The sequence below is a fragment of the Petromyzon marinus genome, unplaced genomic scaffold (assembly GCF_048934315.1).
Source record: "Petromyzon marinus isolate PM22_M1 ecotype Great Lakes invasive population unplaced genomic scaffold, UKy_Petmar_22M1.pri1.0 PM_G_Scaffold_79, whole genome shotgun sequence".
In the NCBI taxonomy this organism is placed as follows: domain Eukaryota; kingdom Metazoa; phylum Chordata; class Hyperoartia; order Petromyzontiformes; family Petromyzontidae; genus Petromyzon; species Petromyzon marinus.
Window position 1 is genome coordinate 347,303 of NW_027423034.1, and position 72,089 is coordinate 419,391.

General features: G+C 41.4%; 2 protein-coding genes across 2 annotated transcripts; one reads left to right on the top strand and one right to left on the bottom strand.

Annotated features, from left to right (window-relative positions):
• Positions 1-27,894: 27,894 nt before the first annotated feature.
• LOC142921032 (baculoviral IAP repeat-containing protein 7-B-like) lies at positions 27,895-35,647 on the top strand. The gene is made up of 3 exons (XM_076062920.1): positions 27,895-28,221; positions 29,686-29,839; positions 35,451-35,647. Exons 1-3 carry the CDS (start codon positions 27,895-27,897, stop codon positions 35,645-35,647), a joined length of 678 nt encoding a protein of 225 aa, XP_075919035.1.
• Positions 35,648-46,627: 10,980 nt separating this feature from the next.
• On the bottom strand, positions 46,628-54,966 carry LOC142921028 (uncharacterized). The gene is made up of 2 exons (XM_076062916.1): positions 53,601-54,966; positions 46,628-47,779 (listed from the first exon to the last, which is right to left on the bottom strand). The coding sequence occupies exon 1, from the start codon at positions 54,654-54,656 to the stop codon at positions 54,027-54,029; it is 630 nt and encodes a 209-aa protein (XP_075919031.1). The 5' UTR covers positions 54,657-54,966; the 3' UTR covers positions 46,628-47,779; positions 53,601-54,026.
• Between the last annotated feature and the right edge of the window lie 17,123 nt (positions 54,967-72,089).

Sequence of the window (72,089 nt, forward strand, 5' to 3'; positions counted from 1 at the left end):
TTAATAAGTCTAAGTTGCTGAAATAAGCCTATTTAATAAGCCTAAGTTTCTGAATGAGCCTATTTAATAAGCCTAAGTTGAGGAAATAAGACCTATTTAATAAGCCTAAGTTGCTGAATAAGCCTATTTAATAAGCCTAAGTTGCTGAATAAACCTATCTAATAAGTCTAAGTTGCTGAAATAAGCCTATTTAATAAGGCTATTTAATAAGCCTAAGTTGCTGAATAAGCCTATTTAATAAGGCTATTTAATGAGCCTAAGTTGCTGAAATAAGACTATTTAATAAGCCTAAGTTGCTGAAATAAGCCTATTTAATGAGGCTATTTAATAAGTCTATTTAATAAGCCTATTTAATAAGCCTATTTAATAAGCCTATTTAATAAGCCTATTTAATACGCCTATTTAATAAACATATTTAATAAGTATTTAATGAGCCTATTTAATAAGTCTATTTAATAAGCCTTTTAATAAGCCTATTTAATAAGTCTATTTAATAAGCCTATATAATAAGTCTATTCAATAAGTCTATTTAATAAGCCTATTTAATAAGTCTATTTAATAAGCCTATTTAATAAGCCTATATAAAAACCTATTTATTGAGCCTATTTAATAAGCCTATTTATTGAGCCTATTTAATAAGCCTATTTATTGATCCTATTTAATAAGCCTATTTATTGAGCCTATTTAATAAGCCTATTTAATAAGTCTATTTAATAAGCCTATTTAATAAGCCTATTTAATAAGCCTATTTATTGAGCCAATTTAATAAGTCTATTTATTGAGCCTTTTTAATAAGTCTAATTAATAAGCCTATTTAATAAGCCTATTTAATAAGTATTTAATGAGCCTATTTAATAAGTCTATTTAATAAGCCTATTTAATAGGCCTATTTAATAAGTCTAAGTTGCTGAAATAAGCCTATTTAATAAGCCTATTTAATAGGCCTATTTAATAAGTCTAAGTTGCTGAAATAAGCCTATTTAATAAGCCTAAGTTTCTGAATGAGCCTATTTAATAAGCCTAAGTTGAGGAAATACGCCTATTTAATAAGCCTAAGTTGCTGAATAAGCCTATTTAATAAGCCTAAGTTGCTGAATAAACCTATCTAATAAGTCTAAGTTGCTGAAATAAGCCTATTTAATAAGGCTATTTAATAAGCCTAAGTTGCTGAATAAGCCTATTTAATAAGGCTATTTAATGAGCCTAAGTTGCTGAAATAAGTCTATTTAATAAGCCTAAGTTGCTGAAATATGCCTATTTAATGAGGCTATTTAATAAGTCTATTTAATAAGCCTATTTAATAAGCCTATTTAATAAGCCTATTTAATAAGCCTATTTAATACGCCTATTTAATAAACATATTTAATAAGTATTTAATGAACCTATTTAATAAGCCTATTTAATACGCCTATTTAATAAACATATTTAATAAGTATTTAATGAGCCTATTTAATAAGTCTATTTAATAAGCCTTTTAATAAGCCTATTTAATAAGTCTATTTAATAAGCCTATATAATAAGTCTATTCAATAAGTCTATTTGATAAGCCTATTTAATAAGTATTTATTGAGCCTATTTAATAAGCCTATTTATTGAGCCTATTTAATAAGCCTATTTATTGAGCCTATTTAATACGCCTATTTATTGAGCCTATTTAATAAGCCTATTTAATAAGTCTATTTAATAAGCCTATTTAATAGGCCTATTTAATAAGTCTAAGTTGCTGAAATAAGCCTATTTAATAAGCCTAAGTTTCTGAATGAGCCTATTTAATAAGCCTAAGTTGAGGAAATAAGCCTATTTAATAAGCCTAAGTTGGTGAATAAGCCTATTTAATAGGCCTAAGTTGCTGAATAAACCTATCTAATAAGTCTAAGTTGTTGAAATAAGCCTATTTAATAAGGCTATTTAATGAGCCTAAGTTGCTGAAATAAGACTATTTAATAAGCCTAAGTTGCTGAAATAAGCCTATTTAATGAGGCTATTTAATAAGTCTATTTAATTAGCCTATTTAATAAGCCTATTTAATAAGCCTATTTAATAAGCCTATTTAATACGCCTATTTAATAAACATATTTAATAAGTATTTAATGAGCCGATTTAATAAGCCTATTTAATACGCCTATTTAATAAACATATTTAATAAGTATTTAATGAGCCTATTTAATAAGTCTATTTAATAAGCCTTTTAATAAGCCTATTTAATAAGTCTATTTAATAAGCCTATATAATAAGTCTATTCAATAAGTCTATTTAATAAGCCTATTTAATAAGTATTTATTGAGCCTATTTAATAAGCCTATTTATTGAGCCTATTTAATAAGCCTATTTATTGAGCCTATTTAATACGCCTATTTATTGAGCCTATTTAATAAGCCTATTTAATAAGTCTATTTAATAAGCCTATTTAATAAGCCTATATAAAAACCTATTTATTGAGCCTATTTAATAAGCCTATTTATTGAGCCTATTTAATAAGTCTATTTAATAAGCCTATTTAATAAGCCTATTTAATAAGTGTTTAATGAGCCTATTTAATAAGTCTATTTAATAAGCCTGTTTAATAAGGCTATTTAATGAGCCTAAGTTGCTGAAATAAGCCTATTTAATAAGCCTATTTAATAGGCCTATTTAATAAGTCTAAGTTGCTGAAATAAGCCTATTTATTAAGCCTAAGTTTCTGAATGAGCCTATTTAATGAGCATAAGTTGCTGAAATAAGCCTATTTAATAAGCCTAAGTTGCTGAATAAGCCTATTTAATAAGCCTAAGTTGCTGAATAAACCTATTTAATAAGTCTAAGTTGCTGAAATAAGCCTATTTAATAAGGCTATTTAATAAGCCTAAGTTGCTGAAATAAGCCTATTTAATAAACCTTTTTAATAAGCCTATTTAATAAGTCTATTTAATAAGCCTATTTAATAAGTCTATTTAATAAGTCTATTTAATAATCCTATTTAATAAGTATTTAATGAGCCTATTTAATAAGTCTATTTATTGAGCCTATTTAATAGGCCTATTTAATAAGTCTAAGTTGCTGAAATAAGCCTATTTAATAGGCCTATTTAATAGGCCTATTTAATAAGCCTAAGTTGCTGAAATAAGCCTATTTAATAAGTCTAAGTTGCTGAAATAAGGCTATTTAAAAAGCCTAAGTTGCTTAAATAAGCCTATTTAATAAGCCTAAGTTGCTGAAATAAGGCTGTTTAATAAGTCTAAGTTGCTGAAATAAGCCTATTTAATAAGCCTAAGTTGCTGAAATAAGTATATTTAATAAACATAAGTTGCTGAAATAAGCCTATTTAATAAGTCTAAGTTGCTGAAATAAGGCTATTTAATAAGTCTAAGTTGCTGAAATAAGCCTTTTAAATCAGCGTAAGTTGCTGAAATAAGCCTATTTAATAAGCCTAAGTTGCTGAAATAAGTATATTTAATAAGCATAAGTTGCTGAAATAAGCCTATTTAATAAGTCTAAGTTGCTGAAATAAAGCTATTTAATAAGTCTAAGTTGCTGAAATAAGCCTTTTTAATCAGCGTAAGTTGCTGAAATAAGCCTATTTAATAAGCCCAAATTGCTGAAATAAGCCTACTTAATTAGGCTATTTAATAAGCCTAAGTTGCTGAAATAAGCCTATTTAATAAGTGTAAGTTGCTGAAATAAGGCGATTTAATAAGTCTAAGTTGCTGAAATAAGGCTATTTAATAAGCCTAAGTTGCTGAAATAAGCCTATTTAATAAGCCTATTTAATAAGCATAAGTTGCTGAAGTAAGCCTATTTAATAAGCCTATTTAATAGGCATATTTAATAAGTCTAAGTTGCTGAAATAAGCCTATTTAATAAGCATATTTAATAGGCCTATTTAATAAGTCTAAGTTGCTGAAATAAGCCTATTTAATAAGCCTAAGTTTCTGAATGAGCCTATTTAATAAGCCTAAGTTGAGGAAATAAGACCTATTTAATAAGCCTAAGTTGCTGAATAAGCCTATTTAATAAGCCTAAGTTGCTGAATAAACCTATCTAATAAGTCTAAGTTGCTGAAATAAGCCTATTTAATAAGGCTATTTAATAAGCCTAAGTTGCTGAATAAGCCTATTTAATAAGGCTATTTAATGAGCCTAAGTTGCTGAAATAAGACTATTTAATAAGCCTAAGTTGCTGAAATAAGCCTATTTAATGAGGCTATTTAATAAGTCTATTTAATAAGCCTATTTAATAAGCCTATTTAATAAGCCTATTTAATAAGCCTATTTAATACGCCTATTTAATAAACATATTTAATAAGTATTTAATGAGCCTATTTAATAAGTCTATTTAATAAGCCTTTTAATAAGCCTATTTAATAAGTCTATTTAATAAGCCTATATAATAAGTCTATTCAATAAGTCTATTTAATAAGCCTATTTAATAAGTCTATTTAATAAGCCTATTTAATAAGCCTATATAAAAACCTATTTATTGAGCCTATTTAATAAGCCTATTTATTGAGCCTATTTAATAAGTCTATTTAATAAGCCTATTTAATAAGCCTATTTAATAAGTGTTTAATGAGCCTATTTAATAAGTCTATTTAATAAGCCTGTTTAATAAGGCTATTTAATGAGCCTAAGTTGCTGAAATAAGCCTATTTAATAAGCCTATTTTATAGGCCTATTTAATAAGTCTAAGTTGCTGAAATAAGCCTATTTAATAAGCCTAAGTTTCTGAATGAGCCTATTTAATGAGCATAAGTTGCTGAAATAAGCCTATTTAATAAGCCTAAGTTGCTGAATAAGCCTATTTAATAAGCCTAAGTTGCTGAATAAACCTATTTAATAAGTCTAAGTTGCTGAAATAAGCCTATTTAATAAGGCTATTTAATAAGCCTAAGTTGCTGAAATAAGCCTATTTAATAAACCTTTTTAATAAGCCTATTTAATAAGTCTATTTAATAAGCCTATTTAATAAGTCTATTTAATAAGTCTATTTAATAAGCCTATTTAATAAGTATTTAATGAGCCTATTTAATAAGTCTATTTATTGAGCCTATTTAATAGGCCTATTTAATAAGTCTAAGTTGCTGAAATAAGCCTATTTAATAGGCCTATTTAATAGGCCTATTTAATAAGCCTAAGTTGCTGAAATAAGCCTATTTAATAAGTCTAAGTTGCTGAAATAAGGCTATTTAAAAAGCCTAAGTTGCTGAAATAAGCCTATTTAATAAGCCTAAGTTGCTGAAATAAGGCTGTTTAATAAGTCTAAGTTGCTGAAATAAGCCTATTTAATAAGCCTAAGTTGCTGAAATAAGTATATTTAATAAGCATAAGTTGCTGAAATAAGCCTATTTAATAAGTCTAAATTGCTGAAATAAGGCTATTTAATAAGTCTAAGTTGCTGAAATAAGCCTTTTAAATCAGCGTAAGTTGCTGAAATAAGCCTATTTAATAAGCCTAAGTTGCTGAAATAAGTATATTTAATAAGCATAAGTTGCTGAAATAAGCCTATTTAATAAGTCTAAGTTGCTGAAATAAAGCTATTTAATAAGTCTAAGTTGCTGAAATAAGCCTTTTTAATCAGCGTAAGTTGCTGAAATAAGCCTTTTTAATAAGCCCAAGTTGCTGAAATAAGCCTACTTAATTAGGCTATTTAATAAGCCTAAGTTGCTGAAATAAGCCTATTTAATAAGTGTAAGTTGCTGAAATAAGGCGATTTAATAAGTCTAAGTTGCTGAAATAAGCCTATTTAATAAGCCTAAGTTGCTGAAATAAGCCTATTTAATAAGCATATTTAATAGGCCTATTTAATAAGTCTAAGTTGCTGAAATAAGCCTATTTAATAAGCCTAAGTTTCTGAATGAGCCTATTTAATAAGCCTAAGTTGAGGAAATAAGCCTATTTAATAAGCCTAAGTTGCTGAATAAGCCTATTTAATAAGCCTAAGTTGCTGAATAAACCTATCTAATAAGTCTAAGTTGCTGAAATAAGCCTATTTAATAAGGCTATTTAATAAGCCTAAGTTGCTGAATAAGCCTATTTAATAAGGCTATTTAATGAGCCTAAGTTGCTGAAATAAGACTATTTAATAAGCCTAAGTTGCTGAAATAAGCCTATTTAATGAGGCTATTTAATAAGTCTATTTAATAAGCCTATTTAATAAGCCTATTTAATAAGCCTATTTAATACGCCTATTTAATAAACATATTTAATAAGTATTTAATGAGCCTATTTAATAAGTCTATTTAATAAGCCTTTTAATAAGCCTATTTAATAAGTCTATTTAATAAGCCTATATAATAAGTCTATTCAATAAGTCTATTGAATAAGCCTATTTAATAAGTATTTATTGAGCCTATTTAATAAGCCTATTTATTGAGCCTATTTAATAAGCCTATTTATTGAGCCTATTTAATGCGCCTATTTATTGAGCCTATTTAATAAGCCTATTTAATAAGTCTATTTAATAAGCCTATTTAATAAGCCTATATAAAAACCTATTTATTGAGCCTATTTAATAAGCCTATTTAATAAGCCTATTTATTGAGCCTATTTAATAAGTCTATTTAATAAGCCTATTTAATAAGCCTATTTAATAAGTGTTTAATGAGCCTATTTAATAAGTCTATTTAATAAGCCTGTTTAATAAGGCTATTTAATGAGCCTAAGTTGCTGAAATAAGCCTATTTAATAAGCCTATTTAATAGGCCTATTTAATAAGTCTAAGTTGCTGAAATAAGCCTAAGTTTCTGAATGAGCCTATTTAATGAGCATAAGTTGCTGAAATAAGCCTATTTAATAAGCCTAAGTTGCTGAATAAGCCTATTTAATAAGCCTAAGTTGCTGAATAAACCTATTTAATAAGTCTAAGTTGCTGAAATAAGCCTATTTAATAAGGCTATTTAATAAGCCTAAGTTGCTGAAATAAGCCTATTTAATAAACCTTTTTAATAAGCCTATTTAATAAGTCTATTTAATAAGCCTATTTAATAAGTCTATTTAATAAGTCAATTTAATAAGCCTATTTAATAAGTATTTAATGAGCCTATTTAATAAGTCTATTTATTGAGCCTATTTAATAGGCCTATTTAATAAGTCTAAGTTGCTGAAATAAGCCTATTTAATAGGCCTATTTAATAGGCCTATTTAATAAGCCTAAGTTGCTGAAATAAGCCTATTTAATAAGTCTAAGTTGCTGAAATAAGGCTATTTAAAAAGCCTAAGTTGCTGAAATAAGCCTATTTAATAAGCCTAAGTTGCTGAAATAAGGCTGTTTAATAAGTCTAAGTTGCTGAAATAAGCCTATTTAATAAGCCTAAGTTGCTGAAATAAGTATATTTAATAAGCATAAGTTGCTGAAATAAACCTATTTAATAAGTCTAAGTTGCTGAAATAAGGCTATTTAATAAGTCTAAGTTGCTGAAATAAGCCTTTTAAATCAGCGTAAGTTGCTGAAATAAGCCTATTTAATAAGCCTAAGTTGCTGAAATAAGTATATTTAATAAGCATAAGTTGCTGAAATAAGCCTATTTAATAAGTCTAAGTTGCTGAAATAAAGCTATTTAATAAGTCTAAGTTGCTGAAATAAGCCTTTTTAATCAGCGTAAGTTGCTGAAATAAGCCTATTTAATAAGCCCAAGTTGCTGAAATAAGCCTACTTAATTAGGCTATTTAATAAGCCTAAGTTGCTGAAATAAGCCTATTTAATAAGTTTAAGTTGCTGAAATAAGGCGATTTAATAAGTCTAAGTTGCTGAAATAAGCCTATTTAATAAGCCTAAGTTGCTGAAATAAGCCTATTTAATAAGCCTATTTAATAAGCATAAGTTGCTGAAGTAAGCCTATTTAATAAGCCTATTTAATAGGCATATTTAATAAGTCTAAGTTGCTGAAATAAGCCTATTTAATAAGCATATTTAATAGGCCTATTTAATAAGTCTAAGTTGCTGAAATAAGCCTATTTAATAAGCCTAAGTTTCTGAATGAGCCTATTTAATAAGCCTAAGTTGAGGAAATAAGCCTATTTAATAAGCCTAAGTTGCTGAATAAGCCTATTTAATAAGCCTAAGTTGCTGAATAAACCTATCTAATAAGTCTAAGTTGCTGAAATAAGCCTATTTAATAAGGCTATTTAATGAGCCTAAGTTGCTGAAATAAGACTATCTAATAAGCCTAAGTTGCTGAAATAAGCCTATTTAATAAGGCTATTTAATAAGCCTAAGTTGCTGAAATAAGCCTATTTAATAAGCCTATTTAATAAGCCTATTTAATAAGTATTTAATGAGGCTATTTAATAAGCCTATTTAATAAGCCTATTTAATAAGCCTATTTAAAAAGCCTATTTAATACGCCTATTTAATAAACATATTTAATAAGTATTTAATGAGCCTATTTAATAAGTCTATTTAATAAGCCTGTTTAATAAGCCTATTTAATAAGTCTATTTAATAAGCCTATTTAATAAGTCTATTTAAGAGGTCTATTTAATAAGCCTATTTAATAAGTATTTAATGAGCCTATTTAATAAGCCTATTTATTGAGCCTATTTAATGAGCCTATTTATTGAGCCTATTTAATAAGCCTATTTATTGAGCCTATTTAATAAGCCTATTTATTGAGCCTATTTAATAAGCCTATTTAATAAGTCTATTAATAAGCCTATTTAATAAGCCTATTTAATAAGCCTATTTATTGAGCCAATTTAATAAGTCTATTTATTGAGCCTTTTTAATAAGTCTAATTAATAAGCCTATTTAATAAGCCTATTTAATAAGTATTTAATGAGCCTATTTAATAAGTCTATTTAATAAGCCTATTTAATAGGCCTATTTAATAAGTCTAAGTTGCTGAAATAAGCCTATTTATTAAGCCTATTTAATAGGCCTATTTAATAAGCATAAGTTGCTGAAATAAACCTATTTAATAAGTCTAAGTTGCTGAAATAAGGCTATTTAATAAGTCTAAGTTGCTGAAATAAGCCTTTTAAATCAGCGTAAGTTGCTGAAATAAGCCTATTTAATAAGTCTAAGTTGCTGAAATAAGTATATTTAATAAGCATAAGTTGCTGAAATAAGCCTATTTAATAAGTCTAAGTTGCTGAAATAAAGCTATTTAATAAGTCTAAGTTGCTGAAATAAGCCTTTTTAATCAGCGTAAGTTGCTGAAATAAGCCTATTTAATAAGCCCAAGTTGCTGAAATAAGCCTACTTAATTAGGCTATTTAATAAGCCTAAGTTGCTGAAATAAGCCTATTTAATAAGTTTAAGTTGCTGAAATAAGGCGATTTAATAAGTCTAAGTTGCTGAAATAAGCCTATTTAATAAGCCTAAGTTGCTGAAATAAGCCTATTTAATAAGCCTATTTAATAAGCATAAGTTGCTGAAGTAAGCCTATTTAATAAGCCTATTTAATAGGCATATTTAATAAGTCTAAGTTGCTGAAATAAGCCTATTTAATAAGCATATTTAATAGGCCTATTTAATAAGTCTAAGTTGCTGAAATAAGCCTATTTAATAAGCCTAAGTTTCTGAATGAGCCTATTTAATAAGCCTAAGTTGAGGAAATAAGCCTATTTAATAAGCCTAAGTTGCTGAATAAGCCTATTTAATAAGCCTAAGTTGCTGAATAAACCTATCTAATAAGTCTAAGTTGCTGAAATAAGCCTATTTAATAAGGCTATTTAATGAGCCTAAGTTGCTGAAATAAGACTATCTAATAAGCCTAAGTTGCTGAAATAAGCCTATTTAATAAGGCTATTTAATAAGCCTAAGTTGCTGAAATAAGCCTATTTAATAAGCCTATTTAATAAGCCTATTTAATAAGTATTTAATGAGGCTATTTAATAAGCCTATTTAATAAGCCTATTTAATAAGCCTATTTAAAAAGCCTATTTAATACGCCTATTTAATAAACATATTTAATAAGTATTTAATGAGCCTATTTAATAAGTCTATTTAATAAGCCTGTTTAATAAGCCTATTTAATAAGTCTATTTAATAAGCCTATTTAATAAGTCTATTTAAGAGGTCTATTTAATAAGCCTATTTAATAAGTATTTAATGAGCCTATTTAATAAGCCTATTTATTGAGCCTATTTAATGAGCCTATTTATTGAGCCTATTTAATAAGCTTATTTATTGAGCCTATTTAATAAGCCTATTTATTGAGCCTATTTAATAAGCCTATTTAATAAGTCTATTAATAAGCCTATTTAATAAGCCTATTTAATAAGCCTATTTATTGAGCCAATTTAATAAGTCTATTTATTGAGCCTTTTTAATAAGTCTAATTAATAAGCCTATTTAATAAGCCTATTTAATAAGTATTTAATGAGCCTATTTAATAAGTCTATTTAATAAGCCTATTTAATAGGCCTATTTAATAAGTCTAAGTTGCTGAAATAAGCCTATTTATTAAGCCTATTTAATAGGCCTATTTAATAAGTCTAAGTTGCTGAAATAAGCCTATTTAATAAGCCTAAGTTTCTGAATGAGCCTATTTAATAAGCCTAAGTTGAGGAAATAAGCCTATTTAATAAGCCTAAGTTGCTGAATAAGCCTATTTAATAAGCCTAAGTTGCTGAATAAACCTATCTAATAAGTCTAAGTTGCTGAAATAAGCCTATTTAATAAGGCTATTTAATAAGCCTAAGTTGCTGAATAAGCCTATTTAATAAGGCTATTTAATGAGCCTAAGTTGCTGAAATAAGACTATTTAATAAGCCTAAGTTGCTGAAATAAGCCTATTTAATGAGGCTATTTAATAAGTCTATTTAATAAGCCTATTTAATAAGCCTATTTAATAAGCCTATTTAATAAGCCTATTTAATAAGCCTATTTAATAAGCCTATTTAATACGCCTATTTAATAAACATATTTAATAAGTATTTAATGAGCCTATTTAATAAGCCTATTTAATACGCCTATTTAATAAACATATTTAATAAGTATTTAATGAGCCTATTTAATAAGTCTATTTAATAAGCCTTTTAATAAGCCTATTTAATAACTCTATTTAATAAGCCTATATAATAAGTCTATTCAATAAGTCTATTTAATAAGCCTATTTAATAAGTATTTATTGAGCCTATTTAATAAGCCTATTTATTGAGCCTATTTAATAAGCCTATTTATTGAGCCTATTTAATACGCCTATTTATTGAGCCTATTTAATAAGCCTATTTAATAAGTCTATTTAATAAGCCTATTTAATAGGCCTATTTAATAAGTCTAAGTTGCTGAAATAAGCCTATTTAATAAGCCTAAGTTTCTGAATGAGCCTATTTAATAAGCCTAAGTTGAGGAAATAAGCCTATTTAATAAGCCTAAGTTGCTGAATAAGCCTATTTAATAAGCCTAAGTTGCTGAATAAACCTATCTAATAAGTCTAAGTTGCTGAAATAAGCCTATTTAATAAGGCTATTTAATAAGCCTAAGTTGCTGAATAAGCCTATTTAATAAGGCTATTTAATGAGCCTAAGTTGCTGAAATAAGACTATTTAATAAGCCTAAGTTGCTGAAAAAAGCCTATTTAATGAGGCTATTTAATAAGTCTATTTAATAAGCCTATTTAATAAGCCTATTTAATAAGCCTATTTAATAAGCCTATTTATTACGCCTATTTAATAAACATATTTAATAAGTATTTAATGAGCCTATTTAATAAGCCTATTTAATACGCCTATTTAATAAACATATTTAATAAGTATTTAATGAGCCTATTTAATAAGTCTATTTAATAAGCCTTTTAATAAGCCTATTTAATAAGTCTATTTAATAAGCCTATATAATAAGTCTATTCAATAAGTCTATTTAATAAGCCTATTTAATAAGTATTTATTGAGCTTATTTAATAAGCCTATTTATTGAGCCTATTTAATAAGCCTATTTATTGAGCATATTTAATATGCCTATTTATTGAGCCTATTTAATAAGCCTATTTAATAAGTCTATTTAATAAGCCTATTTAATAAGCCTATATAAAAACCTATTTATTGAGCCTATTTAATAAGCCTATTTAATGAGCCTATTTAATAAGTCTATTTAATAAGCCTATTTAATAAGCCTATTTAATAAGTGTTTAATGAGCCTATTTAATAAGTCTATTTAATAAGCCTGTTTAATAAGGCTATTTAATGAGCCTAAGTTGCTGAAATAAGCCTATTTAATAAGCCTATTTAATAGGCCTATTTAATAAGTCTAAGTTGCTGAAATAAGCCTATTTAATAAGCCTAAGTTTCTGAATGAGCCTATTTAATGAGCATAAGTTGCTGAAATAAGCCTATTTAATAAGCCTAAGTTGCTGAATAAGCCTATTTAATAAGCCTAAGTTGCTGAATAAACCTATTTAATAAGTCTAAGTTGCTGAAATAAGCCTATTTAATAAGGATATTTAATAAGCCTAAGTTGCTGAAATAAGCCTATTTAATAAACCTTTTTAATAAGCCTATTTAATAAGTCTATTTAATAAGCCTATTTAATAAGTCTATTTAATAAGTCTATTTAATAAGTATTTAATGAGCCTATTTAATAAGTCTATTTATTGAGCCTATTTAATAGGCCTATTTAATAAGTCTAAGTTGCTGAAATAAGCCTATTTAATAGTCCTATTTAATAGGCCTATTTAATAAGCCTAAGTTGCTGAAATAAGCCTATTTAATAAGTCTAAGTTGCTGAAATAAGGCTATTTAAAAAGCCTAAGTTGCTGAAATAAGCCTATTTAATAAGCCTAAGTTGCTGAAGTAAGGCTGTTTAATAAGTCTAAGTTGCTGAAATAAGCCTATTTAATAAGCCTAAGTTGCTGAAATAAGTATATTTAATAAGCATAAGTTGCTGAAATAAGCCTATTTAATAAGTCTAAGTTGCTGAAATAAGGCTATTTAATAAGTCTAAGTTGCTGAAATAAGCCTTTTAAATCAGCGTAAGTTGCTGAAATAAGCCTATTTAATAAGCCTAAGTTGCGGAAATAAGTATATTTAATAAGCATAAGTTGCTGAAATAAGCCTATTTAATAAGTCTAAGTTGCTGAAATAAAGCTATTTAATAAGTCTAAGTTGCTGAAATAAGCCTTTTTAATCAGCGTAAGTTGCTGAAATAAGCCTATTTAATAAGCCCAAGTTGCTGAAATAAGCCTACTTAATTAGGCTATTTAATAAGCCTAAGTTGCTGAAATAAGCCTATTTAATAAGTGTAAGTTGCTGAAATAAGGCTATTTAATAAGTCTAAGTTGCTGAAATAAGCCTATTTAATAAGCCTAAGTTGCTGAAATAAGCCTATTTAATAAGCCTATTTAATAAGCATAAGTTGCTGAAGTAAGCCTATTTAATAAGCCTATTTAATAGGCATATTTAATAAGTCTAAGTTGCTGAAATAAGCCTATTTAATAAGCCTATTTAATTAGCCTATTTAATACGCCTATTTAATAAACATATTTAATACGTATTTAATGAGCCTATTTAATAAGCCTATTTAATACGCCTATTTAATAAACATATTTAATAAGTATTTAATGAGCCTATTTAATAAGTCTATTTAATAAGCCTTTTAATAAGCCTATTTAATAAGTCTATTTAATAAGCCTATATAATAAGTCTATTCAATAAGTCTATTTAATAAGCCTATTTAATAAGTATTTATTGAGCCTATTTAATAAGCCTATTTATTGAGCCTATTTAATAAGCCTATTTATTGAGCCTATTTAATACGCCTATTTATTGAGCCTATTTAATAAGCCTATTTAATAAGTCTATTTAATAAGCCTATTTAATAGGCCTATTTAATAAGTCTAAGTTGCTGAAATAAGCCTATTTAATAAGCCTAAGTTTCTGAATGAGCCTATTTAATAAGCCTAAGTTGAGGAAATAAGCCTATTTAATAAGCCTAAGTTGCTGAATAAGCCTATTTAATAAGCCTAAGTTGCTGAATAAACCTATCTAATAAGTCTAAGTTGCTGAAATAAGCCTATTTAATAAGGCTATTTAATAAGCCTAAGTTGCTGAATAAGCCTATTTAATAAGGCTATTTAATGAGCCTAAGTTGCTGAAATAAGACTATTTAATAAGCCTAAGTTGCTGAAAAAAGCCTATTTAATGAGGCTATTTAATAAGTCTATTTAATAAGCCTATTTAATAAGCCTATTTAATAAGCCTATTTAATAAGCCTATTTAATACGCCTATTTAATAAACATATTTAATAAGTATTTAATGAGCCTATTTAATAAGCCTATTTAATACGCCTATTTAATAAACATATTTAATAAGTATTTAATGAGCCTATTTAATAAGTCTATTTAATAAGCCTTTTAATAAGCCTATTTAATAAGTCTATTTAATAAGCCTATATAATAAGTCTATTCAATAAGTCTATTTAATAAGCCTATTTAATAAGTATTTATTGAGCTTATTTAATAAGCCTATTTATTGAGCCTATTTAATAAGCCTATTTATTGAGCATATTTAATACGCCTATTTATTGAGCCTATTTAATAAGCCTATTTAATAAGTCTATTTAATAAGCCTATTTAATAAGCCTATATAAAAACCTATTTATTGAGCCTATTTAATAAGCCTATTTAATGAGCCTATTTAATAAGTCTATTTAATAAGCCTATTTAATAAGCCTATTTAATAAGTGTTTAATGAGCCTATTTAATAAGTCTATTTAATAAGCCTGTTTAATAAGGCTATTTAATGAGCCTAAGTTGCTGAAATAAGCCTATTTAATAAGCCTATTTAATAGGCCTATTTAATAAGTCTAAGTTGCTGAAATAAGCCTATTTAATAAGCCTAAGTTTCTGAATGAGCCTATTTAATGAGCATAAGTTGCTGAAATAAGCCTATTTAATAAGCCTAAGTTGCTGAATAAGCCTATTTAATAAGCCTAAGTTGCTGAATAAACCTATTTAATAAGTCTAAGTTGCTGAAATAAGCCTATTTAATAAGGATATTTAATAAGCCTAAGTTGCTGAAATAAGCCTATTTAATAAACCTTTTTAATAAGCCTATTTAATAAGTCTATTTAATAAGCCTATTTAATAAGTCTATTTAATAAGTCTATTTAATAAGCCTATTTAATAAGTATTTAATGAGCCTATTTAATAAGTCTATTTATTGAGCCTATTTAATAGGCCTTTTTAATAAGTCTAAGTTGCTGAAATAAGCCTATTTAATAGGCCTATTTAATAGGCCTATTTAATAAGCCTAAGTTGCTGAAATAAGCCTATTTAATAAGTCTAAGTTGCTGAAATAAGGCTATTTAAAAAGCCTAAGTTGCTGAAATAAGCCTATTTAATAAGCCTAAGTTGCTGAAGTAAGGCTGTTTAATAAGTCTAAGTTGCTGAAATAAGCCTATTTAATAAGCCTAAGTTGCTGAAATAAGTATATTTAATAAGCATAAGTTGCTGAAATAAGCCTATTTAATAAGTCTAAGTTGCTGAAATAAGGCTATTTAATAAGTCTAAGTTGCTGAAATAAGCCTTTTAAATCAGCGTAAGTTGCTGAAATAAGCCTATTTAATAAGCCTAAGTTGCGGAAATAAGTATATTTAATAAGCATAAGTTGCTGAAATAAGCCTATTTAATAAGTCTAAGTTGCTGAAATAAAGCTATTTAATAAGTCTAAGTTGCTGAAATAAGCCTTTTTAATCAGCGTAAGTTGCTGAAATAAGCCTATTTAATAAGCCCAAGTTGCTGAAATAAGCCTACTTAATTAGGCTATTTAATAAGCCTAAGTTGCTGAAATAAGCCTATTTAATAAGTGTAAGTTGCTGAAATAAGGCTATTTAATAAGTCTAAGTTGCTGAAATAAGCCTATTTAATAAGCCTAAGTTGCTGAAATAAGCCTATTTAATAAGCCTATTTAATAAGCATAAGTTGCTGAAGTAAGCCTATTTAATAAGCCTATTTAATAGGCATATTTAATAAGTCTAAGTTGCTGAAATAAGCCTATTTAATAAGCATATTTAATAGGCCTATTTAATAAGTCTAAGTTGCTGAAATAAGCCTATTTAATAAGCCTAAGTTGCTGAATGAGCCCATTTAATAAGCCTAAGTTGCTGAAATAAGCCTATTTAATAAGCCTAAGTTGCTGAATAAGCCTATTTAATAAGCCTAAGTTACTGAATAAACCTATTTAATAAGTCTAAGTTTCTGAAATAAGACTATTTAATAAGGCTATTTAATAAGCCTAAGTTGCTGATTAAGCCTATTTAATAAGTCTAAGTTGCTGAAATAAGGCTATTTAATAAGTTTAAGTTGCTGAAATAAGCCTATTTAATAAGGCTATTTAATGAGCCTAAGTTGCTGAAATAAGCCTATTCAATACGCCTAAGTTTCTGAACTAAGCCTATTTAAAAAGGTATATTTAATAAGTCTAAGTTGCTGAAATAAACCTATTTAAAAATGATATTTAATAAGCCTAAGTTGCTGAAATAAACCTGTTTAATAAGGCTATTTAATAAGCATAAGTTGCTGAAATAAGCTTATTTAATAAGCCTAAGTTGCTGAAATAAGCCTATTTAATAAGGCTATTTAATAAGCCTAAGTTGCTGAAATAAACCTATTTAATAAGCCTAAGTTGCTAAAATAAGCCTATTTAATGAGGCTATTTAATAAGTCTATTTAATAAGCCTATTTAATAAGCCTATTTAATAAGCCTATTTAATAAGCCTATTTAATACGCCTATTTAATAAACATATTTAATAAGTATTTAATGAGCCTATTTAATAAGTCTATTTAATAAGCCTTTTTAATAAGCCTATTTAATAAGTCTATTTAATAAGCCTATTTAATAAGTCTATTTAATAAGTCTATTTAATAAGCCTATTTAATAAGTATTTAATGAGCCTATTTAATAAGCCTATTTATTGAGCCTATTTAATAAGCCTATTTATTGAGCCCATTCAATAAGCCTATTTATTGAGCCTATTTAATAAGCCTATTTATTGAGCCTATTTAATAAGCCTATTTCATCAGCCTATTTAATAAGCCTATTTAATAAGCCTATTTAATAAGCCTATTTATTGAGCCTATTTAATAAGCCTATTTAATAAGCCTATTTATTGAGCCTATTTAATAAGTCTATTTAATAAGCCTATTTAATAGGCCTATTTAAAAAGTCTAAGTTGCTGAAATAAGCCTATTTAATAAGCCTATTTAATGGGCCTATTTAATAAGTCTAAGTTGCTGAAATAAGCCTATTTAATAAGCCTAAGTTTCTGAATGATCCTATTTAATAAGCTTAAGTTGCTGAAATAAGCCTATTTAATAAGCCTAAGTTGCTGAATAAGCCTATTTAATAAGCCTAAGTTGCTGAATAAACCTATTTAATAAGTCTAAGTTGCTGAAATAAGCCTATTAATAAGGCTATTTAATAAGCCTAAGTTGCTGAAATAAGCCTATTCAATAAGCCTATTTAATAAGCCTATTTAATAAGTATTTAATGAGGCTATTTAATAAGCCTATTTAATAAGCCTATTTAATAAGCCTATTTAATAAGCCTATTTAATACGCCTATTTAATAAACATATTTAATAAGTATTTAATGAGCCTATTTAATAAGTCTATTTAATAAGCCTGTTTAATAAGCCTATTTAATAAGTCTATTTAATAAGCCTATTTAATAAGTCTATTTAAGAAGTCTATTTAATAAGCCTATTTAATAAGTATTTAATGAGCCTATTTAATAAGCCTATTTATTGAGCCTATTTAATGAGCCTGTTTATTGAGCCTATTTAATAAGCCTATTTATTGAGCCTATTTAATAAGCCTATTTATTGAGCCTATTTAATAAGCCTATTTAATAAGTCTATTTAATAAGCCTATTTAATAAGCCTATTTAATAAGCCTATTTATTGAGCCTATTTAATAAGCCAATTTAATAAGTCTATTTATTGAGCCTTTTTAATAAGTCTATTTAATAAGCCTATTTAATAAGCCTATTTAAGAAGTATTTAATGAACCTATTTAATAAGTCTATTTAATAAGCCTATTTAATAGGCCTATTTAATAAGTCTAAGTTGCTGAAATAAGCCTATTTAATAAGCCTATTTAATAGGCCTATTTAATAAGTCTAAGTTGCTGAAATAAGCCTATTTAATAAGCATAAGTTTCTGAATGAGCCTATTTAATAAGCCTAAGTTGCTGAATAAGCCTATTTAATAAGCCTAAGTTGCTGAATAAACCTATTTAATAAGTCTAAGTTTCTGAAATAAGACTATTTAATAAGGCTATTTAATAAGCCTAAGTTGCTGATTAAGCCTATTTAATAAGTCTAAGTTGCTGAAATAAGGCTATTTAATAAGTTTAAGTTGCTGAAATAAGCCTATTTAATAAGGCTACTTAATGAGCCTAAGTTGCTGAAATAAGCCTATTTAATAAGCCTAAGTTTCTGAACTAAGCCTATTTAAAAAGGTATATTTAATAAGTCTAAGTTGCTGAAATAAACCTATTTAAAAATGATATTTAATAAGCCTAAGTTTGCTGAAATAAACCTGTTTAATAAGGCTATTTAATAAGCATAAGTTGCTGAAATAAGCTTATTTAATAAGCCTAAGTTGCTGAAATAAGCCTATTTAATAAGGCTATTTAATAAGCCTAAGTTGCTGAAATAAACCTATTTAATAAGCCTAAGTTGCTAAAATAAGCCTATTTAATGAGGCTATTTAATAAGTCTATTTAATAAGCCTATTTAATAAGCCTATTTAATAAGCCTATTTAATAAGCCTATTTAATACGCCTATTTAATAAACATATTTAATAAGTATTTAATGAGCCTATTTAATAAGTCTATTTAATAAGCCTTTTTAATAAGCCTATTTAATAAGTCTATTTAATAAGCCTATTTAATAAGTCTATTTAATAAGTCTATTTAATAAGCCTATTTAATAAGTATTTAATGAGCCTATTTAATAAGCCTATTTATTGAGCCTATTTAATAAGCCTATTTATTGAGCCTATTAAATAAGCCTATTTATTGAGCCTATTTAATAAGCCTATTTATTGAGCCTATTTAATAAGCCTATTTCATAAGCCTATTTAATAAGCCTATTTAATAAGCCTATTTAATAAGCCTATTTATTGAGCCTATTTAATAAGCCTATTTAATAAGCCTATTTATTGAGCCTATTTAATAAGTCTATTTAATAAGCCTATTTAATAAGCCTATTTAATAAGTATTTAATGAGCCTATTTATTAAGTCTATTTAATAAGCCTATTTAATAGGCCTATTTAAAAAGTCTAAGTTGCTGAAATAAGCTTATTTAATAAGCCTATTTAATAGGCCTATTTAATAAGTCTAAGTTGCTGAAATAAGCCTATTTAATAAGCCTAAGTTTCTGAATGATCCTATTTAATAAGCTTAAGTTGCTGAAATAAGCCTATTTAATAAGCCTAAGTTGCTGAATAAGCCTATTTAATAAGCCTAAGTTGCTGAATAAACCTATTTAATAAGTCTAAGTTGCTGAAATAAGCCTATTAATAAGGCTATTTAATAAGCCTAAGTTGCTGAAATAAGCCTATTTAATAAGCCTATTTAATAAGCCTATTTAATAAGTATTTAATGAGGCTATTTAATAAGCCTATTTAATAAGCCTATTTAATAAGCCTATTTAATATGCCTATTTAATAAACATATTTAATAAGTATTTAATGAGCCTATTTAATAAGTCTATTTAATAAGCCTGTTTAATAAGCCTATTTAATAAGTCTATTTAATAAGCCTATTTAATAAGTCTATTTAAGAAGTCTATTTAATAAGCCTATTTAATAAGTATTTAATGAGCCTATTTAATAAGCCTATTTATTGAGCCTATTTAATGAGCCTGTTTATTGAGCCTATTTAATAAGCCTATTTATTGAGCCTATTAATAAGCCTATTTATTGAGCCTATTTAATAAGCCTATTTAATAAGTCTATTTAATAAGCCTATTTAATAAGCCTATTTAATAAGCCTATTTATTGAGCCTATTTAATAAGCCAATTTAATAAGTCTATTTATTGAGCCTTTTTAATAAGTCTATTTAATAAGCCTATTTAATAAGCCTATTTAAGACGTATTTAATGAACCTATTTAATAAGTCTATTTAATAAGCCTATTTAATAGGCTTATTTAATAAGTCTAAGTTGCTGAAATAAGCCTATTTAATAAGCCTATTTAATAGGCCTATTTAATAAGTCTAAGTTGCTGAAATAAGCCTATTTAATAAGCATAAGTTTCTGAATGAGCCTATTTAATAAGCCTAAGTTGATGAAATAAGCCTATTTAATAAGCCTAAGTTGCTGAATAAGCCTATTTAATAAGCCTAAGTTGCTGAATAAACCTCTCTAATAAGTCTAAGTTGCTGAAATAAGCCTATTTAATAAGGCTATTTAATAAGCCTAAGTTGCTGAATAAGCCTATTTAATAAGGCTATTTAATGAGCCTAAGTTGCTGAAATCAGACTATTTAATAAGCCTAAGTTTCTGAACTAAGCCTATTTAAAAAGGTATATTTAATAAGTCTAAGTTGCTGAAATAAACCTATTTAAAATGCTATTTAATAAGCCTAAGTTGCTGAAATTAACCTGTTTAATAAGGCTATTTAATAAGCATAAGTTGCTGAAATAAGCTTATTTAATAAGCCTAAGTTGCTGAAATAAGCCTATTTAATAAGGCTCTTTAATAAGTCTAAGTTGCTGAAATAAACCTATTTAATAAGCCTACGTTGCTAAAATAAGCCTATTTAATGAGGCTATTTAATAAGTCTATTTAATAAGCCTATTTAATAAGCCTATTTAATGAGTCTATTTAATAAGTCTATTTAATAAGCCTATTTAATAAGCCTATTTATTGAGCCTATTTAATAAGCCTATTTATTGAGCCTATTTAATAAGCCTATTTATTGAGCCTATTTAATAAGCCTATTTCATAAGCCTATTTAATAAGCCTATTTAATAAGCCTATTTATGTCGGCTCAAGGACGACGTGCGCTCCATCCTGGACAACTTCACGGAGATCATTCGAGACGGCCAAGGGTTGTGAATGAAGAGTCCCCTGTGTGGGCTTCAGTGGGGCCGTCTGGACGGGCAGCAGAGACGAGAGGCTAAGAAACGACATTCCAGTCGTGAGCTGAGCTCAAGGAGGGCTAACTTTGAGCACCATCCTGCGGCGGGGAAAGGAGGCGGTGCAAGCGGTTCAGCCGAGCCTACAACAGCCAAGAATCTGCTGTCTGGGAGAGGGGGGTGGGCGCTGTTCAACCCTAACACATGGGCGAGAAGCCGTGCATGTGTGACGAGTGCGGCAAGACGTTTTTCTCACGCTCGGCCTACAAGTATAGATATTTTTCTATTCCACTTGTGTGTAAATCTGTGTATACCCCGGATATTTTAGAGATGGCAATTCTCCTGCTGTGTATCCTACTGCTGTCCCTCCCGGCCATATCTAGTGCCACACTCAACTCTACAAACGGCTACCCTCGTTATTTTGCGTCAATACTTGTTGCTCGATTTGCCACTACACCTGCAAATGAAACAGCTCATAGACACTTCTACACTCCATCATTGTATCCTTTTAAACCCTATCTTTGTCCTATTACTTCACCAGCACTCCTTACAAACTTCATTCTGCTCTTAAAAATAACACCATCTGTGAGCTGCTGCTATTCGTCCAAGGTTCGCCGCTCTTCATCCTTTCACAGAAAATACTTATGCAAACTGTTAATTCTACTTTTCTTATTTCTGGGTGGTATTGAGCTTCATCCTGGCCCAAATGAAAAGAGCTCGTATAATTCTGTAGATTTTTCTGGCAGGAAAGGTGTTGGTGTTCTACATGTCAACATCAGAGGGCTTGTGATTAAATTAAGTCAACTAAAACTAGAAGTGGCAAATCTTGACCCGGACTTTTTTTGCCTAACAGAAACATTTCTCACTCCTGCCGTCAATGACTTGCAGATTACGATTGAAAACTACAACCTTTTTCGGCTTGACCGAGGATCTAAAGGAGGTGGAATTGCCATCTATGTTCGTAACACTATTGCATGTTCACCAGCTCACTCCTTGTTTAAAAAATGTTGCTTTGAAGGTCTGGCTCCCAGAATAACTCTCCCAAATAATCAACAGATATTGGTAGTGTGCTGCTATAGACTGCCTTGTGGGAAGGATGCTGAAGCTGCATCGGCACTGAGAGAGCTTTTTGGGGGCCTCCCTAAAGGTGAAATAATTTTAGTGGGTGATCTAAATTGGAATTGGCTAAACCCGCCGGCCGTGGCCACAAATTTTACAGATGAATTTAACTTGTTTCAATTAATAAATGTCCCCACAAGACCCAACCTAAAAAATCCGGGACAGTCAACTCTACTTGACGTCCTATTGACAAATGCCCCTCACAATTTCGCACTGACTGGTGTTCTGGGTAATAACCTTAGTGATCACTCCTTCATTTTTGGTGTGAGATCATCAGCCAGACCCAAAGCCCCCCCTAAAATTGTTGAGAAGCACTCTTTGAGGCACTTCAGCACTCAGGCATTTACAAATGATGTGCTTCACTCGGATATTGATAAGGTCTGTGATATCCCCAACCTGACTACGGCTTGGGAGACTTTCAGGTACACGTTTCTCCAAATTCTTGACAAACATGCTCCGTTGGTTAGATTTAACTAAAGACAACCGCCCACCATGGTATGATCCTTTGATTACAAAGCTCATGAAAACTAGGGACAAGGCTTGGGCATGTGCTCAGAAAAGTAATTTGGTAAATGACTGGCTAGAATACAGGATTTTAAGGAATAGATGCGTAAAAAAAATACGGCATGCAAAAAATGCCTATTTTTTCTCCACTCTCCTGGAATCACATGGAAATACCAGGATTTTTTGGAAAACAAATCTATCGAAAAGGCATCCAAAACAGAAAATCTGCCCGTTGAGCTTCACCGAAATGGGGAATATTTTTCAGATCCCAAAAAAATTGTTGACAATTTTAACCTTCATTTTTCTGAAGCTGGTAATCTTTTTGATAATGTATTGGGAGTCACCCCTGCTCCTGCAAATTCCTACACCCCTGTCCAAACATTAAACGAATTTAGTTTCCAACCAATCCACGAAAGTAATGTTCTGAAACAACTGTCCTACCTCAAAGGGTCCTCCTCTACCGGAGCAGATAGTTTTCCCGTCTTTGCTCTACTAACTGTTGGTCACCTAATATACAAACCTATAGCCCATATTTTCAACCTGTCCATCAAAGAAGCATCAGTTCCTCTAGAATGGAAACATTCCTATGTCCGTCCACTTCAAAAAGGGGGCCCTAAAGATGATCCCAATAACTACCGACCTATCTCAATTTTGTCCCCATTGATGAAAATTTTTGAAAAATTATTGAACTACCAAATTAGCAGTTTCCTGTCCACCAACAATCTACTACATCTAAAACAATCTGGGTTCCGGAAAAAATACAGCACCACATCTGCTGCATTAGACTCTTTGAATCTAATTTACAATAGCCTTGATAATACGCAGTACTGTACCTGTCTTTTTCTTGACCTGTCCAAAGCTTTTGATACAGTTGACCACAACACCCTGCTTAGTAAACTAAGTTGCCTCGGTTTTTCCGAGAACACAGTACAATGGTTAAAAAATTACCTCTTTTCTCGCACCCAAACTGTATTCACAGATGGTTGGAGGTCAAACAGTGTTAAGATAACAAAAGGGGTTCCACAGGGTTCCATCCTCGGCCCCCTCTTGTTCTCTCTTAATGTCAATGACTTGGGCACTGAACTGGATCATTCCAGGGTAAATCTTTTTGCAGATGACACGATACTGATTACTGCTGGCCGCTCTCTGAATGACGTGATTGCTAAGCTCCAGGGTGATTTCAACAAACTACAACATCAGCTAGTTTCTCTTAAACTAGTCCTGAATACCTCCAAAACCAAGGTGCTATGCTTCTCTCCGGGACTAAAGCAGGAAGTTATTTTTCCCCAATTACATTCCTTGAATAATTATCAAATAGAGCAGGTCAAGATCTATAAGTATCTTGGGGTCATCCTGGATTCAAAACTTAGTTTTGAAGATCACATTGATTATATTGGTAAAAAGACAAATAAAAATTGGTTTTCTGTATCGACACAAGCACTGCTTCCCCCCAATGTTTCGTTTGGAATTGATAAAAGCTACCATACTGTCTCTACTTGACTACTGTGACATCGTGTATAAATCAGCCCCAAGTACTGTACTGAAGAAGCTTGATTCCATCTATCACTCGGCCTTAAGATTTGCATTGAACTGCCCATATAGGACTCACCACTGTGATCTCTACATTGGGTCAAACTTAACATATCTTAATGTTCGACGGCTTGTGCACCAGATCTTATTTATTCACGATGTACTTACAAAAAAGTCCGCAGACTACCTACTGGATCTCCTCTCTGTTTCAAAGAACAAATTTGACCTCAGGTCTTCGCTCATTTACCAGCTTCACATTCCCTATTGCCGTACAAAAACTGGAGGAAGGGCCTTTGCTATTGATGCCCCTAGGGTCTGGAATGCTATTGCCAATAAACTGCAACTTGAATCACTACCTATGAGATCTTCACTCAAAACTGCTCTAGAGGAGTTGTACAACCCTAGCTGCCACTGCTATTCAGTGGCCTAAAATATGGCTCTAGATTTTGGTGTTATAATACATTTATGTAGTTTATTGTAAAAAATTCGGTCACAGTCCCTATGATCACTGTTACATTGGATTTATGGCTTTCGTTTTGGTGATTTCGAAACGTTTTTTTTGTTTTGGCCATGTTTTTGTTTATTGTAGTACGGAGTTGACTGATGGTCTTAATCTTAGTTGTCTTGTGGTTGTTGTTGTTGTTATTTTGACTTGCATCCCACTGGGATTTTTGCACGCAGCGTTGGTGTACGGTGCTATTTCAGGAATATTTTGATATTTTTTTCCTGTATTTTCTGTTTGCACAGTCACATAATCACTTTAAGATGTTTTCTTGTTCATGTTTTTTGTTTGTTGCAGTTGCATCCGATTCAAGAGCCGAATGGCTCACAGGGCTATACCAAATAAATGAACTGTAAATTTGCAGACGATTTGCAGGTGCAGCAGTTGTTGAGTCTGTGGACGCTAAAGGGGCTGCAACTAACCCAACTATCGTGCAGTAAACCGATGTGATAAAATCGAAGTATAAATTACATCAATATAATGAATGTACTCAGTATATTCTTCAATAAGCTGAGCTATTAACACAGAGCAACTGGGTATACACTACGCTATATAATGAATGCCATATAGTAAACCAATAAAAAACTAAAATATAAACTACCTCAATGTTTTATGAGACCTCCTTTACCAGTAACAAGATATAGTAATAGGTTTTACTCTTTTAACTGGCACAAAAACTGACACCTTTATTCAAGGCATCATGTGTTGTGGTTATTACAAACATGATGCCTTGAATTTTGATTTAATGCTTTCGTGACTGCAGTAATTCATATTCTTAGTTTTTTCGGTAAAGTCACGTTGAAGGGAAACAACAAAATAATAAAATATATTTTTTATTATTTTATTATTTTGTTGCTTCCCTTCAACGTGACTTTACCGAAAAAACTAAGAATATGATGCCTTGAATAAAGGTGTCAGTTTTTGTGCCAGTTAAAAGGGTAAAACCTATTACTATACCTCAATGTTATCAATAAACTCTATATACTCTCCAACCAGCTGAGCCACCAACAATAAGTCGTTATATATCACAATACCATATGGCGAAACAATGGGTGGATTCTTCTACTAGATTTTAATCTTTCGTGACTGCAAGGATCCACACTCTTTGGTTCTATTCGGTAAAGTCACGTAGGTAACAAAAATAAAATAACAAAAATCTCACGACGTTTCGGCCACAACGCAAGCGGCCTTCATCATGACAGCAGGGTCCCTTCACCTGATGAAAGGCCGCCTGTGCTGTGGCCGAAACGTCGTGATTTTTTGTTATTTTATATTTTAATTAACCTACGTGGTGACTTTACCGAATAGAACCACAGAGTGTGTGGGATCCTTCCCCTCACCTCCAGCACCACGGACAGCGACGGGCCCCGTTCACACGGACGAGTCCATCCACGCTCCTCAGGACGGAGGAGGGGGGGGAGAGAAACAGCCACGAGGCGCTGTTATACTCCACGTTACAAACCACAACGTTAACCGTGCTGTGAGAGGTGTTAAGAGGCGGTGCCGGCGAAAGAGCTGCGGTCTGAGGTCACCGTAAAAATACAATTAGTTAAGAACCGACGTGACTTTACCTAAAGAACCAAGAAGATTAATCCCTGCAGTCACGACAGCTTTAAATCGAAATCTATCGTGTAGTGTTGAGTCTATGGTGTAGTGTTGAGTCTATGGTGCAGTGTTGAGTCTATGGTGTAGTGTTGAGTCTATGGGCAGTGTTGAGTCTATGGTGCAGTGTTGAGTCTGTGGTGCAGTGTTGAGTCTATGGTGCAGTGTTGAGTCTATGGGCAGTGTTGAGTCTATGGTGCAGTGTTGAGTCTATGGTACAGTGCTGAGTCTATGATGCAGTGTTGAATCTATGGTGCAGTGCTGAGTCTATGGGCAGTGTTGAGTTTATGGTGCAGTGTTGAGTCTATGGGCAGTGTTGAGTCTATGGGCAGTGTTGAGTCTTTGGGTAGTGTTGAGTCTATCGGGCAGTGTTGAGTCTATGGTGCAGTGCTGAGTCCATGGTACAGTGTTGAGTCTATGGGTAGTGTTGAGTCTATGGTGTAGTGTTGAGTATTTGGGTAGTGTTGAGTCTATGGTGCAGTGTTGAGTCTATAGTGGAGTGTTGAGTCTATGGTGCAGTGCTGAGTCTATGGTGTAGTGTTGAGTCAATGGGTAGTGTTGAGTCTATGGGCAGTGTTGAGTCTATGGTTAGTGTTGAGTCTTTGGGTAGTGTTGAGTCTATGGTGCAGTGCTGAGTCTATGGGTAGTGTTGGTTTTTCTCACACCAGATAACTCTCGAAACTCCGTTTGGTACAGGACCATCCAGACTGTGTGTGCCCCCTTTTATTGCTGTGCATGAGTTTGTCAGAAGTGACAGACTGAACTGTTTAATTCTTAACACGTAGGCTTTGGCGACCAATATCATCCATAATAGAGATTGTTCTGTTTACGTGACAACCCTTACCAGTTGGCCGTGTCGGGTGGTGGCGGGTTTAACATTAATATATTTACGCGATCTAACCCACAAAAAGCCTTTGTGTATGGATGAATTGTTTAAACCAAACATTTCAAGTCACTTAAATGTTTTATTTTGATTTAAAGCTTTCGTGACTGCAGTAATTCATATTCTTAGCTCTTTCGGCAGTCACGTTGAAGGGAAACAATAAAATAATAAAATATATATAAAACAATAACAATTGTTGAGTCTATGGTGTAGTGTTGAGTATTTGGGTAGTGTTGAGTCTATGGTGCAGTGTTGAGTCTATAGTGGAGTGTTGAGTCTATGGTGCAGTGCTGAGTCTATGGTGTAGTTTTGAGTCAATGGGTAGTGTTGAGTCGTTTCGACCATAACATAACGACCGTTTGTGTTATGGTCGAAACGTCGTGAGAATTTTTATTGTTTTATATGTATTTTATTATTTTATTGTTTGCCTTCAACGTGACTTTACTGAAAGAGCTAAGAATATCACTAAAAGATGTCCGTTTTTAATGACGCTTGCCGCCCCAACATTTTTGTTCCCGCATTCAGGAGCCGTCGAGGGTGACAACAGGGGTCGTGCCATTTCCCATCGCCGGTTTTTAAACTACCCGTCGAGCTACGAGCTACGAGCCCCGGGATCTCTTCGACGCCTTGAAAGGAGGAGAAGGCCTCGACGTTTCTCGAGCGATCTTTAACAAGAGACCCCCGGGCGGACTCGTCCCTCGCAAAAGCATTCTTTTCACCCCAAATCGCCCCGTATTTTTCCGCCGGGTCGATGCCGAACGTCGTAGACTTTCGGGCCTCCCGCAGGGCGTCGGCGGCGGCGAGACGCTCCGCCCCCCCGATGCCCCGCTTCGACCGGATCCCGCTACTGTCGGCCTCGAAGATGCAGAGCGAATCGGCCAGGCTGCTGTCGTTCTCCAAGGGGTGGCCCCGGTCGTCCCCCGTGCGGCCCGCGGACTTGGCGCGGGCCGGACTCTACCGCATGGGCTTCAGCGACCTGGTGGCCTGCTTCCGCTGCGGCGGGACGATGCATCGCTGGGAGGAGGGGGACGACCCCGCTCGGGAGCATGCCAGGCACTTCCCCGCCTGCGCTCGCGCGGTGGGTGGCGCCAGCGACGGCGCCGGTGACGTCCTGACGCTTGTTTTGGGGGGGCGAGGCCGGGTCTTTCCTAAAACTAGTGCGGGGTGCCGCTGAGAATTTGCAACGATTGGCACGAAGAGATGTGCCTCGGGGCTCTGGGTACCGATTGGAGATAATTCTAGGCGTGTTTAGACGACGATGGTGAACGAGCGGAGACCCTTTGGCTCGTTGAATCCATTGACGCGCATTCGCGGTCAGATTCGTGTTATATTAAGAAACGATAGTCCAAAAATAAGTGTGAACATTTCTTTGTAAGCACCCTGTGCTAACACAGTTATTCTTGACCTGGCGAGGGCCCTACTCAGCGCTGCGATGACGTAGCTATTTGTTTCAGATGCCGACCCTCTCCGTCACGCAAAGCAGCGACGTTGCTCAGCGAAGCGGGCTCGGCATCGTCGCGTGGACATTTATATTTGCCGAATACCCTCGCACGTGGTGACCACGGGGGGAACAGAGAGAGAGAGAGAGACACGGAAACTCCAAATAGGCAGAAGCAGGTGTCAGGGTCGGGTTTCGAGCCCATGACCTCCTGCATACCAGGCGAGGTCGTTCACATCTCCTGGCTACCACTGCGCCCTTGTAGATGAGTCTCAGTTCTTCAATGCTTTCTGCCTATAACCATGTTCAATGATGAGACTTTCCCGCTCCCCGCGCTGAAGAGTCGGCTCGCTCATTTGACAGCAGAGCCACGGCAACAAAATCAATTAAACTCTGCCCACCGTTGTAAAGACGTTGCAGCTGCCGTGCCGTAGAGGCGGTCACGTGGATTTCGGATTAACCGGGGCAACGTATTTGTTCGGTTAAAGCACCGCGTGACTTGTAATAAAAATGTCCAAGAATTAACCATTGTTGTATAAACTGTTTTTAGATTATTTGGACTTCAGGGGAATATCCACGAGTTCTTAATCGCCATCAAAATCTCAGGTGTGCGGTTCATCTGCAAATCGAACAAACCGCGCGCGGATCATCCAGAGTGTACTGTAATTCAAATCAAGATTCTACTGTAATGTTATCTTCTCTATAAATTCCCCCACCTGTTGTATATGCCGGGTCTTGAAAATTTTAATAAAAATTATAAAAATGAAATGAAATTTGGAAAAATGCGTAATTATCCGAAATAACGTTAATTGATGTAATTATGCGCATAAGTTATGCTAGTTATGGAGATGTAATCGTATTAAGTCATGTAAATGACTTAACCTTTTTAGGCCAGTCTAAAAAGGTTTTGTTTCGAAGATGTCGTTTAAAAAAAAACGATTCCAATGCCCTCACGGCTTCCTGGGGAGCCTTTCCAAAGGGCGGGGACAATTCAATGAGCTCACTGCGTCACCGTCGTCGCCGTCGACGCTGCCGTCGCAGTCGTCATCGTCGTCACCGTTGTCGTCGTTGCGTTTGTCCCTGGGTGGCGCCTTTTCCCCGCAGGCCCCGTTGCCGCCGGCCACTCAGGATGGCGCCGACTCCGGACTGAGTCCAGAGATGCGTTCGTTTGGGGCGCGACTCAGATCTTTCGCGAGCTGGCCGTACACCGCCAATGTGTCCCCGCCTGAACTGGCCTACGCAGGCTTCTACTATTCCGGTACGGTTTGTGCTGCTGCTGCCGCTGCGTAGAAGTGGGTGGAGGCCTTCCCCGGCGCTGTAGTTGTCCCCGTTTTGTGGGGGGAGGGGCGGCTCTTTGGGGGCAAGCGCCACGGTGGCTCGGAGATGTTGACTACCTCGCCCGGAAGGCAGGAGGTGGTGGGTTCCATCCTGACGCCTGATGTGTATTTGGAATTTTCGTGCTTCCCTCGCCGTGGTCGCGTGGATTTTTTCTGCCGGTCCTCCGGTTTTTTCCTCGCACATTTAGAAACACGCATTTAGAGTATTTGGCTGCATTTAAATTCTCACGCGATAAGCCACTTCGTTGAGCTATCGTTTGTGATAGCCAGGTGGTCACCTCTGAAAAAGAGCTAAATAGCAACTCAATGGTCCTAACACCTGGTATCATAAAATAGTATTAATGTTGGTTAATAGTTTTGGTCAAACACCTGAGGGAGGTCAGAATCAGAATATTTAGCTATACTGGAGGAATCCATTGAGCTGTGAAGCTCTTTTTCGCATGATGTCCAGTCGGGGCACGGGGGGTAAGAACGTCACGGCAATGAACGGTTTACAAAAACACGATAGGAGTGCGAAGTCCTGTCGGTTCCAAACATGTTGTAGAGTGTGTACACGAAACACGGGGAATGCCTTTACAAGTTGTATAATCTCCTGCAGATTTAGATGCCACTGGTTCGTCACGTTCTGTAGATGTAGATGCCACTGGTTCTTCACGTTCTGTAGATGTAGATGCCACTGGTTCTTCACGTTCTGTAGATGTAGATGTCACTGGTTCTTCACGTTCTGTAGATGTAGATGCCACTGGTTCTTCACGTTCTGTAGATGTAGATGCCACTGGTTCGTCACGTTCTGTAGATGTAGATGCCACTGGTTCGTCACGTTCTGCAGATTTAGATGCCACTGGTTCGTCACGTTCTGTAGATGTAGATGACGCTGGTTCTTCACGTTCTGTAGATGTAGATGCCACTGGTTTTTCGTATTCTGTAGGTGTAGATGCAACTGGTTCTTCACGTTCTGTAGATGTAGATGACGCTGGTTCTTCACGTTCTGCAGATGTTGATGCCACTGGGTTCTTCACGTTCTGTAGCTGTAAATGCCACTGGTTCTTCACGTTCTGTAGATGTAAATGCCACTGGTTTTTCACGTTCTGCAGATGTTGATGCCACCACCTCCAACTATTGTGAGGCGGTTGAACTTAGGACTCTCGGTCCGAACGGGCAACTGGATGGGTTTGTTTATCTCTGAAAAGTCTACAGTGTCGATAAGTAGGGGAGAGGTCCCTGTAACGTGTTTTCTATTTTGAGTAGGTCACGGAGATCTTGTGAAGTGCTTCAGCTGCGACGGTCATCTACAAGAGTGGGCGCTGGGAGACAGCGCTTGGCATGAGCACGCAAAGTGGTTTCCCAGGTGAGGCGTTTGGCACCTGCTGCGCCCGTGAAATTTATATATATACAGTAAGGGAAAAAAGTATTTGATCCCCTGCTGATTTTGTACGTTTGCCCACTGACAAAGAAATTATCAGTCTATAATTTTAATGGTAGGTTTATTGAAACAGCGAGAAACAGAATAACAACAACAAAATCCAGAAAAACGCATGTCAAAAATGTTATAAATTGATTTGCATTTTAATGAGGGAAAAAAGTATTTGACCCCCTCTCAATCAGAAAGATTTCTGGCTCCCAGGTGTCTTTTATACAGGTAACAAGCTGAGATTAGGAGCTGAGATTAGGAGCACACTCTTTAAGAGTGTGCTCCTAATCTCAGCTTGTTACCTATAAAAGACACCTGTGCACAGAAGCAATCAATCAAATTCCAAACTCTCCACCATGGCCAAGACCAGAGAGCTCTCCAAGGATGTCAGGGACAAGATTGTAGACCTACACAAGGCTGTAATGGCTACAAGACCATTGCCAAGCAGCTTGGTCAGAAGGTGACAACAGTTGGTGCGATTATTCGCAAATGGAAGAAACACAAAAAAACTGTCAATCTCCCTCGGCATGGGGCTCCATGCAAGATCTCACCTCGTGGAGTTGCAATGATCATGAGAACGGTGAGGAATCAGCCCAGAACTACACGGGAGGATCTTGTCAATGATCTCAAGGCAGCTGGGACCATAGTCACCAAGAAAACAATTGGTAACACACTACCTCGTGAAGGACTGAAATCCTGCAGTGCCCACAAGGTCCCCCTGCTCAAGAAAGCACATATACATGCCCGTCTGAAGTTTGCCAATGAACATCTGAATGATTCAGAGGACAACTGGGTGAAAGTGTTGTGGTCAGATGAGACCAAAATGGAGCTCTTTGGCATCAACTCAACTCGCCGTGTTTGGAGGAGGAGGAATGCTGCCTATGACCCCAAGAACACCATCCCCACCGTCAAACATGGAGGTGGAAACATTATGCTTTGGGGGTGTTTTTCTGCTAAGGGGATAGGACAACTTCACCGCATCAAAGGGACGATGGACAGGGCCATGTACCGTCAAATCTTGGGTGAGAACCTCCTTCCCTCAGCCAGGGCATTGAAAATGGGTCGTGGATGGGTATTCCAGCATGACAATGACCCAAAACACACGGTCAAGGCAACAAAGGAGTGGCTCAAGAAGAAGCACATTAAGGACCTGGAGCGGCCTAGCCAGTCTCCAGACCTTAATCCCATGGAAAATCTGTGGAGGGAGCTGAAGGTTCGAGTTGCCAAACGTCATCCTCGAAACCTTAATGACTTGGAGAAGATCTGCAAAGAGGAGTGGGACAAAATCCCTCCTGAGATGTGTGCAAACATGGTGGCCAACTACAAGAAACGTCTGACCTCTGTGATTGCCAACAAGGGTTTTGCCACCAAGTACTAAGTCATGTTTTGCAGAGGGGTCAAATACTTATTTCCCTCATTAAAATGCAAATCAATTCATAACATTTTTGACATGCGTTTTCCTGGATTTTTTGTTGTTATTCTGTCTCTCACTGTTCAAATAAACCTACCATTAAAATTATAGACTGATCATTTCTTTGTCAGTGGGTAAACGTACAAAATCAGCAGGGGATCAAATACTTTTTTCCCTCACTGTAAATATTAAATAATTATGTGTTCCCCAACACATCCATCGCATTATATAATAATGATGTGTTCCCCGATACATCCAACGCATTATAAGATAATAACAAAATCATAATAAACGCGATAAAATAATAAATATAATGTGTTCCCCAATACAACCATCTCACTATAAGATCATAATATAAATAATAATGGTGACGTGCTCCCCAATACATCCACCACATTGTACCCAGCCGGCATAACGTAATGACCCCCCCCCTCTCTTCCCGCGTCGTTTGCTGAACAGCTGCGCGTTTGTCGGACGACAGAAGGGGGAAGCTTTCGTCCGCGGGTCGATGCGGCCGCCGGTAACAAAACATTTTCTCGCCAACTTTTGGTTTCGCAGGAAAATCAAATTTAACGCCGGCGTGTGAACACGCCGCACGTACGATTTTTTGTTTCGTTTTTTAACGTTGACCTTAGTCAACTCCGGTCGTTGAACAGACGAGACCAGCCTCGTATCTTGATGGAGTTTATCAGCGGTCTTGAACACAAATAGACTCAAACTTAAACTTCGCAGGCAGCTTGAAATGTTGTTCATCATTCAGGGGTAAAAATACAAAAATAATGTGGTTTTATTACCAATATGCTCATTGTAAATATAGTAGTGTGTATAGTATAGTAGTGTATAGTGTAGTGTATAGTGTAGTGTAGTGTATAGTGTAGTGTATAGTAGTGTAGTGTATAGTGTAGTGTATAGTAGTGTATAGTGTAGTGTATAGTAGTGTATAGTGTAGTGTATAGTAGTGTAGTGTATAGTGTAGTGTATAGTATAGTAATGTATAGTGTAGTAGTGTATAGTGTAGTAGTGTATAGTAGTGTAGTGTATAGTAGTGTATAGTATAGTAGTGTATAGTATAGTAGTGTATAGTGTAGTAGTGTATAGTGTAGTAGTGTATAGTAGTGTAGTGTATAGTATAGTAGTGTATAGTATAGTAGTGTATAGTAGTGTATAGTGTAGTGTATAGTAGTGTAGTGTATAGTATAGTAGTATATAGTGTATAGTGTAGTAGTGTATAGTATAGTAGTGTATAGTGTAGTGTATAGTAGTGTAGTGTATAGTAGTGTTTGTATAGTAGTGTATAGTAGTGTATAGTGTATAATAGTGTAGTAGTGTATAGTGTATAGTAGTGTAGTGTATAGTATTGTATAGTAGTGTATAGTGTAGTAGTGTATAGTAGTGTATAGTATAGTAGTGTATAGTGTAGTAGTGTATAGTAGTGTATAGTAGTGTAGTAGTGTATAGTAGTGTATAGTATAGTAGTGTATAGTAGTGTATAATAGTGTATAGTAGTGTGTAGTAGTGTAGTAGTGTATAGTAGTGTATAGTGTATAGTAGTGTATAGTGTATAATAGTGTATAGTAGTGTATAATAGTGTATAGTAGTGTAGTAGTGTATAATAGTGTATAGTAGTGTATAGTGTATAATACTAGTACAGCTCACACCGGTGTGTTGGAGAGCCAAGCCACAACATTTAGAATCTGAGTACGACGTTTCACCAGTAATTACAACAACGAGCTTCATCAGGCGACGGCCAGATTAAATGTACTCTATAACTATATATATAACTATGGGGATAATCGGTGTTTTTGGCGTAGAGATCCACGGAAATTTTTTTTATTTTATCTTTTTGGATACTGCGCGATTTTGAGCCGTCTGCAGCTGCCCTGCCCCCCATCGTTAGCGGCGACAATCGAGAGACGGCTCTTGTCGTTCTGTTTGGTTTGCCGACACGCCGATTGCAAATCGAGCGCAGAGTAACGGTGCAAAAAGTCGCGATCGTTTTTAACGCGAGCGGTCGTCGCTTGCGTAACTTATCCATTTTGTCGGTTCTTCTGCGCGACACCGGCGATGATTCTTACACGCGACGATGTTCATCTTTATTTGTCGGTTTAAAGGCTCCGCTACCGGGACAGACGCCGCAGAGTACAACCGCGGAGATTGAGCACGGTAAGACGACGGATCCCTGCGCACTGTATCAGACCCTCACCTGATACAGGTGAGGGTCTGATACAGTTGAGGGTCTGATACAGGTGAGGGTCTGATACAGGTGAGAGACTGATACAGGTGAGGGTCTGATACAGGTGAGAGTCTGATACAGGTGAGAGTCTGATACAGGTGAGAGTCACGACCTCATGTATATCAGACGAGGTGGTCAACATCTCGCCAACTTTGCGCCCCATATGTAAGCAGTCTGGTGATGATCGACCATCACTTTTTGAAACCGCTGAAAGTGTGTGGGGGTGTGCCCGTGTGTGTGCGTCTGTGTGTGTGTGTGTGCGCTTGCGTCTGTGCGTGCGCGCGTGTGTCTCCGTGTGTCTCTGTGTGTCTCTGTGTGTCTCCGTGTGTCTCTGTGTGTCTGCACGTGTGTCTGTGTGTCTCTGTGTGTCTCTGTGTGTCTCTGTGTGTCTGCACGTGTGTCTGTGTGTCTCTGTGTGTCTCCACGTGTGTCTCCGCGTGCTTCTCCGCGTGCGTCTGCGCGCGCTTTTGTCCACAGCAGTGCCATCGAGTGAGGAGCTTCTGGACAAGCTGGAAGAGCGGCTGTCCTGCAAGGTGTGCATGGAGCGCGAGGTGTCCACGATGTTCGTGCCGTGCGGACACGTGGCCACGTGCGGCCACTGCGCCCTCTCCCTGAGCCGGTGTCCCGTGTGCCGCGTCGCCGTGAAGACGTCGCTCCGGGCCTTCGTGGTTTAGGCGGACGGCCGGGCGAAGGAGGAGGAGAGAGAAACGACCGCCGGGGATCCCGACCGCCCGTGGCTTCGACAAGTCGGGGCGAGTTCGTTGATTGACCCCTCCCCTCTCCCGTGCCGAGGCATAAGCCGGTCGCTGGCGAGCGTTCGGCGTTCGTTTTTTCGCGCAGGGAGGCACGGGGAGGGCAATTTCACTTGGTCACCGGCCTCCACCCATAGAGCAGCCTTTTTTGGGGGGGGTTTCCGGAATGTGAAAGGGTTCGTTAATAATTATCAGTGTGGTGGTTTTGAAGGCGGACGATGTCAGACTTGGAAAGTGAAGGAAGTGAAGTTTTAAGACTGTTCTGTAATCTTTCCGTGGTGCTAACGTTAAAAAAACGCCCCTTTTTCAAATTTTCTTGCCGTGGTTTTCACACCCGATGATTATTGCTCGTGTTGCAGTCGAAACGTCGTGAGAATTTTTATTGTTTTATATTTTATTATTTTATTGTTTCCCTTCTACGTGGTGACTTTACCGAAAGAACCAAGAACATTCTTCAAGGTTCTTTCGGTCAAGTGACGTAGGGACAAAATAAAATAAATCACGACGTTTCTGTCGCAACACAAGCGACCCCCCCATCAGTTGAACTGTACCTGTTCCGCCTGATGACGGTCGCTTGTGTCGCGATGGAAACGTGGTGATGTATTTTATACACCTACCACGTGATGACTTTGAGAGCGTGGATCCCTGCAGTTGCCACGAAAGCTTCAAGTGAAGATTCTCAAGGCTGCTTTCAATGTTGCGTTCAGTCAATGAAACGTCCGCACATTCGAGTCGAGTGCCCATTAATGGGCCACGCAAGGCCCAACGCGTAGGGCCGAGGCTTCGCTCTGTGGCTCGTTTGATCGTCTCGTTATTAAATCATTTTTGATGTCACCAGAGGACTTGGGAGTCTTGTTGTGTTTAGACTGCAGGAGCGGTGGGAGGGGTTTTAAGAGCTATTAAATTGTCTGTCTCTGTGTGAGTCTCTCTCTGTGTGTGTCTGTCTGTCTATGTTGTGTGTCACTCTCTGTTTGTCTCTGTGTGAGTCTCTCTCTCTGCTTGTGTGTCTGTCTCTGTGTCTATGTTGTGTGTCACTCTCTGTGTCTCTGTGTGAGTCTCTCTCTGCTTGTGTGTCTGTGTGTCTATGTTGTGTGTGTCTCTCTGTGTGTCTCTGTGTGTCTCTCTCTGTTTGTCTCTGTGTTGTCTCTCTCTGCCTGTGTGTCTGTCTGTGTGTCTATGTTGTGTGTCTCTGTGTGAGTCTCTCTCTGCTTGTGTGTCTGTCTCTGTGTCTATGTTGTGTGTCTCTCTCTGTTTGTCTCTGTGTGAGTCTCTCTCTGTGTGTCTGTCTGTCTATGTTGTGTCACTCCCTGTGTGTCTCTTTGTGAGTCTCTCTCTGCTTGTGTGTCTGTCTGTGTGTCTATGTTGTGTGTGTCTCTCTCTGTTTGTCTCTGTGTGAGTCTCTCTGCTTGTGTGTCTGTGTGTCTATGCTGTGTGTTACTCTGTGTGTCTCTGTGTTGTCTCTCTGTGTGTCTGTCTGTGTGTCTATGTTGTGTGTCTCTCTCTGTTTGTCTCTGTGTGAGTCTCTCTATGCTTGTGTGTCTGTCTGTGTGTCTATGTTGTGTGTCTCTCTCTGTGTGTCTGTGTGAGTCTCTCTCTCTGCTTGTGTATCTGTCTGTGTGTCTATGTTGTGTGTATCTGTGTGTTTCTGTGTTGTCTCTCTCTGCTTGTGTGTCTGTCTGTGTGTCTATGTTGTGTATCTCTCTCTCTGTGTTTCTGTGTTGTCTCTCTCTCTCTCTCTGCTTGTGTGTCCCCGTGTCTATGTTTTGTCTCTCAAATTTATCAATCGTTGGAAGAACGTAATCAACCAGGTGGGTCGTTGATTGTTTTGTTGGCCGACTCTGTGTTATATTGCATTATATTTCCAAGTTTACTATGTTTGTTCTCATTCATTTGTACCTGATGATGGTCGCTTGTGTTGCAATCGAAACGTCGTATTCTATTATTATTAAATTTCTTTACCATTACGAATTGTCTGGGAATCAAAGCCAAGCTAGTTACTTACCACAGTGACCGCACGAGACGTGAAACAAACGCTGCGCGTGTAGTGGGTGCAGGGAGATTGGAGACGGCGTGTAGAGGCAACACGTTGATTTAACGACAACGGTAACAGCAATAGTAACGGTCCCTAACACAAAGGGGTAACGGCCCCTTAACCCGCTACCTGGGGGTGGTACGGCCCCCGGACAAGCGTGGCCTATCACTGGGACCACGGGCTCTCTCGCCTCCGGCTAACCGTGACCTAGGGGAGGCTACACTAACCCGACCCAGCCAAGGTACGGGTCTCGACCACTGTCTCGCTCGGTCCCGGCCCTTACAAGGACGTCGGGACCCGGGGGCTCCCAGGGTCTCACCACTAGCCCGCTCGGTCCCGGCCCTTAGAAGGGCAGCGGGTCTGGGGGAATTGATAGGACGAGTGGAAATGAAGTAACCTCTGAACTATTTTAAATAGTCATTAAATAATACAACAAAATGACATTCAAAAAGTAATTTACATTAAACACGTATTAGAACATTGTAACTTCAACCATCTCTTAAAGCAACGTGTATTACTAATTACTCATTCGTTAGCCCCCATTACTCAATCGCGACTTCACGCTCATCAGCCAGCCATCTCAGTCAGTCGACCCGTGGCACCTGGGTCTGCCCCGTGACCTCCTGCCAGCGGGCGTTCGACACTTCACGTGGCCTCAGGGTGCACATAGCCTGGCACAAGCGTCGTGGTGACGTCACCGCCACTTAGTGGCGAATGGCGGTTGTTGTATGTGTGTGTGTGTCTGTGTGTGTGTATGTGTGTGTATGTGTGTGTATGTGTGTGTGTATGTGTGTGTGTATGTGTGTATGTATGTGTGTGTATGTGTGTGTATGTTGGTATGTGTGTGTGTGGCAGCAGACTGCCAAACAACAGGGTGTGGGTCTTCTTTTGAACAAAAGAATGAAGGGGGCGTGGGAGCGTGGCGGTGAGGTGTGGGAAGCTGTAAGCCCCAGGCTACTTTGGGCTCGCCTTCCCATCAACCGGAGGCGAGGACTGGTGGTCGTGGTTACTTATGCCCCCACCGAAGATGAACATCCGTGGAGGGATGCAGGCAAAGCCGATGAGTCAGATGCCTTCTATGACCTCCTGTCACAGGTGCTGGCTAAAGTGGCTCCTCGGGATAGAGTCATCATGTTGGGTGACTTCAATGCCCGAGTTGGTCATGATACTGGCACCTGGTCTGGAGTGATTGGAGGGCATGGGCCAGATCAGCTCAATAACAACGGTAGGAGGCTGCTAGATTTTTGTGCAGCCCATGGGCTTGTAATTACCAACACGCTGTTCCGGCATCGGCGCATCCACACAACATCATGGATGCATGCCGGGTCCAAGCAAGAACATCTGCTGGACTACATAGTGACGGACCAGCGAATGCGAGCCCATGTCCTTGACACCAGGACCTACCGTGGAGCTGATCTGCCCTCTGACCATCGACTAGTCATCTGTAAGATGCGCCTGCCATTCTTCCACTCCGGTGGTGGGTGTACACCCAGGACCCCATTCCAACCTAAAGTGGCCTGGTCTCAGTTATCTGATGAAAGTTGGAAGCGAGAATTTCATCATCGCTTGCGGCTGGGATTGGCATCGTCCCCGACTCCTCCTGATGTCGAGGGTAAATGGGCGAGGTTTAGGACTGTGACTCATGCAGCTGCAATGGCTGCTTTGGGTACGCGGTCCAGACCTCCCCAGACACCCTGGCTGACAGAGGAGTTGTTCAGGATGGTTGAGAAAAAGCGACAGGCCCACTGTCATCGGCTACAGAATCCCACGTCAGAGAATGAGGAGGCTTACCGCAGCCTTCGCTCGGAGGTTCGGAGAGCCGTGAGGCGCTGCAAGGATGGGTGGTGGTCGCGGGTTGCTGAGGAGATGGAGTCTGCCTCAGTGGCCCGTGATCGCAAATCTCTATTTAACTCGATCAAAAAAGTAACCTGCAGCGCCACACCTATTACCATCATTAGGGGAAAAAACGGTGATCCAATTTCCGACCCACAGGAACAGGTTCGCAGATTTGCTGAGCATTTCTGTGAGGTCCTGGGGGAGGGAAAATCCCTCAGCCAGGAAAACATCGTGGCACAAAGTGAGGATGACCCTGCTGAGGCTGCGGTGCCTCAAATATTGGATGAAGTCACCCCCTGTGAGTGGCTGGCTGAGGTGCCATCTGCTGAGGAAGTATTGAAGGCGATCCGGAGTCTGAGACCAGGAAAGGCAGCGGGCAGAGATGATCTCCCAAGCGAAATGCTGAGGGAGGGTGGCGTTTGTGCACAGACTGCCCTATATGACATCATAACAACAGTCTGGACCACTGGACGGGTTCCGCAGGATTGGAAAGATGCCCTGGTGGTCCCCCTCTTTAAGAAGGGGGACCGCATAGACTGTAACAACTACAGGGGCATCTCACTCCTCAGTGTGCCGGGAAAGGTCCTGGCAAGGATTATTCAGCATCGCCTTGCCAGGCACGCTGAGGAGAGGCTTGCGGAGCCCCAATGCGGTTTCAGGAAAGGGCGGTCCTGCACAGATGCCATATTTTCTGTCCGTCTGCTACAGCAGAGGTGTAGGGAATTCCAACAAGACCTACATCTCTGCTTTATTGACCTGGTCAAGGCCTATGATACCATCAGTAGGCCTGGGCTCTGGGTCGTTCTTCGTGCTTTTGGAGTACCTGACCCTCTGCTCACGATCATTAAGGACCTTCATGATGGTGAGCGGGCCCGGGTAAAACTACGTGGCCGGGAGTCAGAGCCATTCCCTGTACACCTTGGGGTGCGACAGGGATGTCCTCTGGCTCCCACATTATTTAACATCTTTTTTGACCACGTAGTTTGTGAAGCCTTCAATAGCTGTACCGGGGGAATCTCCATATGGTACAGATATAATGGGAGGCTAATCGATGACCGGGTGCGGTCAAGGGATGGCTCCCTATTGCTCAACCACGTTATGTATGCTGATGATTTGGTAATAGCTGCTCAGTCAGAGGAGGAGTTGGAGACGCTGCTGCTGAGACTGGAGCGTGCCACTAAGAGGTGGGGCCTTACCATCAGCCCCACCAAAACTAAGCACCTGCCTGGGTATTTTGTACCATCGGACACTCCACCCCCACAACTCCCAATCGGTGATGGGGCAGTTGTGGAGAGAGTGGAGAGTTTCCCATACCTGGGTAGTGTGCTTATGACTGGCTCCAGTTTAACAGCAGAGGTCTCACTCCGAATCAGTCGAGCGGCAATATCTTTTAATCGGTTGCGTAACGCTGTGTGGAAGCTACCTGGTCTGTCGCTCCGCACTAAGCTTCAGGTCTTCTCGGCCACTGTCATTCCCTCCCTTATCTACGCTTGCGAAACGTGGACCCCCCTAATGGAACATCTTCGCCGGTTAGAAACATTTAGGTTGGCCTGCCTACGATCCATCCTTGAAAGATCTGGGCAAGGTCCCATCGGTGAGCTCCTCCGGTGGGCAAGGCTGCGATGGCTGGGTCATGTAGCCCGCATGCCCAGCCAACGCATCCCGAAACAGCTTTTGTTCGGCCGGATTGAGGGGGCTAAGCGGGCGCGGCACGGGCTAGAGAAGAGATGGAGTGATGTGGTACAGGAGGACGTGGAGCTGAGTGGACTTGCCGATGACTGGTACCAGCGGTGTCAAGATCGACCTCTGTGGAGGAGGCTCGTGAAGGATGCTACTGGGCAGTTGGAGGTAGTCGCCCTCCAACAACAACGAAGGGCGGAGGAGCGACGCTCACAACAATGAGCGGAGCGCCAGGTGGCTAAAGCACAGCAGGTTGGCACAGTAGGGGGCACAGGTGGTGCATCAGCCAGTCATCTCAGTCAGTCGACCCGTGGCACCTGGGTCTGCCCCGTGACCTCCTGCCAGCGGGCGTTCGACACTTCACGTGGCCTCAGGGTGCACATAGCCTGGCACAAGCGTCGTGGTGACGTCACCGCCACTTAGTGGCGAATAGCGGTTGTTGTTGTGTGTGTGTGTATGTATGTGTGTATGTGTGTGTGTATGTGTGTATGTATGTGTGTATGTGTGTGTGTATGTGTGTGTATGTGTGTGTGTATGTGTGTATGTGTGTGTGTATGAGGATGTATGTGTGTGTATGTGTATGTATGTGTGTGTATGTGTGTGTATGTATGTGTGTGTATGTGTGCATGTGTGTATGTATGTGTGTGTTTGTATGTATGTGTACGTATGTGTGTATGTATGTGTGTATGTGTGTGTATGTGTGTGTATGTATGTGTGTGTATGTGTGTGTGTATGTGTGTGTGTGTGCGTATATGTGTGTGTATGTGTGTGTGAGTGTGTGTGTGTATGTATGTGTGTGTATGTGTGTGTGTGTATGTGTGTGTGTGTATGTGTGTGTATGTGTGTGTGTGGGGAGCGATAGTGTAGCGGTTAGCGCGCTGCGCTATAAACCTGGCGACCCGGGTTCGATTCCCGCTCACGGCCAACACCAGTGACGATTATCTGAACCGGTCCTGGGCCTCCCCTAGGTCGACTCAGCCTTAAATGAGTACCTGGTGCGGTGTGTAAACATTGCCACTAGGGAGACAAAGGCGGTCGGGCATGGTGCTGGCCACCCACCCCCTCGTGTACCGTTCCGGCCTTCATAGGTGCTTGCTAACAGCACTTGCCCCTACAGTCTGTTAAGGCTATATGGGGGATCTTTGTCTTTGTATGTGTGTATGCATGTGTGTGTATGTATGTGTGTATGTTGGTATGTGTGTATGTTGGTATGTGTGTGTATGTGTGTATGTGTGTGTATGTGTGTATTTGTATGTGTGTATGTATGTGTGTATGTATTGGAAGAAGTCACCCCCTGTGAGTGTCTGGCTGAGGTGCCATCTGCTGATTAAGTATTGAAGGCGATCCGGAGTCTGAGACCAGGAAAGGCAGCGGGCAGAGATGGTCTCCCAAGCGAAATGCTGAGGGAGGGTGGCGTTTGTGCACAGACTGCCCTATATGACATCATAATAACAGTCTGGACCACTGGACAGGTTCCACAGGATTGGAAGGATGCCCTGGTGGTCCCCCTTTTTAAGAAGGGGGACCGCACAGAGGAGAGGCTTTTGGAGCCCCAATGCGGTTTCAGGAAAGGGCGGTCCTGCACAGATGCCATATTTTCTGTCCATCTGCTACAGCAGAGGTGTAGGGAATTCCAACAAGACCTACATCTCTGCTTTATTGACCTGGTCAAGGCCTATGATACCATCAGTAGGCCTGGGCTCTGGGTCGTTCTTCGTGCTTTTGGAGTACCTGACCCTCTGCTCACGATCATTAAGGACCTTCATGATGGTGAGCGGGCCCGGGTAAAACTACGTGGCCGGGAGTCAGAGCCATTCCCTGTACACCTTGGGGTGCGACAGGGATGTCCTCTGGCTCCCACATTATTTAACATCTATTTTGACCACGTAGTTCGTGAAGCCTTCAATAGCTGTACCGGGGGAATTTCCATATGGTACAGATATAATGGGAGGCTAATCGATGCCCGGGTGCGGTCAAGGGATGGCTCCCTATTGCTCAACCACGTTATGTATGCTGATTATTTGGTAATAGCTGCTCAGTCAGAGGAGGAGTTGGAGACGCTGCTGCTGAGACTGGAACGTGCCACTAAGAGGTGGGGCCTTACCATCAGCCCCACCAAAACTAAGCACCTGCCTGGGTATTTTGTACCATCGGACACTCCACCCCCACAACTCCCAATCGGTGATGGGGCAGTTGTGGAGAGAGTGGAGAGTTTCCCATACCTGGGCAGTGTGCTTATGACTGGCTCCAGTTTAACAGCAGAGGTCTCACTCCGAATCAGTCGAGCGGCAATATCTTTTCATCGGTTGCGTAACGCTGTGTGGAAGCTACCTGGTCTGTCGCTCCGCACTAAGCTTCAGGTCTTCTCGGCCACGGTCATTCCCTCCCTTCTCTACGCTTGCGAAACGTGGACCCCCCTAATGGAACATCTTCCCCGGTTAGAAACATTTAGGCTGGCCTGCCTACGATCCATCCTGGGTTTAACCAGACTGGATTGTGTGAGGAGCTCACAAATCCTTGAAAGATCTGGGCAGGGTCCCATCGGTGAGCTCCTCCGGCAGGCAAGGCTGCGATGGCTGGGTCATGTAGCCCGCATGCCCAGCCACCGCATGCCGAAACAGCTTTTGTTTGGCCGGATTGAGGGGGCTAAGCGGGCACGGCACGGGCTAGAGAAGAGATGGAGTGATGTGGTACAGGAGGACGTGGAGCTGAGTGGACTTGCCGATGACTGGTACCAGCGGTGTCAAGATCGGCCTCTGTGGAGGAGGCTCGTGAAGGATGCTACTGGGCAGTTGGAGGCAGTCGCCCTCCAACAACAACGGAGGACGGAGGAGCGACGCTCAGAACAACGAGCGGAGCGCCGGGTGGCTAAAGCACAGCAGGTTGGCACAGTAGGGGGCACAGGTGGTGCATCAGCCAGTCATCTCAGTCAGTCGACCCGTGGCACCTGGGTCTGCCCCGTGACCTCCTGCCAGCGGGCGTTTGACACTTCACGTGGCCTCAGGGTGCACATAGCCTGGCACAAGCGTCGTGGTGACGTCACCGCCACTTAGTGGCGAATGGCGGTTGTTGTTGTTGTGTATGTATGTGTGTGTATGTGTGTATGTGTGTGTATGTGTGTATGTTTGTGTATGTGTGTATGTGTGTGTATGTGTGTGTGTATGTGTGCATGTGTGTATGTATGTGTATGTGTGTATGTATATGTACGTGTGTATGTATGTTTGTGTGTATGTGTGTATGTATGTGTGTATGTATGTGTGTGTATGTATGTGTGTGTATGTGTGTGTGTATGTGTGTGTATGTGTGTGTGTAGTGGGGAGCGATAGTGTAGTGTAGCGGTTAGCGCGCTGCGCTATGAACCTGGCGACCCGGGTTCGATTCCCGCTCACGGCCAACACCAGTGACGATTATCTGAACCGGTCCCAGGCCTCCCCTAGGTCGACTCAGCCTCAAATGAGTACCTGGTGCGGTGTGTAAACATTGCCACTAGGGAGACAAAGGCGGTCGGGCGTGGTGCTGGCCACCCACCCCCTCGTGTACCGTTCCGGCCTTCATAGGTGCTCGCTAACAGCACTTGCCCCTACAGTCTGTTAAGGCTATATGGGGGATCTTTGTATGTGTGTGTGTGGGGAGCGATAGTGTAGCAGTTAGCGCGCTGCGCTATGAACATGGCGACCCGCTCACGGCCAACACCAGTGACGATTATCTGAACCGGTCCCGGGCCTCCCCTAGGTCGACTCAGCCTCAAATGAGTACCTGGTGCGGTGTGTAAACATCGCCACTAGGGAGACAAAGGCGGTCGGGCGTGGTGCTGGCCACCCACCCCCTCGTGTACCGTTCCGGCCTTCATAGGTGCTCGCTAACAGCACTTGCCCCTACAGTCTGGTACAGGCTATATGGGGGATCTTTGTCTTTGTATGTGTGTGTATGTGTGTGTATGTATGTATATGTGTGTGTATGTGTGTATGTGTGTGTATGTGTGTGTGTATGTATGTGTGTGTGTATGTGTACGTTGAACTCTTTCTGTCACACCACCACCGCACGTTGCCCAACCGTGCTGAAAGACGACGACAACAACAAGCGGCAATTCTAAAGAGTTATCGGTGTAGTGTGTGTTCATCAGGTGAAGGGACGAGACTGTCTCGAGGACAGGCCACTTGTGTTGAAACGTCGTGAGAATTTTATCGTGTTATTTTATTTTATTAATTTATTACTTTATTCTCATTCTACGTGGTGACTTTACCGAAAGAACCAAAGAAGATGAAAACGCGTGTGTAGTGACTGCGACTGTTACCGCGTGGTGCCGGGCTTACGAAGCCACGGCGGACGATGCGTTGGCATCACGTGCGGCCCGCTCACCGGGCGTGGCGCCGCCGGGCCTAGCGGGGGGCCTGGCTGAGCGCTGGTCGGCGCGGAGGCACCGCGAGCGGCGTGCGGCGCGGGCCAGCCGGGCTCGCGTTGGGGCACGACACGCCGGTTGACCCGCCGGCACGCGGCCGGACGACGTTGGAGGGGGGCTGCCGGGCGGTCACGTGGCGTAGAGGAGCTCTCGGGGAGCCTTCGGGAAAGAGGCGGAGAGATCCGGAAGGTGGGCGGGGTGAGGGGCGGAGCCAGCCCCGGCCCGGGCCGATGTGACGGGGGCCCCGCGAGGGCCCCGGGGTTCTTCGTGTTGCCGGCGATGAAGATCCACGTCGGGGGGAGAAGCCTCTAGCCACGCGGTCTGGGACCCAGCTCAGGGTCCGGGCCGGGATAACGAGTCGTGTCCGGTGCTGCCGTAGCGTAGCTAGATGGGCGTTCAACACCCAAGCGTGGCTTGTGTTATGTTGAGTCGGTGATGTGGTGTTGCTCCCGAGACAACGTCTGCGACTCAGTTGGAGTCGCTACATATGTGTATATAAAACATGTAATAATAGTAGGGCTTTTACCCTTTTTTTGGGGAACAAAACTGAAACCTTTTTACAAGGATTCATGCTACTGCATTAACCACAATACCTGCAGTCAAATTGCAAACAAAAAACACACTATGATAATATTTGTGGCATTGTCCTTGAAACTGATTGGTCCACACCAAGGGACGGCTTTCTTTCTAAGGGACAATGCATCATATATTATCATAGTATGTGTTTTGTTTGCATTTTGACTGCAGGTATTGTGGTTAATGCAGTAACATGAATCCTTGTAAAAAGGTTTCAGTTTTGTTGCCAAAAAAAGGGGAAAAACCCCTACTATTATTATTACATTTTGGTACTGGCAAAGGAGGTCTAATGAAGATAAAAAACATGCATTTGAACAAACGCAACAATCATCCGGGAAAATTGTTCTCGGAGCGCAGCTAGAAAAAAAAAGCACAAACGTTTTAAGAGACGCAACATATCATTTACTGCAGATAGTTTCACATCAATCACTCAATCTCGGTCAATGCTCACCGCCACTATTGCCAGACATTGTGTAACAGGTAAGAGGCGTAGCCCTGCAATTCTTACCTGTGCCACTGCTGACAGATGGGGCTCCACGAGAGGGGGCTCTGGAGAGCCCCTTTGAGGCAGGCGGGGTAATTTTGACTCTTTCACGTTGGCCAGACGTCTTCGAAGAGGATTTTGTACACGATACATATATACATTATGAACCTGTGACCAATGCCGACTGTTACACTTCTAATAGGATACTCGTAAGCAATGCGTTAGGCTTGACAGGAATTGAACGATGTGTTGTACCGCACATTTTCCACGAATGCTCAGACCACTTTGGTGTGTGTGCATGTTGTATACTCTCCACAGGATTATAAGATAGGCGTCGTTGTGGTCTCATAGTTCAACAATCTTTAGGATCCGACGGTGCATTCCATAATTAAAGGTTAATCCTCTGTTCATTATGATGTCGTTTTTGGTTGCTTAGTACACTGAGTGAACGTATTTCAACGGAACATGAAAATGACTTTTTTTTATGTGACTGAGCGTACCCAGCTATATTTTCACATAGCTCAGTGCCATGATACTACTACTCAGATTTATGTTCCATTAGAAGTTAAGATTACGGTTAAAAGTCACGACTTACTTGCACGCACTTTACGTCGGTAACGCTAAACACACAAACGTTCATTGTGAACGATCAAAGACAACTGTCTGACGTTGTGACTTAAAAAAGTGTTTTAACAGAAATTCAGGCAATTTAAAACAACACGTCATCACAATTTCTTGGCTGTACGTTCTGTTTGTGTGTAACCAGTTTTCTGCGGCAAGACTTAAAGTCAAAATGTGTATACGCACTCAATAAAATGCATCGCACGACAATTGTTTTTGTGGAATTTCTTTTTTAAAACATGAACATTTAAGTTTGTAGTTGGCACGTTTTTAACGCGGCAATGAAAGTTGTTTAAAGTCAAAAGCCTCTGTCTCTCTCTCTGTCTCTCTCTTCTCGTCTCCACTGTCGCTGCCCGTCGGAGCTCGGCGTCTGCGGCTCCTCTCATAGGTGGGCGTCCCCGGCCCGAACGCTTCCAGGAAGCCCTCCTGTGTGGCAGCAGAGAAACAGAACGAAAAGAGAGCCCCATCATCATCATCATCGTCATCACACAGCTGCTGCTGCTGCTGCTGCTACTCAGCCCCGAGCTGTAAATGCTCTGCTGATACGCATGGCATTGTCCTTGTGCTGGTCACCTTTTGGCGTTGTTCTCTGATCTGATACTTGGTGGTGAGTCACTGGTAGAGAGACACTGGGTAGTGAGACACTGGGTAGTGAGACACTGGGTAGTGAGACACTGATACAGAGACACTGGGTAGTGAGACACTGGGTAGTGAAACATTGGGTAGTGAGACACTGATACAGAGACACTGGTTAGTGAGACACTGGGTAGTGAAACACTGGGTAGTGAGACACTGCTAGTGAGACACTGGGTAGTGAGTCACTGGTACAGAGACACTGGGTAGTGAGACACTGGGTAGTGAAACACTGGGTAGTGAGACGCTGCTAGTGAGACACTGGGTAGTGAGACACTGGGTAGTGAGACACTGCTAGTGAGACACTGGGTAGTGAGACACTGCTAATTAGACACTGGGTAGTGAGACACTGGGTAGTGAGACACTGGGTAGTGAGACACTGCTAATTAGACACTGGGCAGTGAGACACTGGGTAGTGAGACACTGGTTAGTGAGACACTGGGTAGAGAGACACTGGGTAGTGAGACACTGGGTAGTGAGACAATGGCTAGTGAGACACTGGGTAGTGAGACACTGGGTAGTGAGACACTGCTAGTGAGACACTGGGTAGTGAGACACTGGGTAGTGAGACACTGCTAGTGAGACACTGGGTAGTGAGACACTGGGTAGTGAGACACTGGGTAGTGAGACACTGATAGTGAGACACTGCTAGTGAGACACTGGGTAGTGAGACACTGGGTAGTGAGACACTGGGTAGTGAGACACTGGGTAGTGAGACACTGGGAAGTGAGACACTGGCTAGTGAGGTACTGGGTAGTGAGACACTGGGTAGTGAGACACTGCTAGTGAGACACTGGGTAGTGAGACACTGGGTAGTGAGACACTGCTAGTGGGACACTGGGTAGTGAGACACTGGTAGTGAGACACTGGGTAGTAAGACACTGGGGAGTGAGACACTGCTAGTGAGACACTGGGTGGTGAGACACTGGGTAGTGAGACACTGCTAGTGAGACACTGGGTGGTGAGACACTGGGGAGTGAGACACTGGGTAGTGAGACACTGGGTAGTGAGGCACTGGGTGGTGAGACACTGGGTAGTGAGACACTGGGTAGTGAGACACTGGGGAGTGAGACACTGGGTAGGAGTCTAGGCCATAGAGAAGACTGCTTCTACTGCTGTATCTGGTGTAGGCCGACCAGTTCTCAAAGACAAAGCGTGTGCACTGAGCGACTTCCGAGACACGTCGAGTAGAAGGCTTCTTATTTATTAAGAGCACATGGGGCGACACACTTCGTAACACAGCTGCACATAGACGATCCTAACACACAGCCCATCTCCGGCATACGCTGCGCCAGCTGTCCGACTAGCGTAGCGGCGGCGGCAACGGAGAGGGTGTTGCAGAACAGCCACGTGGTCGGAGACGAAGGGATCACGACGAGCAGAGACGCAGCCAGGACCCAAGACCCGCTAACAGCCCCGAACCTCTGGTTTCGGTCTCCCTTATATATGCTGGGCGTGGCCAAGCTCCACCTCTGGCCACGCCCCTTTCCAAGCTCCACCACTGGCCACGCCCCTTTCCAGAACCTTCGGGCTGGTTCATCCCCCGCTCCTCCTGATGTCGAGGGGAAATGGGCGAGGACTGTGGCTCATGCAGCTGCTATTGGCTGCTTTGGGTACGCGGTCCAGACCTATCCCCATAGACCCTGGCTCACAAAGTAGGTGTTCAGGCTGGCTGAGAAAAAAGCGACAGGCTGACTCTCATCGTCTGCAGCATCCCACGTCAGAGAATGAGGCTTACCGCAGCCTTCGCTCGGAGGTTCGGAGAGCCGTGAGGCGCTGTAAGGACGGTCGGTTGTCGCGGGTTGCTAAGGAGATGGAGTCTGCCTCAATGGCCCATGATCACAAATCGCTCTTTAATTCCATAAAGAAGTAACCTGCAGCACCACACTTATTACTATGATTAGGGGAAAGAACGGTGATCCAATCTCCGACCCCCAGGAACGGGTTTGCAGATTTGCTGAGCATTTCTGTGAGGTCCTGGAGGAGGGGAAATCCCTCAGCCTGGAAAACATCGTGGCACAAAGTGGGGATGACCCTGCTGAGGCTGCGGTGCCTCAAAGGTGTCGAAGAAGTCACCCCCTGTGAGTGGCTGGCTGAGGTACCATCTGTTGAGGAAGTACTTAAGGCGATCCAGAGCCTAAGACCAGGAAAGGCAGCGGGCAGAGATGATCTACCAAGCGAAATGCTGAGCGAGGGTGGCGTTTGTTGAAAAGTTTTGTCCACACAGTACACGTCTTTTGGCGTTGCTGAAACCGTTCGTTGCCCGTCCCGCGCTCATGTTGCTGCTGTGATAGGTTATTGTCTTTTATAAATTTGAATGGGGATTATTTATTTATTTATGCATCTACGTAGTTGGTTTACGTCATGTTATTAGAAATGGCAGTACGGGGATTCAACCGCTAGGTGGCAACTGCAGCATTGCTTTGATGATCCGGAGTAAGAGAGAGAGAGACGCCTATTAGCATTGGACACGGAGTAGACGACAGAGGTAGCTCAAATGACAGAGGACAATTATTTACTTATTCAGTTTCTCAACGGGGATAGCTAGCCCCCCCCCCCCCAAACCATCAACAAAAGCAGTGGCCATTTATCCCCGCGGCTGAATCATTTTGGTGGCGCATGCCAGCTTTACCACGTTCGCCGCTTGTTGCAGAAATTCACCGTTCAAATCCGGCACTCACCCTGCTCACGGCTGCCGTTGCATTAACCGTAAACATACGCGCCTTCCACTTGACAGTCGGATGTTAAAGACCTCGCAACGTCTGTCGCAAGATCACGCCATTGTGTGCTGCTGTCACGGTCCCGATTTGCCAAATAAAAAAAAATGACCCGCAGATTGTAATAGACAGCACTCGTGGAAGACCCCTATGGCTGAAGTATGGCAGGGGCCTCCTGAAAGAGTCATGATACTCATTGAGGTTGTCCTTGATAAACAAGCGAACACCTGGAATTACACGCAATTTGGATGACTCTCAGCGGGGAATAATATCTGAACCGGTCCTAGGTCCACACTACTTCACAACCCACACTGATCAGCATGGTGAAGTATGGTCAAACAACCTAAATGACCCAACATGGTGTAGTCAGACCATTATTCAGCAGTATTTTCACGAAAGGGCTGGTGGGAAAGCATGGTCCAACAATTCCCATGACCAATACTGTTGGGGAATCCTTCATCCAGCGGCGGATTGACAAAGTGCCGCATAAATCTTTACTGGCATGCTGCATCAGCAACCGTGATAAGCAGTGCATATGAAGAAAGAAACACCTTGATTAAAAAAAAATCTTTAACTGAATTTTTTGCCCAGCTGTCCTTTGTTGACGACGTTTAATGGCGCTGATGCATGTATAATCCATTAACAAGCAAGCAGAGTTGGTGGATAACACAGGCATTGAGATGCCATGCTGTGCAGCCGTCCACCCACCTCCAAGGCAACTGAATGCTGTGTGATCTGTAGCAGACAGTACAGTTCAGCAGTTTTCAAATAATTAAATCGTGGACATTTGTCAATCCACTGCTAGACAGATGGATGCGTCTGTGCCATGTTGGTCACGATGGTTGTATGACCATACTTCGAGGTGGCGAGATGTTAACTACCTCGCCTGGTATATAGGAGGTCGTGGGTTAGATCCCGACCCTTACACGTGTATATTTGGAGTTTTAATTTCTCTCTCATCGTGGTCGCATGGATTTTTCTCCGGGGCCTCCGGTTTTTCCCTCTCCACATTTAGTATCAACGTGCGTTTATAGAGTATTTGGCTGCTATAAATTTCCCCATGATGAGCCACTTCGTTGAGCTATCATTTGTGATAGCCAGATCGTTTATAAAAAAGAGCTATATAGCTCTGGGCCTTACCTGGTGAAATATATATTTTTAATTTAGTTTATATGGTGGAAGCCAGGGACTAGTTCAGATATAGCTCCTCACTGTGATGTTAGCCGTGGCTGGGAGTTGAACTCGGGTTCAATCGTATGGTGTGCTGACCACTATGTATTTTATAGCTTTATTTTGGTGATTTCTAAAACAGATGGTTAAGCCATGTTTCTTGCGGAAGTGCGGAGTTGGCCTGATAACTTGAATCTAACTTGTCTTCTGGTTGTTATTGTTTGTCTTGCATCACACTGGGATTTTTGCACACAGCGTTGTAATATGGTGTTTTTTCTGTAAGATTTGCTGGTTTATCCAGGATGTTTCTGTTGTGCGTCGTCGTCGCTTTAAGATGTTTCTCTGTTCATACTTTGTTGCGGTTGCACCCGACTCAAGAGCCGCATGGCTCACAGGGCTACACCTAATGAATGAAACTTGAAAACTTGAAACTGCCCTACATGACATCATAACAACAGTCTGGACCACTGGACGGGTTCCGCAGGATTGGAAGGATGCCCTGGTGGTCTCCCTCTTTAAAAAGGGGGACCGCACAGACTGTAACAACTACAGGGGCATCTCACTCCTTAGTGTGCTGGTAAAGGTCCTGGCAAGGATTATTTAACATCGCCTTGCCAGGCATGCTGAGGAGAGGCTTGCGGAGCCCCAATGCGGTTTCAGGAAAGAGCGGTCCTGCACAGATGCCATGTGATCTGTCCGTCTGCTACAGCAGAGGTGTAGGGAATTCCAACAAGACCTACACATCTCTGCTTTATTTACCTGGTCAAGGCCTATGATACCATCAGTAGGCCTGGGCTCTGGGTTGTTCTTCGTGCTTTCGGAGTCCCTGACCTGCTGCTCACGATCATGAAGGACCTTCATGATGGTGAGCAGGCCTGGGTAAAACTACGTGGCCGGGAGTCGCAGCCATTCCCTGTACACCTTGGGGTGCGACAGGAATGTCCTCTGGCTCCCACATTATTTAACATCTATTTTGACCACGTAGTTTGTGAAGCCTTTTCATCTGGTACAGATACAATGGGAGGCTGATTGATGCCCGGGTGCAGTCAAGGGATGGCTCCCTATTTCTCAAACATGTTATTGGTGGTGGTGTTGGCGGTGGTGGTGTTGGCGGTGGTGGTGTTGGCGGTGTTGGTGGTGGTGGCGACGTTAGTGGTGTTAGTGGTGGCGACGGTAGTGGTGTTGGTGGTGGCGGTGGCGATGGTAGTGGTGTTGGTGGTGTTAGTGGTGGCGACGGTAGTGGTGTTGGTGGTGGCAATGGCGACGGTAGTGGTGTTGGCGGTGGTGACGGTAGTGGTGTTAGTGGTGGCGATGGTAGTGGTGTTGGTGGTGGCGGTGGTGACGGTAGTGGTGTTAGTGGTGTTGGTGGTGGCGACGGTAGTGGTGTTGGTGTTGGCGGTGGCGACGGTAGTGGTGTTAGTGGTTAGTGATGGCGATGGTAGTGGTGTTAGTGGTGTTAGTGGTGGCGACGGTAGTGGTGTTAGTGGTGGCGACGGTAGTGGTGTTGGTGGTGTTAGTGGTGGCGACGGTAGTGGTGTTTGCGGTGGTGACGGTAGTGGTGTTATTGGTGGCGACGGTAGTGGTGTTGGTGGTGGCGACGGTAGTGGTGTTGGCGGTGTTAGTGGTGGCAACGGTAGTGGTATTGGTGGTGGCGACGGTAGTGGTGTTGGCGGTGTTAGTGGTGGCGACGGTAGTGGTGTTGGTGTTGGCGGTGTGTAACCCCTCACCCAGCCTCCCTGCTCCATGAGCCACGGCTTGCGTGTGATCAACAGCACAGCGGCCACCGCGTCCGTCAAGGGCCACGACTTCTCCAAGTCGCCCAGACGACCGGAGGCACTCAAGCTCTTCACGAGCAGCGCGCAAAACACCACCATGGACAGGACGCCTTCCCAGTTCATGGGCCCGCCGGCGAGAACCTTCCAGGCCATGGTCACGACCAGCCGGAGCGGCTCCGCCTCCCTCGCCAGCTCCTCCGTGCGGCTCGCCAAGTCCGGGATGGAGGCTTCAAGCTGAGCGAGCAAGATGTCCCCTTGGGTGTCGAGCACCTCCTGCAGCTGCCCCACACGCTGCCGGACGAGCCGCTGGGAAGCCTGGAGCTCCGACTGCACCTCCTGCGCCTGCCGCCGCAGTTGCTGCACCTGCCACCACAGTTCCTACCAGTTCTTGAACTTCCGCAGCTGCTCAAACTGCTCGTGCTGCGTCAGCTGCAGCTGCTTGAACCGATGCATTAGCTGTAAGTCCTGGAGCCGATACTGCTCCTGCACCTCCTGGAGCTGCTGCTCCTGCACCCCCTGGAGCTGCTGCCGCTCCTGCTGGAGCCGCCGCACGAGCTGCTGTTGCTGCTGCACCTGCTCAAGCTGCTCCTGCACCTCCTGCACATGCTGGAGCTGCTGCTGCCGGAGATTCTCCGCCCACTGCTGCTGTTGCTGCTGCGCAAGCTGGAGTTGTCGCTGCACCTTCGGGAGCTGCTCCTGCAACTGCTGAAGCTGCTGCTGGTGGTGCTGCTGCAGTCCCTGCTGCACAGGCTGCTGCTGCAGTCCCTGCTGCACAGGCTGCTGGTGCTGCTGCAGTCCCTGCTGCATGGGCTGCTGGTGCTGCTGGTGCTGTCCCTGCTGCACAGGCTGCTGGTGCTGCAGTCCCTGCTGCTGGTGCTGCTGCTGTCCCTGCTGCACGGGCTGCTGGTGCTGCTGCTTGTGGAGCTGCCGCCGCTGCTCCGCCTGTTCTGTCAGGTGAGCCACGTAGCCGGAGATTAGATCGGAGGTTACGACGGTCAGCAGCTGCATCGCTTCATCCTCCTACTCCTCCTCGCCGCCGCAGCCGCCGACCCTCGCCTGAATCCCACCTGCAGAATGCGACGCGGCATGGGCAGAGGCCGCAGGCTGCATGGCGGTGTAGGCCTCAGTGGCGGGCGTTGACGTCGTTGTTGCTGATTCTGCTGCTGCGGGGTCGTTGATGTCGCGAGGCAACTGAGAAGGTGGAGGAGGGGGACGAGGTGGAGGTAGAGGAGGCAGAGGAGGTGGCGACTTCGTGCCTCGCTGGGAGCTGTTTGTCTTCTCCCTCCATTCACATTTGGTTTTTGGTGATGGCGTAGGATCGATCCGTGGATCTATTCGGTATCGAGGGAAATCGATTCCTCCACGCGATAACGTTCGAATCGACTTCGATTGCAATCCGTCGGTCGATTTTGACCTCGATTCACGATCCGCACGCGAGGGGGCGGGGCCAAGTGGGTCGACGTACAAAATCAGTTCTGAGACAGAGATCCATAGACTACTCATAGAGACCCATAGACTACTCATAGAGACCCATAGACTACTCATAGAGACCCATAGACTACTCATAGAGACCCATAGACTACTCATAGAGACCCTTAGAGTACTCATAGAGACCCATAGACTACTCATAGAGACCCATAGAGTCACTGCACAGAGACCCATAGACTACTGATGGAGACCCATATACTACTGATAGAGACCCATAGAGTCACTGCATAGAGACCCATAGACTACTGATAGAGACCCATAGACTACTCATAGAGACCCATATACTACTGATAGAGACCCATAGACTACTGATAGAGACCCATAGAGTCACCGCACAGAGACCCATAGACTACTGATAGAGACCCATAGAGTCACCGCACAGAGACCCATAGACTACTGATAGAAACTCATAGAGTACAGATAGAGATCCATAGACTACTGATAGAGACCCATAGAGTACTGATAGAGACCCATAGAGTACTGGTAGAGACCCATAGAGTCACTACACAGAGACCCATAGACTACTGATAGAGACCCATAGACTACTGATAGAATCAGAATCAGAAAGGGTTTTATTCGCCATGAAAGTTCACACCGACACGGAATTTACTTTGGCAGGATGGTGCATACATTCAACATATAGGAATCTAAAATCTTCAAAAAGTTTTAAACAAGTGTTACTATAATAAGGGTTAAAAGTCTAACACCAAGGGGCTCAAGTATATAAAATTGAATAAATATCGAATATAAAATAGCTTTAAGATATAATTTAAAAAATACAAATAGGTTAACATAGTTAATATCGGCAAGGTGTCATTATGTAGATAAAATGTTAATATCAGTGTTAGCCCTTGGCCTTGTTTAACAGGCCTGCAGCAGATGGGAAGAAACTGTTTTTATGGCGTGAGGTTTTGGTCCTGATGGACCGAAGCCTTCTGCCGGAGGGGAGTAGCTGAAACAGAGAGTGTCCAGGGTGGGAGAAATCGGCCATAATCTTCCTCGCTTGCCTCATGGACCTTGTCGTGTGCAGGTCCTCGAGGGTTGGTAGATTGCAGGCAATTACCTTCTCAGCAGTGTGGATGATACGCTGCAGTCTGCTCTTGTCCTTGGCAGTGGCAGCAGCGCACCAGACGGTTATGGAGGAGGTGAGGATGGATTCAATGATCGCTGTATAGAATTACACCATCATTGTCTTTGGCAGGTTGAATTTCTTCAGCTGCCGTAGAAAGTACATCCTCTGTGCAGTCTGCTTAACAGCGGATGTCAAACAAGCCACTGTGTCACTCACAACGCACATTGCATGTTGGTGTCACGGTCAAAATTGTGGCAATTCCAGTAACACTATCCAGAAACTCCACAAGGGAGATGAAGCGTCAATGATCGCCCCCTACCGACAGACTCATGTCCACGTGCAGGCCGGTGCAGGGCCACCTTGTGCCACACAGGGGCAGCTGCCACTAGGGGGCGCCCTTCCATTGTTTGAGATGAGGTTCGATACGAAACACCGAGTTGCTGAGGCAATTAGGCAAGCGACTTGAGTGCAAATATGTTGTTTATAACGTAGTGAATGCTTGGGAGCTTGTCTCTCTCTCCTGCTCACAGATTTACCCAGCCCACAGCTCCACAGATACCAGCCGCTCCTCCTGGGCAGGTTCGGTTACATACGGTGCAAAATAAGTTCCAGATACACACAGAGACTCACACAGAGACCCATAGATTATCACGGTTGGCTAGGTATGGTGCGAAAGAAGTTATATACACACACAGAGACCCATGGATTAACACGGTTGGCTACGTACGGTGCGAAAGTTACAGATAAACAAGTTTGAGTCGCGGGCCGTGGAAGTTGACCGGGCGCGTGTTGCTACTGACAGTCGTTGAATACGGTTGGATAGACGCTGATAGAGAGACACACACACAGACAAGACAGGCGGACAGACACAGACAAGAGGAACACAGAGACGACAGAGAGACACAGGCAGAAAGAAACACAGAGACAAACAGATGACACAGACGGACAGAGACAGAGAGATGTTGAATCGAACACACTGAACTTGCTCCATTGAGATTCCTCGATCTTCGCAATGCCCGGAAGTCATTCTTATTTTTATTGATTTAATTGCGTGTGTGTACGTGCAGGCAATGTGGGATATCGATGTACACAGATATGAACAAGATCAGCAGACAAGACGTCTTTAATTTAATCGGTCTCTCCACGAAACAAAGGAATGTTGAACACGAAATATAAATCCCACGGCCTTCGTGCGAGTCCATAATTACTGCAGCATTGCTTCAGTGCAAGCCAACTGTGGACCGGTTTTGGTGGACACTGTGTGTGTGTACACTGTGTGTGTGTACACTGTGTGTGTGTACACTATGTGTGTGTGTACACTGTGTGTGCAAGCCAACTGTGGACCAGTTTTGGTGGACAATGTCTCAACAGCAGTGGGGCTTGCTTCAAGCCATGGTTGTGAACATTCAGACGTTAATCAGCAAGGGGCATTTATAGTCCAAGTTTGACAAAATCTACGTCAACACGTAAGACAAAATTAGAATTCGTGTTGTAGAGAATGTATCTCCTCTACGTGTAACTTTAAGGTGGTATGCCTTGTAACTGATGAATGATCCGAGTGTGCTTCCTATGTCAAAGACAATGAGTTGCTCCAGATGCTTCCTGAAACACAAAAGTACCCTTTGACCTGTATCACAAGAACAACGGGTCTCACCTGAGTTATCTGTACAGGTTACTTCCAAAAACACACACACTTTGTCCTAACATCACTTATTCAATGTTTGACCCTTATAAAAAATAAAGTGATGCATGTACACACAAAATCAGACAAGTGTTCATTCTAAATTTCGATTTAAAGCTTTCGTGACTGCAAGGATTCATCTTAAGTCACGTAGAATGAGAACAATATAAGAAATTAATAAAATAACACAATAAAGCAATTTCTATGACCAGTCTATTTCTATGATCAGTCACAAGCTAATCACTGAGCTATTTCAATGCTAAATTCTCCTGTTTTATATGTAAACCCCTTTGTCAAGGTGCCTCACCTCTCTAAACCAGCTTAAAAGACGCTACGAATCTTAACGTTCATTGAAGCTCTGTCGTCCCGACAGGTTTGTTCCTTTCACCTGAAGGCCACTTGTGTTGTGGCCGAAACGTCGTGAGAATTTTATTGTGTTATTTTATTATTTTATTCTCATTCTACGTGACTTTACCGAAAGAACCAAAGAAGATGTTCATTCTAAATTATTGACTGGAATTTTAACAAAATTTAATTACTGCTGTGAAATCTACTGCATCAGATAACATCTGATTAAAAAGCTATTTAAAAAAAATATGCACCATCTGCTTAACAGTGGATGTAAAACATACTATTGTGTCATTCAAAACGAGTAGGCCCTTGCATGCTGGCGAATTCTAACCATTAGCGACAAATTACACAACTGAGATGAAACATCAATCATCGCCCCCTACTGACAGCCTCTTGTTCACATACTCTTTGGTTCTTTCAGTAAAGTCAAGTAGGTAGAAAAAATAATAATAGATCACGACGTTTCGATCGTAACACAAGCGGTCGTCCTCAGGCGGAAAAAAAACAAAGTAAATGCAGGCCGGTGCAGGGCCACCACCCTGTGCCACACAGGGGCAGCTGCTACTTGGGGATGCTCTTCGAGTGTTTCAGACGAGGTACAAAACTCCGAGTTGCCGAGGCGATTAAGCAAGCACCAAGTAAATGCAATTATTATGATAACATAGTGAATGCTTGGGGGCTTCTTGGCTCTCGCTCCTGGCTAGAGATCTCCCCAACCCACAGGTCCACAAAGACTGGCCGCTCGCCCTTACTCTGCAGGTTGAACCTAAGAACTGAGTGTTCAACTTCACATTCTTGTCATTAAAGGCCTGTGACAAAGGTGCATCTATTGTAGCGACATTGTCTCAAGCTTACACATCTACTGGGTCTCCACTTGACTTTGTATTGTCTAGGAGCAAGTCCACCTACACCTCCACTTCCACAAACTAATGGGAGTTGCCTCGCTCTGCCTCACAGTAAGAATTCTCCTCCTGATTCACGTTGCCTCCATCGATGTGAAGGTTTGCCCATTTTGGAGTTGAATCTTCATCTTCACATTTTACCTTCACTTCTTTGCTCTTCACCATCACTTCTTCCCTTTTCACCATCACCTCTTCATATTTTACCTCGATACCTTTAAGTGTCAAAGCTGGGATTTTCCTCCGGTTCTTGTTTCATGAGGGATGGGCTCATTGCGGCACTTTGACTTTCACAAGCTAATTTCAGACTCCACTCCTTGTGGATCTTCTGATGCTTCTGTGTTCTCTGGTGTACTTGAAGATGTGGTGACTGTGCAAATGCCTTCCCGCACACACTGCACTTGAAGGGTTTCTCTCCCGTGTGTGTTCTCTGGTGTACTTGAAGATTTGATGAATGTGCAAATGCCTTCCCGCACACACTGCACATGAAGGGTTTCTCTCCCGTGTGTGTTCTCTGGTGTCTTTGACAATTTGATGAATCTGCAAACAGCTTCCCGCACAGAGTGCACCTGAAGGGTTTATCTCCCGTGTGTGTTCTCTCGTGTCTTTGAAGATGTGACACATGTACAAACGCCATCCTGCACAGAATGCACCTGAACGGTTTCTCTCCTGTGTGTGTTCTCTGGTGTAATTTAAGATGTGGTGACTGTGCAAACGCCATCCCACACACAGTGCACTTGAAGGGTTTCTCTCCTGTGTGTGTTCTCTGGTGTTGTTTAAGACCAGATGACTGTGAAAATGCCTTCCCACACACACTGCACTTGAAGGGTTTCTCTCCTGTGTGTGTTCTCTGGTGGGTCTGAACAACTGATGAATGTGCAAACGCCTTCCCGCACAAGGCGCACCTGAAGGGTTTCACTCCCGTGTGTGTTCTCTGGTGGGTCTGAAGAACTGATGGCCATGCAAATGCCTTCCCACACACAGTGCACTTGAAGGGTTTCTCTCCAGTGTGTGTTCTCTGGTGGGTCTGAAGAACTGATGGCCATGCAAATGCCTTCCCACACACAGTGCACTTGAAGGGTTTCTCTCCAGTGTGTGTTCTCTGGTGTACTTGAAGATGTGGGGACTGTGCAAACGCCATCCCGCACAGATTGCACTTGAAGGGTTTCTCTCCCGTGTGTGTTCTCTGGTGTATTTTAAGAGCAGATGACCGTGAAAATGTCTTCGCACACACACTGCACTTGAAGGGTTTCTCTCCCGTATGTGTTCTCTGGTGTGTTACAAGATTACATGACTGTGTAAACGCCTTCACGCACACACTGCACTTGAAGGGTTTCTCTCCTGTGTGTGTTCTCTGGTGTTTTTTAAGAGTAGATAAATCTGAAAATGCCTTCCCACACACAGTGCACTTGAAGGGTTTCTCTCCCGTGTGTGTTCTCTGGTGGTTCTGAAAAACTGATGGCCATGCAAATGCCTTGTTACACACAGTACATTTGAAGGGTTTCTCTCCTGTGTGACTTCTCTGGTGCCGTGTCAAATTTCCAGTCCGGTCCGTGCTGTATGCACGCTGGTCGCATTGTTGACTTGTCGTTCCGAGCTGCGCTGAGTGCCTTTGCTCCATCAGACCAATTCTGCAGAGGAAGCGTCAGCTGCAGACAGAAAAAAAGAATATCCACACCATCTACACGTCAGGCACAGAGGAATGCACACGTGACTTACACGTCTATACTTATTAATATATTCATGATGTAGTGAAAAAGTTTCCCAAATTCATCAGATTTGATGAACGTGCAAATGCCTTCCCGCACAGAGTGCACCTGAAGGGTTTCTCTCCACGGGCTGCTATGGCACACAATGAGAGGGCAAATGTCATTAATATGCCTGGAAGCCTTCATATCTTCAAGATGAATGTTAACCCAAAACTCTAAGCACACAATTTCGGCTGTCTGACTAGAAAAGGAATATTTATGAGAGCTAAATTCAGCTGACATAGCAAAGGGTGTTGAAAACAATACTATTTGTGTTAGGCAGAAATGCATAAATCAACGTTCAATCGCAAATTAGAGGTGTGAATCCAGGCTCAGATGTCCTTGAATGCTGGGATGAACAGTTCCGACTTCAGCTGCATGTGTGTGCTGTGTAAACTTCCTGTTTCCAATCTTATAAAGAGTTCCAGAGGAAAACAAAAGTAAACTATTGTTACGCTATAACCTCCGTGTTCAACAGAGTTAATAGACTTTACTGCAAACACAAACTGTACACTGTCACTGGGTAAACAGGCGGTGGCGTGTCTAGAATCATGCCTGGCCACCTTCATCTGCTTGGCATGAATGCTTCCTCACTCCACCAAGTAAGTAATTGAGGATCAGCGAACACAGCCGAGGCTAACTGGAGTTTGCGTGTCTCTCTCCGTGGTGAGATGTTAACTACCTCACCTGGTATACAGGAAGTCGTGGGTTCGATCCCGACCCTGACGCCTGCTGTATATTTGGAGTTTGCGCGTCACTCCGTTTAGCGTCTTTGACCGATAGACATTGACACACGTATTCTTGTTTCTTTCGGTAAAGTTACGTAGATAGAAAATAACATTAACTGATAATAGAATTACATTAAATAAAGACCACTTGTGTTGCGATCAAAACGACGTGAGTTTTTTTGCTTTATTTACAATTTATCATTATTTATTTGCATTGTTATTTTCATTTAATTTTCTATCTACGTGACTTTACCGAAAGAACCAAGAATATTAATTCCTGCAGTCACCAAAGTTTTAAGTCAAAACATTCACACACGTTGACAAAGCCTCACCTTGTGTTGTTGTGGGCAGGTCGCTTCTGATAACAAGAGCGGTATAGCAGCTCAAGCGGGCTTGGCCTGCTAACAAAAGAACGAAAATAAAAACTGCGTGAATATTGACAATAAAACAAAGTTACAAAGTGGCGAGCCGGGTGAAGACAAATTAAACTTAAGCGAGATAATTAAAGTGAATGCAATCAGGCGAGGGCAGGAGGCAAGGCCCCGCGTGGCTAGGCCCCGCGTTGTAAAGTTCCAACCTGGACATCGATTCCCATGCTCGCTGCTACTCAACTGACATCCCTACGAGAGAGAGGCTCTACCTTGGTAAACAACAACAACAACCACCACAACCACCACCACAACAACGACCACCACCACAACAACCACAATCGCAATGAGAATTTCTCACCTCGGATTTCAGTGGAGGAAGCGATAGCTTCCTGTTACCTAGTGACGTCACGCGGCAGCAGGTGACGTGACGTCACATCCGGGGTACGAGACACGCTCCTCCCAAAATGCAACGCTACTCATTGAAAGGGCACTCCAACCAGTATTATTCTTGAAGGCACAAATATAGACATTTTTTTCTTCTAGATTTTAAGCTTTCGTGACTGCAAGGATTCATACTTTTTGGTTTTGTTCGGTAAAGTCACGTAGGTGAAAAATAAAGAAAAATAAATGAGAAAGTCGACAGGTGGTTTGGAGGTGTAATGCTGCGTCAAATGACTGAGCCCAGCACCGCCGATCCTGGATTCAAACCCAGGCGAGCGTGCAAAATTAAACCAGATTCTCAAGTGTAGCCAAGTTGAAGATCTTAGCCAAATCACCAACAAGAGCTCAAACAAACAGTCTTGTAAAACATTTATTTCTGCATTTACATATATGGTAGTTTACCTTTGAGCGATCAAAATACATTGCTGAATTATTGAAATGTGAAGAACTGTTTAACACGTCGGCTTTCGCGACCAATATCATCCTTATTCTTGGTTTTATTGTTTCGCTTCTACGTGGTGGTGACTTCACCGAAAGAGCCAAGAATATGAATCCCTGCAGTCACGAAAGCTTTAAATCAAAATATCATCCTCGTAGGTTTTATTGGGTTAGATTGCGTGAACACGTAACTGTGTCATGAAACCTGCCACCATCCAACACAGCCAATTTGTAAGGTTCGTCACAAACAGAACATGCCAAGTCGTACTCAGATTGTTAATGTTGTGGCTTCGCTCCCCAACACACCGGCGTGAGTTGTACTAGTGACGAATTGGCGTCTTCTGTTTAAGTGAAACACCTTACTAGTTGGCTGCGTCGGGTGGTGGCAGATTTAACGACACAACATTTATATATAACCCCCCAAAATAACCCCTTGTGTCATGGTGAAGAACTGTCTATTGGGTAAGAATGGCTCTTTCAAGCAACTTCAGAAGCAGCTGTGCAAGTGTAGTGGCCTTATTGACGACGGAGACTTATTCTTCGGAGGCAACACGTATTTATTACAGACACTTCACTCTACAGTGGCTAATCTAATACTTGAAGAGGTAACGGCCTCTTCGCCCGTACTCTACAGAGGGAACATTCCCCGAGCCTTAGCCCACGCTAGCTCCCTGGTTCCCTCTATCCTGGTCCTCTCTCAGGAGGCTGTCTGACCTGGCCCAGCTTCGGTGCAGGTCCCGATCACCAGCCACACGAGTCCGGCCCTCGGAAGGACATCGGCCCTCGTGGCTCTGGGGTCACACCCTGGCTTGCTGTGCCCGGCCCTCAGAAGGGCAGCGGGCCAAAGGAGTTCCAGGGTCTGGCTAGTCGATCTTCGTTCTTCACTGGCTCTTCATCTTGCTTGAGTCGAACTAAACCTCGGCTCCCCGGGTCCCACCTTTTATACTGTCCCTCACTGAGGGGCGGGGCTGGGAGTGATCACAGCGTCCCCCACAGTCCCCCAGGCTGGTGGCCATAGCGGACGTGTTTGTGGCCACCGTTACACAACCGCGTGTCACCCTCCCGTAACGCCTCTACACGTGTTTGTGGCCACCGTTACACAACCGCGTGTCACCCTCCCGTAACACCTCTACACGTGTTTGTGGCCACCGTTACACATCCGCGTGTCACCCTCCCGTAACACCTCTACACGTGTTTGTGTGGCCACCGTTACACAACCGCGTGTCACCCTCCCGTAACGCCTCTACACGTGTTTGTGTGGCCACCGTTACACAACCGCGTGTCACTCTCCCGTAACGCCTCTACACGTACAACACTCTTCATGTGCAAGGCAAGGTGGTCTGAGCCGGAGAAAGACCTGCAAAGATCACAATCTCGCATTACAATTGTGGACTGTGGGGATGAGAATTTATTTTTCTGCCTCCACCACCATAACCACAAGCTTAGAAATGTGTGAACAACAGATCAATGTTGGTGAACAGATATACATGGGTTATCTCCACTGTAATGAAGGTGAGTGGTGCTGTTCAACAAAGCTGTAAGTATATTTGTACAGCCACTATACTGCAGTCTTTTTTCGGGAAGACTGGTTCCCATTAAGTGAAAAATGGATCTCCCCTTCTCACGCATCAAATTAGAGCAGAAATGTAAATATATACACACACAGCAGATATAGCAGTTGCTAACATTCATCATCCATATTTCATTAGAATATTTACCCAGGAAAGCACCACCGAGACTGAAGACTACGTGCATAGATCAAAATGAACGCTCTTACAGACACCACAGTGCTGCCCTGCAAGTCGGGCGTGCAGAGTTTTACGATCTCTGCGTGATCCATGAACTCAAAGAGTTGCTGTGTAAGAGGAGTGTGGGCACCGTACTCCGCTGATAAAAAAAGAGCTCCATCCTCTGCTTTCACAGATACCATTAAAACATTAACCTTGTTTATATAAAGTGTTTTATAAATTCTTGACAAATTTCTTCACTTCCTGGGAAGACTGTTAGAAAGTTCACAGACCTTCAATAATGCACACCATAAATTTCATCAATGTGGTATACTTACATAAAACATTTATTTAAGCTTATTTCCATTCACATTAATGAATGGCATCTCGGCTTAAATAAAATGAACGTTATGCACACTTGAAGGTCAGAAGCAGTATTCCTGTATAGTCATGTTTGAATGCAAAATGCAACCTATATGTTAACCTTATCCAGAAACACAAATCAAAGTGTCACCATTGTCAAATATACATTTGACGGCTCTTATCTGAGCTCGAGGGTGGAAAATTACACATTTATTGGCAGGCACCGGTCTCTGCATAGGATGACTATCCTATTCTATTTAGGAAGTATAGCAAGGTTGGCTACGTACTGTGCGAAATAAGTTCAACATACACACATGAGGATTACAATAATCATAAGAATAACGCGAATGATTTTTGTCCAGAATAGCCTCCTTGAGTCTCGAGATATTCGTGTCGAGAATACTGCCATTGGGATGCTGTGATGACGTTGATGGGCGCCTGCAAACGTGGGAGGAGGAGCACCCGGAGAAGATTCCTGACCTTCACGCTTCAAGGTCGCCCCTTCTTCATATTTCACCGTCACTCGTGGCCATGTAGCGAAGCGTTTTTCTGGATTTTGTTGTTTTTATTGTGTCTCTCACTGTTCAAATAAACCTACCATTAAAATTATAGACTGATCATTTCTTTGTCATGGGGCTAACGTACAAAATCAGCAGGGGATCAAATACTTTTTTCCCTCACTGTAGACTCAACACTACCATAGACACAACACTACCACCCATAGACTCAACACTACCATAGACTCAACACTACCATAGACTCAACACTACCATAGACTCAACACTACCATAGACTCAACACTACCATAGACTCAATACTACCACCCATAGACTCAACACTACCACCCATAGACTCAACACTACCACCCACAGACGCAACACTACCATAGACTCAACACTACCATAGACTCAACACTGCCCATAGACTCAACACTGCCCATAGATTCAGCACTACCCATGGACTCAACACTGCCATAGACTCAACACAGCCCATAGACTTATGGACCACAACGCCTCTGTCACCAGACTTATAGACCACAACGCCTCTGTGTCACCAGACTTATGGACCACAACGCCTATGTGTCACCAGACTTATGGACCACAACGTCTCTGTGTCACCAGACTTATGGACCACAACGTCTCTGTGTCACCAGACTTATGTTTGTTGCGGTTGCACCCGACTTATGAGCCGCATGGCTCACAGGGCTATACCTAATAAATTAAACTTCTGTGTCACCAGACTTATGGACCACAATGCCTCTACGTGTACAAATACAATTTTTTTTACCAATTCCACTTTACAATAAAATTGTAGACACGGCACAATATATATTTCTGAATCTTTATTTTTACCAACATTTTAAAAAAATATTCTCCGTTAAGGCAAAATTCTGAAATATTGGATTTTTTACAAAGCCTTGTGAATTCACCTTGTATCTGAACAAGTTCAATTTGTGCAAATATTTTTTTGTCAAACGTATAAATAACAAAGACATTGCTTACAAATATCAGCTCCTATATTTTCAAGTCAATACAGTTTGGGTAGTGAATAAATTATAGTCTGAATAAGCTACACAATACGAATTGTAGGCAAATATAGTTATAATCAAAGACATTTTTTTTAACAATCACGTGGTCCCTGTAGTCGCTGTTAGAGACGAAATATGCTTGAAAGAAGCTTTTAATGAAGAAATAACAATCATCTAATTCAAAACACAACACGATTCAAAGATGTTTCATTTTAAAACTTCAAAACGGAGCATGGGCCGCTTGCGTGAATGCGTCCTTCGTGTGCCGTAAATGTTGTGACTTTCCTGGCCGAAGGCCCTAAAATGCTTGGACCCTCATTGGTGCACAGCGTCTCAGCAGCAGCAGCAGTGGGGCTTGCTTCAACCGATAGGTACGAACATCCAGACGTGAATCAGCAAAGGGCATTTCTAGTCCTAGTTAGACAAAATCTACGTCAACACGTAACAAAACTACAATTCGTGTTGTAGAGAATGTACCTCCTCCTATACGTGTAACTTTTAAGTGGTATGCCTTGTAACTGATGAATGATCCGAGCGTGCTCCCTATTGCAAAGACGATGAGTTACTTCAGAGGCCGACGCTTCGTGAAACACAAAAGTACACTTTGACCCGTATCACAAGAACAACGGGTCTCACCCGAGTTCTCTGTACAGGTTACTTCCAAAACACACACACACTTTGTCCTAACATCACTTATTCAATGTTTGACCCTTACAGATCAAATGTTACAAGTATGCACAAAACCAGACAAGAATACATTCTAAATTATTGACAGGCATATTAACAAAATTGGATTACTGCAGTGAAATATACTGCATCACGTTACATTGTATTAACAAGAAGCTTTTACAAAAAAGTTGCACAGTCTGCTTCACAGTGTATGTAAAACATACTATTGTGTCATTCAAAACGAGTAGGCCATTGCATGCTGGCGTCTGAGTGAAAATGTAGCAAATTCTAAACATTACCTACAAACTACACAACTGAGATGACACGTCAATCATCGCCCCCCACTGACAGGCTCTTGTCCACATGCAGGCCGGTGCAGGGCCACCACCTTGTGCCACACAGGGGCAGCTGCTACTTGGGGATGCTCTTCGAGTGTTTCAGACGAGGTACGACACAAAACTCCGAGTTGCTGAGGCGATTAAGCAAGCACGATGTAAAATAAATTATTATAACAGTGAATGCTTGGGAGCTTATTGGCTCTTGCTCCTGGTTAGAGATCTACCCAACCCACAGGCCCACAAAGTGTTCAACTTCACATTCTTGACATTAAAGGCCTGTGACAAAGGTGCATCTATTGTAGCGACATCGTCTCTGGCTTACACATCTACCGGGTCTCCACTTGACTTTGTATTGTCTAGGAGCAAGTCCACCCACACCTCCACTTCCACAAACTGCTGGGAGTTGCCTCACTCTGCCTCAGTCAGAATTCTCCCCCTGCTTCACGATGTGAAGGTCCCATTTTGGAGTTGAATCTTCATCTGCACATTTTACCTTCACTTCTTCGCTCATCACTTCGTCACATTTCACCATCACCTCTTCATATTTCACCTCAATACCTTTAAAAGTGTCCAAGCTGGGATTTTCTTCCGATTCGTGTTTCATGAGGGATGGGCTCATTGTGGCACTTTGACTTTCACAAGCTGATTTCAGACTCCGACTCCGCTCCTTGTGATGCTTTTGTGTTCTCTGGTGTCTTCGAAGATTTGATTAATCTGCAAACGCCATCCCGCACACACTGCACCTGAAGGGTTTCTCTCCCGTGTGTTCTCTGGTGTTTTACAAGATCAGATGACTGTGCAAATGCCTTCACGCACACACTGCACTTGAAGGGTTTCTCTCCCGTGTGTGTTCTCTGGTGTTTTACAAGGGCAGATGACTGTGCAAATGCCTTCACGCACACACTGCACTTGAAGGGTTTCTCTCCCGTGTGTGTTCTCTGGTGTACTTCAAGATGTGGTGACTGTGCAAACGCCTTCCCGCACAGAGTGCACTTGAAGGGTTTCTCTCCCGTGTGTGTTCTCTGGTGTGTTACAAGATGCCATGAATCTGAAAACGCCTTGCCGCACAGAGTACACTTGAAGGGTTTCTCTCCCGTGTGTGTTCTCTGGTGTTTTTTAGGAACAGATGACCATGAAAATGCCTTCCCACACACAGTGCACTTGAAGGGTTTCTCTCCTGTGTGTGTTCTCTGGTGGGTCTCAAGAACTGATGGCCATGCAAATGCCTTGTCACACACACTGCATTTGAAGGGTTTCTCTCCCGTGTGTGTTCTCTGGTGTGTTACAAGATTACATGACTGTGTAAACGCCATCCCGCACATCGTGCACCTGATGGGTTTCTCTCCCGTGTGTGTTCTCTGGTGGTTCTGAAAAACTGATGGCCATGCAGAAGGTGACATGACGTCACCTCCGGGGTACAAGACACTTCCCTCCCACGAGCAGCTCTGTAACTGAATAAATTATGTTAATGAGTCCGAGCCATATGTCGAGGGATGGGGGCGTGGGTGCTGAACCCGTCGCAATCAACTCGCGACGGCTTTCACGAACACATCATGTTAATGACCCGCCAGTCACTGGGCGTTGCTTTGCCCAAATAAGAATTGTACCGGAACAGATATCGGCAGTGACCCAAGCAAAGGTGACGTCACGCGCAAGGGTGCGGTGGACGGGGGTGGGGTGAAACCTTGGTGACATGACGTCACTAGCGAGGCACACCTCCCCCTGGCGTTTCACACCGATGAGGTCATGCTGAGTGGTGACGTCACAGAGCGGGGATGGAGTTTAAGTTTAGATTCATTTTCCATTGCTCCATCTCTTGAACAGAGACCCCTTGCGTGCGTGAGCTCAGCAACTACAACGTGGACATTACTGTGTGTACACACTGTTTCTGTGTGTACACACTTTTTCTGTATGTACACACTATTTCTGTGTGTACACTGTGTGTATACACACTGTGTGTATACACACAGTGTGTATACACTGTGTGTGTACACTGTGTATACACAGTGTGTACACACTGTGTGTGCCTGTATCTGTGTGTGCCTGTGTCTCTGTGTGTGTGCCTGTGTGTGACACCTGATGATGATTGCTTGTGTTGCAGTCGAAACGTCGTAAGAATTGTTTTATATTTTTGTTATTTTGTTTCCCTTCTACGTGACTTTACCGAAAGAACCAAGAATAAATATCAGCTCTATGTTTTCAAGTAAATACATTTTGGGTAGTGAATAAATTATAGGCTAAATAAGCTAGACATGACGAATTGTAGGCAATTATAGTTACAATCAAATACATTTTTAAACAATCATGTGGTCCCTGTAGTCGCCGTTAGAGACAATCTGCTTGAAAACAGTTTATCAACATATATGAATACATTGATTCGAATAAGCAGAGTTAATTTCCTATTCATGGCATGCCAGCTATGTGTCAGTTTTCGATATCAACATCACCTTATAAAAGAATAACATTTTAAATATAAGCGCACAACTTTATCCGTGACGGAACGCTGCACTTTGTCGTTTTCACGCAGGGGGCGCTGTAAACCTACACGCGCCCCCTGCATGCGAACGACAGACAGGCACACCTGGCTACCCCAGTAACATTCACCACAATATGCGCAGTCTGCTAAACGGCAGATGTAAAACATAACGTTGCGTCATTCACAACGCATGTTGGTGTCACGGTCAAAATTGGGGTAATTCCAAACATTATCCAGCACCCCCTGTACCAACGATGGAGGCGCAGGGACAGACGTTCGATTACGTTGGAATCGAAAATGCAGACGGCCAGCAGCTCCGTGTCGCTTTATCTCGATCCCGCAATCCCAACCAGGTGAAAGTCCGCATCGAACCGAACCCCCGGCAAGGCCGTCTACTTAACGACGAGAGAACATTCACTCGAAATGTCCTTCTCAATGAAGCCTTCCGGATGTAAAATGAAATAAACTTTTAATGAAGAAATAACAATAATCTAATTCAAAACACAACACGATTCAAAGATGTTTCATTTTAAAACTTCAAAACGGAGCATGGGGTACTTGCGTGAATGCGTCCTTCGTGTGCCGTAAACGTTGTGACTTTCCTGGCCGAAGGCCCTAAAATGCTTGGACCCTTATTGGTGCACAGCGTCTCAACAACAGCAGTGGGGTTTGATTCAACCGATAGGTACGAACATCCAGACGTCAATCAGCAAGGAGCATTTCTAGTCCCAGTTAGACAAAATCTACGTCAACATGTAAGACAATTCGTGTTGTAGAGAATGTACCTCCTCCTATACGTGTAACTTTTAAGTGGTATGCCTTGTAACTGATGAATGATCCGAGCGTGCTCCCTATTTCAAAGACAATGAGTTGCTTCAGAGGCCGACGCTTCATGAAACACAAAAGTACCCTTTGACCTGTATCACAAGAACAACGTGTCTCACCTGAGTTCTCTGTACAGGTTACTTCCAAACACACACACTTTGTCCTAACATCACTTATTCAATGTTTGACCCTCAGACAAAATGTTACATGCACACGCACAATCACACAAGTATTCATTCTAAATTATTGACAGGCATTTTAACAAAATTGAATTACTGCAGTGAAATAGACTGCATCAGGTTACATCGTATTAACAAGAAGCTGTTTTTAAAAAAATATGCACCATCTGCTTTACAGTGTATGTACAACGTACTATTGCATTTGCATGCTGGCATCTCGGTCAAAACTTGATAACATTCTAAACATTACCTACAAATTCACGTAGAAGGGAAATAATAAGATAATAAAAATAAAATAATCAAATAAAATTCTCACGACGATCGCAAGCAGCCGAAACGTCGTGAGAATTTTATTTTATTGTTTCATTTTTATTATCTTATCGTTTCCCTTCTACGTGACTTTACCGAAAGAACCAAGAAGATGAATCCCTGCAGTCACGAAAGCTTTAAATCGAAACATTACAAACAAACTCCACAACTAAGACGCCACATCAACCAACGCCCCTACTGACAGGCTCTTGTCCACATGCAGGCCGGTGCAGGGCCACCACCTTGTGCCACACAGGGGCAGCTGCTACTTGGGGATGCTCTTCGAGTGTCTGAAACGAGATACAAAACTCTGAGTTGCTGAGGCAATCTTGATTTGAAGTTTGTGACTGCAGGGATCCATTCTCCTTGGTTCTTTCGGTAAAGCCACGTAGAGGCGATTAAGCAAGCACCATATAAATGCAATTGATAAAATAGTGAATGCTTGGGAGCTTATTGGCTCTCGCTCCTGGTTAGAGATTAACCCAACCCACAGGTCCACAAAGACTGGCCGCTCTTACTCTGCAGGTTGAACCTAAGAACTGAGTGTTCAACTTCGCGTTCTTTTCATTAAAGGCCTGTGACAAAGGTGCATCTATTGTAGCGACATCGTCTCTGGCTTACACATCTACCGGGTCTCCACTTGACTTTGTATTGTCTAGGAGCAAGTCCAGCCACACCTCCACTTCCACGAATTGCTGGGAGTTGCCTCGCTCTGCCTCACAGTCAGAATTCTCCTCCTGCTTCACGTTGCCTCCATCGATGTGAAGGTCCCATTTTGGAGTTGAATCTTCATCTTCACATTTCACCTTC

Coding starts and splice junctions, on each gene's coding strand:
- LOC142921032 (XM_076062920.1), top strand. CDS start 27,895: ATGCCGAACGTCGTAGACTTTCGGGCCTCCCGCAGGGCGTCGGCGGCG. Junction 28,222..29,685: donor TCCCCGCCTGCGCTCGCGCG/GTGGGTGGCGCC, acceptor TTTTCCCCGCAG/GCCCCGTTGCCGCCGGCCAC. Junction 29,840..35,450: donor CGCAGGCTTCTACTATTCCG/GTACGGTTTGTG, acceptor TTTTGTCCACAG/CAGTGCCATCGAGTGAGGAG.
- LOC142921028 (XM_076062916.1), bottom strand. CDS start 54,656: ATGCAGCTGCTGACCGTCGTAACCTCCGATCTAATCTCCGGCTACGTG.